The 60,948-nt window shown below is 45.1% G+C and overlaps 1 protein-coding gene across 1 annotated transcript; it reads left to right on the top strand.

Moving 5' to 3' along the window:
- Positions 1–5,573: 5,573 nt before the first annotated feature.
- RASSF2 (Ras association domain family member 2) lies at positions 5,574–44,221 on the top strand. Its single transcript, XM_059895964.1, has 11 exons — positions 5,574–5,651; positions 25,397–25,486; positions 27,495–27,570; positions 29,910–30,061; positions 33,161–33,249; positions 35,331–35,491; positions 36,742–36,843; positions 38,322–38,373; positions 38,862–38,983; positions 40,213–40,310; positions 41,485–44,221. Exons 2-11 carry the CDS (start codon positions 25,428–25,430, stop codon positions 41,552–41,554), a joined length of 981 nt encoding a protein of 326 aa, XP_059751947.1. The 5' UTR covers positions 5,574–5,651; positions 25,397–25,427; the 3' UTR covers positions 41,555–44,221.
- The last annotated feature ends 16,727 nt before the right edge of the window (positions 44,222–60,948 follow it).

The raw sequence follows: 60,948 nt of genomic DNA, 5'->3' as shown, positions 1-60,948 counted from the left end.
TTGAAATAGAGAAGCTGAGTGTTGGAGTGTTGGTCCCTTAAATGTTACTTAGCAGCAGGGTCCCCAAGCATGGCTGCTTAGGCCCCAGAATATCCCTGAAGTTCGTGAAACAGTCTTTTCCTCTAAGTTATAACTTAGAGCCTCTTCTATCTTCTCAACCCCTCCCCTATGTGTCCAGGGACTCAGGTTGGAGGCAGAGCTGAGAGACAATCTCTCACCTCCCTTCTTTCAACTAAAGCGTTGTTACTGGGCCGAACTTGGTTTCTTCTTTCTCTAGAGTGAAAATTATCTCCAAGGAGGGCCCTTTTCCACCTCTCCAACAAATATATTTCCAGCTAGCCCACTATGCTAAGGTGCCAGACATGTCCAGGTGTATTCAGGTCCCAGGGACAGACCTCACCTAGGCTTCCTTATTTCTCTATTAACTCATTGGATCTTCCTTTGCAGGTTCTCACCTCCTACATAGCAGAGGGACAAAATGGAGTATGATGCAATAACTTAAACAGTCCTGCTGGTCTCGTTAGGTTAAAAACTCTCTCAAGTTCTTCCTCCCTTCCCAGCTCTCTCCAAGATGGATCTTTGGGGGAGATTCTGTCTTACCTTCTCTTGCAGTGGCATTTGAGGCTGGTGCCTCAGTTCTCTTGGCTCCCCTGAAGAGGGCCTGCTTTGTACCATCCCTTTGAAAGCAGCATGCTGAGGGGTGGTGGCCCCATTCATGAGCGTTTGGCTGGCATATTCTGCTGATGCCTGCAGCCCGTGTACCTCATGGTTTGGGTGCTCCATGCTCTTTCGGAGCTCTGTAGTGCTCCCTATCCTACCTAACCTTAACTCAGCCCTCACCAATTGCTCCCTCTGAGTCCCCATCATGTTGTCCTGCCAGCCTCCAGGGTCAACTTGCCCTCTCCATGCTGGGTCTTAGAGCAGATGATTTGTGTGTCCTGTGTCGCCTCCCCTCAGCCCACTTCTCACCCTGGATTAGCTGTGGTGGGCAGCTCCATGCACAGTAACTCGTCCCACCTCAAGTGCCAATGGCAGTGGCTCCAGCTTTTCTGCCTCAGATGTTTCCTCGAAGCCAAAGATATCCACACAACCAGGAAGTAAGAAGAGGTAAACTCTCCTGGGAATAATCCTCAACTGGTGGGGAATGAGAGTCAGCGGATAAATCCCCAGCTCCCTGACTTTCAGAGAGAACAATTCTGAGGGGCATTTTACACAGGTGCTTAGAGGGTCCCCAGAGGAATGGAGTGCTAGTTGTATATCCTTTATTAGCTTCTCCTCCTTCCCTGTCTTCTCTTGCTTTCTGGGATCAACTCCTAAGTAAATGACCTGCACCCAAGTTCTTGTCTCATGTTCTGCTTTTGAGGGAGCTCAAACTAGGACAGGCCCTATAGAAGGGCTTTGGCTCACAATTTAGCTTCCTTCTGAGGCCTCTGGTCCTTGGGAGCAGGTGGGAACTCTGCAGCAGGTCTTGGCCATGCAGGAACTGTGGGTGACTCCAGAAAAAAAACCCAGGCCCTCCCTTTATGTAACATAGGCGATCCACTAAGCTGACCTTAATGAGGCTGCCCTCCACCCCCAGGTGAGTGTCTGAGAACCTGGGAGAAAGAGGTAGGCAGCCAGTGTGGCAATCTCCTCTATTTTATCCCCAGAACTCCCTTCAGCCCATCAACATATCTTCTCACACTGGTCGAAGTCACAAATGAAGAAGGTGCATTTCCTACTATGTCCCCCACTTCTTCCTCCTTTCTCCCAGAATCCCCTGGGTACCTAAGGGTAGGCTTTGGGCCTCCCCACTTCTCTGCATCTCCTGCTTCTTCCCAGGCATAAAGTAGAACTCTGATCTAGGTAGGCAAAGTCTGCCTCTTGAGATGTTATAGGGGGACATAAAAGAATGTGGAAAATCATTTTCTCTGACCATGCTTGATATTTCTGTCACTGTTTTGCTAAAGAGAAAAGGGAAGTTGGCTTTTATTTTTCTTTGGCCGCACCGCCTGGCATGTGGGATCTTTGTTCCCCGACTGGCACCCCCTGGACTGGAAGCACAGAGGCTTAACCACTGGACTGCCAGGGAACTTTGGGAAGTTGGCTTTGAGACTCAAGCTCATCAGTGCCCTCTTTGCTCTTCAACTTGTGCTGTCCCAAGATGGTGGCTACTAGCCACATGTCGCTATTATGCACTTGAAATGTGATTAGTGGAACTGAGTATTAAGTTTATGTAAACTTAATTAATTAAAACGTAAATTTAAAAACTGATAATTCAGTTATTGGGAAACTTTTAAGCATGTTGGAACAACTTGGGTATGTGAATATACTTTTTCAAGTGAAAATTTTATAAAACCTAAATACAGATCAAGTATTTTTAGTTTTGAAATTTTCTTTCAAAATTTAACGTCCAAATTGAGATGTTTTGAAGTGTAAATACACACCTGATTTTAGACTTAGTACAAAAATAGAATGTAAAATACTTCATGAATAATTTTTTTATATTGTCTACACATTGAAATGGTAATATTTTGGTTATGTTGGGTTAAATAAAATATATTATGAAAATTAATTTCACTTTTTAAAATTATTTTTAATGCGACTAGAAAGTTTTAAATTGCAACTGTGGCATGCATTGTATTTCTACTAGAGGATGGCTCTGGAAATACTTTTCTGCTGCTTCTTTGAGGCCATGTGCCTCCTGGTTTAGTCCATGGGGGTGGAAGTCTACAAGAAAACATGGTTTAAGGATGGGCTTTAATATAGCAGTTTAATATTTGCATTATATTATCCCTGTTACAGAAGTATTGTCCCTACACTGCCTTGAAGGATAAAGGCATATTCCTTTCTCTCTTGTGCTTTCTGTATGGGGAAATTGATGAAAAGAAAGATGTTTTCTGGTGTCTTGAACTAATCAATCAATTTATTCACCAAGATGGAGACTCTAAGTGGAGAGAAATGGATTTTGTTTTAAACAGGTCAGGGTTCCTGGCAGCCTAATTTGGACAATGGATGGTCACCTGACCTAAACTGGGCCAATGAGTTGCTGTCCTGGGAGACTGGAGTAGAGACTAAGGGATTCTAGTTCCACCTGGCTGCCTTCTTCAACAGGGAGCTCTAAGCCCCAGTGATGGAAGTGATGGCCACCCTTTGCCATGTGTCTGGGGTGCAGTGAACGCCAGTCTATGGTGAAAGAGAAAAGTTGGCTCCTCAGAGAAGACTTTCTGGGTTACTGGAAGCCCTTCAAGTTCTAGGTTTGCTTCTTACCGAGCTCTGCCTGCAGTTCTGACCCTGAGGTTGTAGGGAAATCCCCATGTCCTCATAATACATTCCCCTGAGGATGCTCCTATCACCTGCAAAGTAAAGAAGCTTACTAATACAGAGTAGTAACTCCGAAGTTTGGGGTGGGGGAGGGGGAATTAATGATTGACCTTTCTGTTTATAGCTCGGGAAAGAACCAGAAGGTAATTTTTTTCTTTTTTTTTTCTATAGTTGATCAGTGGTCTCCTTGTTCTGGGGTAGCTGACACAGTTTTCACCACCAACCTTCAGCTGCATTTTGGGTTCAAAAGACTTTTGTGGCCAGTCTGGGAAGCAGGTCACCATTTATAACATTGTTTCTAAGGGAAACACATTCCACGATCCAAACAATGAATTTATAAAGAATGTTTCGCTTCCAGGAGGGATGAGCTGACCCAGCTGTACCCTGAGGGTTGTCTACCCATTAATCCTTAGTCCCCCTTCCACGCTGAAAGGTATGGGGACCGACCCTGCAGGGTTGGAGTATGTATGTTGGGGGACAATTGCGATAAGAGGGAGGGAACAAATAAGGCGCCCCCAATCTGGGGTGCTCTAAGGCTCCGTGTAAACCGAGAGGCCCTGGAGGTCCAGGGATGGCTAAGAGGGGGGAGGTGAGAGGAGGACAAAGAAACTTGGCCTCCTTCACATTTCTGTCACGTCTGCCAGCCTGCGAAGTCCAAGGGGCCTTGCTCAGCTCAAACCCTTTTTGGAATAAGCAGGTGTTAGAAAAAAAATCCCATATCCTCTGCCTGGGGAATCCAGGGAGCTCGACGTGGGCTCCGCGGGGCAGCGTGACTGTTCTCTGGGAGTGGCTGTCACCGCCCGGAGCAAACCAAGGGGCTCGGGCCAAGACTCTATCCCTTTTGGAGAAGGCCGCGGAGAATGGGGTGAGTGAGCCAGCTCATCCTCCCCACCCCCTCACTTCTACCCCTTCACCCCAGGCCGGAAGCCTAAGCCCGGACTCGAAGGGGATGAGCAGCCACAGCTTTGTCTGGGAGGGAGGGGAGAAGCCCCGCCCCCCAGGCGGGGAGGGAGGGCGGGAGAGGAGGGGGAAGAAGAAAGGCCGGGGAAGAGGGGTGGAGGGAGAGATGGAGAGCTAAAGAAAGAGGGGGAGGGAGGGAGGGCGGTCAGATCCGATTGGGGCAGATAAAGGCAGAGGGGCGGGAGAGAGGGCGAGGAGGGGCGGAGGAGGACTGGGCGCCCGACCCCCAATCGCGCGGCTGCCGCAAGCTCAGCAGGGCTGTAAGGGAGCCGGGCCCGCCGACCGCTGACCGAGACGCTGGCTGGAGCCGTCCCCGGCCGCAACACCCCCACTTTCCAACTCCAAGGTCCCCGCAGCGCGCGAGAGGTGCAGCCGGCTCCGGACGCAGGCAAGGCGCGGGGCGCGGGCCGCGGGGAGCGAGGCTCCGGGCCCGATTTGCGGGGCGCAAGGTGTGGTGCACTGGGCGGTCCTCTCTCCCCTCGCCGAAAGTTTTCCCGCAGTGTCCCCTGACCCGTCCGAGTCAGCCCCTCAGTCCTCGTCTGCTCCTGTTCTCCTCCCTTCTTCCCCAGACACTGGGGGTTCCCGGGCGTGTGGACTCCGCAGGGGCCGCGTAGGTGCGGAACCCCAGCCTGCCCGCCTTCCGCGGGAGAAAGTTGTGGCTCTAGGCTCGTCCTCCCCCTCCGATTCCTGGGGCGTCCTTCCTTCTCTCCACGCCAAGGGCGGCGGCAGGAATGCGCCCCCACCCTATCCCCGGGGTCCCCGGGACTCCCTGGCTAGAAGGTGCCGGGCGGGCAGGTGCAGGGATGGCAGGCCCCGACCCTAATCGGGGGGTGTCCTGGGGGGTATCCGATCCTAATCTGGTCCTGTTCTTCCCGGCTCAACCGACGATTCCCTGGAGGCGGGTTCCAACCTCCGGCGCCCGAGCCTCCCTTGGCCTTCAGAAGGGCGCCGGATGCGCGGGGGCCCTGGGTCCTCGTTGCACTTCCCCTTTGCCGGCTCGCGGCCCGTCTCCGGAGCTGATGCCGGAGGTCGCTGGGAATCTCGGCTTTGCATCCTCTCTCGCCAGAGAGGCAGGTGCCTTGGGCCGACCCCGGCCACTTCTGCATTTCGAGTGCCTGCATTGCACTCAGTTCCTAAGCTGGGAGATCCCTGGGGACAGCAGAGAGGCACGGTGGCCTGACAGGGAGATATAGGGTTCCATCTTACCCTGGGGCGCTCCGTGGGTCCTGGGTTGTCCACCGCACCTCTGCGCCTCAGTGACAGCAGGAGCTGAGCGCCAGGCTTCTGAACGTTGCGATGCACTTTATTTCCAGGTGCGTGGAATCTGGATCCCTAAAACTTGTTCTCCCAGAGAACAGAGGCCGTGTCTAGAACTGGCCAAATTTATAGTAAGTACTTTACATGTGATGAATGAATGTATGAACCAATGAGCTGACAAATAACAATTCCTGCCACAGTTGATCTTGGTACCATGGGAGGAAAGAATTAGAAACAATGATTCTTTTAAACAGCTGTGAGACAGAGCCAGGGGCCTTCTTTCCCCAGCATCTGGTTGAGGAATCCGGGGTTGGATTTATTTTATTCACCAATCCACATTTCCTTACTGGGAACTTTTTCTGCAGATGGTCTGAAGAATTAAAGAAACTTCTCAGTGGCTATATTGGGTAGTTTGAGGAGTGTTTTGTTTTCAAACTTGTGTCCAAATGCAGTGTCTCAGAGAATGTGGAGTCTGCCTGTGAGGTGCCCATTTGGGATCAGAGACCCTGGAGTATGGCCATGAGTGTGGGCACCAGCTGTGCTTTCTCCTCTGAAAAGGTCAGCCTGATGCCTGGGAGCTGCTGCAGTCGGGTGGGCCTCAGGGGGACAGAAGAGGACCTCAAATGATGCCTGAGCTCGGAGAGGGACAGTAGCTTTGGAAAGAGGGTAGTTCTTGCCTTGGGACAAGGAGATGGAGACAGAGCATGCAACCTGCCCAGGCACCTAGGAGTCTGGGCTGGTTCAATTCAGGATTCCCTGTGCTGAGAAGGCTGGAAGGTGAATCCTGCTCCTCCTTCAGGAGAAGGGAGAGCAGAGGTGGAGTGCAGAGGGGATAGGATAATCTTTGGAGTGCAACCTAGGCATATCCTATGTTCCTCTGTCCTAGTTTTTTATGCTGGTGAAATCTGGTTAGAATGATGAAGGGTACTTTTGGGGAGCTTGGCTGAGAGAAGGCCAGGGGATCTGGGGCTCCTAGTCATACCCTCTTCCAGGGGAAGGTAAAAGATATGCCCTCTGCACCTGGCTGAGTGGGTCAGGGCCTGTGCAGTATTCTGCCCCTACTGTACCTCCGGCTGGCAGCACCCCCGCCTTCCTGAGGGTGGTCTCACTCTGCCCCAGAGTCTACTTCTCTGCATCTCCGCATGGCTTCTGTTCTGGGTTCAGGCCCTCTCTCCAGTTTGTGTTATCCTAGGAGTTGGTCCAGGATGGTTGACAACCCTACACCTTGTTTTCAGTCCCTCAGTTCTCGTCATCACTCTTGGATGCACTGGCCTACCTGGGACCAATCAGTTACCGAGTTTTGCTTTGATTTCTTGGTCTGTTTCCTGGAGCCAAGCTTTTTGTCTGCCTTCTGTGCGTGAGCTCCTTAGGAATGGCCAAGAGAGTTGGCTGGAGAGGTGTCCAGGACCAAGTATTCTGGCACCTATGCTAGAGTGCCAAGAGGTGGACTGCGGGCCTTGCCAGAAAGGGGTCCTGTCACCAAAGTACAACAGGACCTTGGCCTAATTATTTCCTTCAGTCTTCTCAAGGATACTTTTGGCAGGAAGTGTCCTCACTGGGAGGTGAGGTGTGGAGGTGGGACCAGATTGTCAGAGAATCCCTTGGAGAACTTGGGAGACCGGATGATCCCAAGGGCAGTCTCAGGATTTGTCCACATTCCTTTTCCTCTGCCCAGAGTGAGAAACTGGGCAGGTCTCAGTAGTGTTCTTAGAATGGAACAAGACGTACAGTCTCTGTCTTCAAGCTATAGTTGCGGAGAGCTGCTACAGCTGGGTTTGTAAAACTAGGGCAGTGGTCTCCTCCTACACCTCCCCGCCTCTCCCACCACTCTTCACAATACGGTCCAGTTTTTTATCCCAATGACACACTGTGCTATTTAAACACCTCCCTGCCTCTCCAGAAGAATTGTAAATAAATCTTTGAGGCTGGGTAAGCTACCACAGGCCCATGACTGAAGGCTTCATTTATTTGGCTATTTGTGGATTCCCATGGAGGATGTGGTGGGGGAGGGGATGGGGCAGGAGACAGTGGGGGAGCAGGGCACAGTAAACAGGAACATCTTCCAGACTCCATTTGCTAGGTGGACAGGGGGTCATTTTTTAATCATCCCTTGGATGGTAGACTCTGGAGCCTGTAATCAGAGGTTGATGCAGCTGCTCGGGGATGACAGCTTGAGGCTGTAGAACTGCCCAACGCAGCTGTGACTGAACTAGAGAAGGCAGCCTCTCACTGAAGAAGCGGGCAGGGAAGGGCATTTGGTTAATTCCCGTGAGATGAGCAAAGTGACTTAGAATGGCTTTTTCTATTCCTTATATTGATAAAAATTAGCAAAAAGATACCTTATATTTCCTTGGACATGTTAACCCGAAGTGATTTGGCAAATAGGTTTACTTTTACCAGCATAACACTTTATCCATAGTGTTAGTTTGATTAACTTCTCCTTTCTATAGAGAAATGAAAGAACTGTTGGATTTGGAGTTTGAATGGCAATCAGAGTTTCTAGCAGCATGATATTGGGCAATGTAATAGATGCTGTCAGCATCCTTCCTGTGTTCCCTTGACCTCAACCAGTGACTGATGGGAGAAAGTGTATAAATACTCCAACTCCTTCACCTCTCTGTTGGGGTAACTTTGAGGCATATTCCATGCTGTCTTTCAGAGTTGTCCTGTGGGACCATATCCCAGTTGCTAACAGTAATAACTGTCTCCCTTCATTGGCTGCCTTCCCTTCCCTCTTTCACTTTTCCACTCCCTTTCAACTTGCACTCAAATCCTTGTCCTTTTTTTTTAAAATATTTTTCTCTTATGTTTTTTTTAATAAACTTATTTATTATTTTATATTTATTTTTGGCTGCATTGGGTCTTCATTACTGCATGTGTGCTCTCTCTAGTTGTGGTGAGCAGGGATGACGCTTTGTTGCGGTGTGCGGGCTTCTCATTGCAGTGGCTTCTCTTGTTGTGGAGCACGGGCTCTAGGCACACGGGCTTCGGTAGTTGTGGCACACAGGTTCAGTAGTTGTGGCTCACGGGCTCTAGAGTGCAGGCTCAGTAGTTGTGGCACACGGGCTTAGTTGCTCCGCGGCATGTGGGATCTTCCCGGACCAGGGATCGAACCTGTGTCCCCTGCATTGGCAGGCAGATTCTTAACCAATGTGCCACCAGGGAAGTCCTCAAATCCTTGTCTTATGGTCAACTTCTGGGGGAAACCAACCTAAGGGTTTAGTCTGTAGTTAAAAAGTCATTTTAAGTCTTTGAGTCTCCATAGAGAATAGACCTTGCCAAGGGGGAGGGTTGGATTGGGAGTTTGGGACTAGCAGATGCAAACTATTATATGTAGAATGGATAAACAACAAGGTCCTATTGTACAGCACAGGGAACTATATTCCATATCCTGTAATACACCATAATGGAAAAAAAAAAAGATAAACCCTGGTTCTGATAAAGTAGAACACTCCTGCCACCCAGCAGGACCTACTCAAGGCTGAAAAACTTGGGGCCACATTTCCAGCTACTTCCAATGTCACTGCATCCAGGAATTGTTCCCTGACTGTGCCCCATGGGAGTACAGCCCCATCTTTTGCCTTCTCATCCCACAGTTTGCCCATCCCTTTCTTCCTTGTTTCATTGTTATCTATCTCTCACCTTGTGAAATCTGAGAGCAGAGTCCTTGACTGACTCACCTTGGTAGCATCCTGCAAAATGCCTTTTATATCTTGGATTCCTCTTAAATATTGTTGACTGAATAAAAAATGAGAAGAAAAAAAATAAAGTCTCTGAGTCTCAGTTTCCCCAGCTGTATGATGGAAATGATAACTATCTCACTGTGATACATGCTCAGACAGGGGCCTGGCACACAGCAAGCATTCAGGCAAACATTTGCTGGCTCTTTGAGTAGTACAGACGGGGCTATGATGGATTTGGGAATGGGTGTTTTGGTGGACCATAGAGAATTATAATACTTTGGAGAGAGAGGCTTGAGAGCCAGTAGGAGCCAGGTCTAGCACACACCTGGCCTTGACTGGGCTGGGATGTGATCAGTGATCTTAATTTCCTATTTTGTACACATGGTGAGGAGGATACGAATTGTACTAGGTGTGGGGGCTTCCCTGGTGGTCCAGTGGTTAAGACTACACGCTTCCAGTGCTTCCACTGCAGGGGGCGCGGGTTCGATTCCTGGTCAGGGAACTAAGATCCCACAAGCCGCGCGGTGCAGCCAATTGTACTAGGTGTCAAAATTTAGGGTATGTTCAACTGTGCCCTGAACTGACTGAATCACTGTGTATGAGACACTTCTGAGGTTCAGTTAAAGATTATTGAAGTGAGTGCTCTGAGTCTTTGGGACCCTTGGTTTCCCCATCTCCAAGGCCAGGGCTTAGATGATTCCACAGATCCCTTCTGGCCCTTGGTCTCCTCAGGAAGAGTCTATTGCATTCTCCTTCTGTCCATACAAAACAACATTTAACAAAAGAAAACCTTTCATATGTCTACAATTAGGTTGCCCACCATGGGGCACCCAGCACTGGGCCATCCTAAAGTTTTAGTCTTTCCTGCTAGCACAAGGGATTTCAGTAGAATTATCCCAGTAAAATTTTTGTCTTCCTTGTGTACCAGTTTCACTTAATGACGTAGGCATGATGTGTCCCCAGAGGAGGCCTTAGGAGTGGGTAAGGAGGATATGGAAAGGATACGCCCTACTTTCCTGAACCACTATGCAATGTTGTAGACACCCAAGTGGAAACCAAGAAAAGTCCATGTGGAGGAAGAGACTTCTGTATGACAGAATTCAGCATTCCTAGTTGGGTTTTACTCACAATGCTCCATTGATAATCCTCCTGAGGGAGTCCCTGACTCAGCAATTCCACCCATAGGAATTCTTATCCTAAGGATATAATTGGACACATGAAGAAAAATATGTGCATAAGGGATGTCCCATGCAGCGTTTTTTATAATAATAATAATAACAACAACAACAAAAATGGAGACTAAATGCCCCCAAATAGTAAAATTGTTAATCATGGTGTATTTATACATTAAAATACCATGTGACTACAAAAAATTTAGGATACAGATGTGTATCTGTTAACATGGGAAAATGTGATACATTTTGTAAAAAGTAGGTTAATAAACAATGTGCTATTTTTTGTAAGATATATCATCCACTTATATTTGCCTCTGGAATGATATATGGAAAAATGTTAATAGTGATTGTCTCTGAGTGGTGGAATTTTGGAAGATTTTGATCTTAAATTTCTTACATTAAATATTTTTGATTTTTTATTATGGTAAAATATACACAATATAAAATTTACCTTTTCAACCATTTTTAAGTATACAATTCAGTAGCTGTCTTAGTCTGTTTGAGCTATACTATATAACAAATTCCACAGATTGAGTGACTTACAAACAACAGAAATTTATTTCTCACAGTTCTGGAGGCTGGAAGTCGTCAGGGTGTGAGCATGGTCAGGTGAGGATCCTCTTCCAGAATGCAGACTTCTCATTATATCCTCACATGGCAGAAGGGGCTTGGAAGCGCGGCGGGGTCTCCTTTACTCCCATTCGTGGCTCCACCCTTATGACCTAATTACCTCCTAATACCATCATAGGATTTCAACATATGAATTCGGGGAGGATACACATATTCAGACCATAGCAGTGGCATTAAGTGCATTCACAGTGTTGTATGACCATCGCCACTATTCTTTTCCAGAACTTTTCCATCATCCCAAACAGAGACTGTACCCGTTGAACACTAACTCCCCATTCCCTCCCCTCACCCCAGCCCTGGTAACCTCTATTATACTTACTGTCTTCATGAATTTCCCTATTCTAGGTTTCTTATAAAAGTGCAATTGCACAGTAATTGTCCTTTTGTGGCTCCTAATCTTTTTGCTTACCTATATTTTTAAAATTTAAAAAGTCTGTTTTACTTGTATAATAAAAATGAAAGGAACAAGAAAGACCTGGGAGAGAATTGTGGTGCTTGGTCTCTGGTATTTTCATTTCAGGCAGGGCCACAAAGTCCTGGCCATCCTTGCTGCCTCTGCCGCCATTACCTGGGGTGAGGGTCAGCGTCTGACCTCCATCTCAGCCTGGCAGGACAAAGGTGGATGGCCAGTGGGCCTCAGAACTAATCACATTTGGGGCTTGCTGGTTGCTGGCAAATCATCTTATACCAGGGTTTTCTGTGTGTGGTGGTGGGATTGAGAGGGTGTGCTTGGGGTTCACTGTGCCTCAAACCTAACAGCTGTCATGCCGTGAGTGAGGTCCAAACCGGGTGGAAGTCGTGTCGTTGAGACCATCTTTCTTAAAGATTGAGAAGGAGAACCTCAGCCTTTCTATTTTAAGCATCCTTTGTGTATTCCAGATCCTGTGGCTCAACTCACCCTACTAAATACCCACCAATGGCAGCTGTGGGTATGGCTGCTGAATGCTTTGTCCACAGGCAGGGTCAGCCTGCCTGGGATTCAGGGAGGACTTTAACTGGTGGAATCCATGAGATCCTAAGAACTCTGGGGAGATAGGTAGTGGCCTCAGATAATCAGTGCCCTCTTCCTAAGGCTCCACATAGGCTCTTACAGTTGATTATACAGATATTTGGGGCAAGGATTGCTCTCTTGTGCATGTGGTGGGTTGTGTATGTGACAGGATAATTGGGAACATGGTGCAGAGGGGTGGGGGCAGGGGAGGTGGTATGTATGTGTGTTTCAGTCTGGTCTGAGGTGAGAGGAGGTCAGGAAGCTTCGGTACCCAGAAACTGGATCCTAGGTTGTGTGGCTGTATTCAGGGGTCATGGGAGTGGGTCAAGTGGCTTTACTCTGGGATGCCTTGTTCTGTGGAAAATGTTTTAAGTTTCTCATTAAGCAGTCTTCCAGAAGAGCCTGCCCCAACCCTCCAGCGAGCTGGTGAAAGAATGTAGGTCTGGGAGGACAGATGTGCCTACTGTGTTCTCTGGAAATTTCTTCACCTGGCTCTGCCTGTTTTCTCTCTGCCCAGCAGAAGGCTGCTCTTTTAATCCCAGACAGTGGGGGAAGTATAAAGATTTTACGGAAACAGCCTTTGAAGGCCATTTTGAGAAGTTTGGTTTTCGTGGTGCTGATTTTTCTTTAGGGTTAGTCAGCTGGTTGCAGGACAGGCAGAGGAGGGTGTGAGTGTGGTTTTGTGGTAAACTTCCCCTCAGCCTCCTGGAAATGTTCTGGAAACCCCTGGATGACCTGTTTCTCCTGGGTCTGAGATCTGCTATGTGCGGCTGAATTTCCCCACACCTGTTGTAGGGCATTAATGAGGTTAAAAAAGGGTGGATGTGAGATGCCCCACAGTGGCTGCCCCAGGGGAGGGCTCAGCACACACTGACCCTTCCTCCGCTGGCCTTCCTTACTGCTTCCAAGGGCGAGGAACCTGCCTGTCTCTGGCGGTGGAGGAGGCCAGCGCTTTGGGCTTTTGGGTTTCCAATCCTGGCCCTGGGTAGCAAGGAGAGGAAACCCTAAGATCTCTGCACACAAAGCTCATAGTCTCAGCCTATAACACCAAAAAAGGGAAGAACTGCTGGGGTTCCCTTAGGAAGGGGATGTGAGGTCAGAGATGAGTTTCAGAGAAGCACTTAGTAAACAGGAAGCATGGCCAGAAAGAAACCTGTGCTTGTAGGAAGTGGGGAACTGGAGACGGCCTCCTCACCTGCCAGGATAAGCCAGCAGTGCCTAGAGCTGATGGCGAGTGGGGGCTCAGAGCATGAGGAGTGACACAGACCTTGGGCCCTCCCTGTGGGACAGGGCTCCACTTAAACCTTGCAATTATTGGGCTGGAGGAAAGCTTAATTTGCCCTTCTGAAGGCAGGACTTTAAATACCCATAAAATAGCCCTCAGTTTTGAGAAATGCAGGTGAAGGAATGCTTAGTCTTACTTGTCTTGTATGCCTCCACTAACTTCCCACTCTTTCCTCATGCCAAGTCAGTTACATGGAGTTTTGCACTTTGTTGAGCTTTATCCTGTGAGGGGCCATCTGGGCAGGGCCCCTCTGGCTGAAGATGACGGAGGCGCTGCTTCCCTTCCATCAGGGAGGCAGAGTTGGCCAGGACCTTCCCTGGGGCCTTTAGATACCGGAGGGTTCGCTTTCTGGGTCTTTGGGTTCTCTGAGCTGCAGTCTAAGTTCTTTGCACACACACACACACTCCCTCACACACCCATACCACACATTCATATGTGCACTTGCACACTCTCTCCCTCACACCCATATGGACACATTTACACACACACTCTCCCTTACATATCTATATCTATACATTTACTCCCATCCACACCTACACATTCACACACATACCGCTTCTTCTGTCTGGAGTTTTTGCTTCCTTCATGCCTTTTTTGGCCCCATTCCAACACCCTGCTCATCCCATATGAGGCTAAGGGTCTTTGGGTTTCCTTCTAAATATCCGTCCTGAAGTCAAAATCTTGTAGTTGTTGACAGGACTTCCCTATAAACAAGTAGTTGCTCATCTGGGCCTGCGAAATGATCGTTTGGTGGGGGGTGACTGTTGTGACTCTCGGGGTCACTCGCCTGGCCACCTGCCCTCTGGCGTGAGAGTAGGAGGCAGGCCTTCCCGGCAGGCATCCCGAGACCATTCCCTCAGATCTTCCCCAGCCACACTGAGGGACTCACACCTGTGTGAGGAAGGCCTGAGCAAGAAGGGTCAAGGCCCCAGCTGTCGGTGGAAGGAGCTGGGGTTTTGCAGACCTTGCTGCTGGCAGGAGGGCGCCCAGCTTGGCCACTTGTCCTGCTGAATCTCAGGTCCTCATCTGGCACGTGGACCAGACAGAGGCTGCCTCCTGAGATAGGAGTGAGATTGCCTGTCAGCAGGGACCTCGTACCTGTTGTCAGTCAGGCCCCCAGGTTTTTTCCAGGAGGAGGGGCGCAGGTGGTTTTTGGGGCCCATGAGTGTAGGGGGTAGCTTGTTCTTTAGACAGAGGGTGAGATGTGTCTGGGGATTCGTGGCTGTGTAACATTGCAAATACCTGGGTCCCTGGATGGGATCTCCATCCCGGGCTCCTGCAAGGTCTGCTTTTCCTTCAGCTTGTCTGCCAGGCCAGTCACTGACTCACCTGCCTTCCCCAGGACTCTGGGGTGTGCTGCGGCCAGCAGCTGAAGCCAGCCTCCAGCTGCCTGTCCTACTCGGAGACCCTCATGTCCAGCCAGGGCACCACAGAAGGAGCACTGGCCTCATCATGTCAGCTCTGTGACCTGGGACAAGTCACCTGACCTCCGGGACCTTCTGTTTCCTCATCTTTAAAGTGATAAAAATAAAGCCTTCCCTGTGGGTTCTTGTAAGGAATAGGAGAAGGCATCTAGAGTCTTGTCACCAGCAGCACCAGCATCACTTGGGAGCTTGCTAGGAATGCACATTCTCAGGCCCCACTCTAGAGGTACTGAATCAGAAACTGGGAGGATGGGGACAGGAATCTGTATTCAATGAGCCCTCTGGGGGATTCTGATATACACTTCTCTAGAATATGGCCAGGTCAGGTGACTTTTAGCTGAAAACTCTTTCTTCCCATTCACCTCAAGAGAAGCTGTACTAAATAGGGGTTCTGCTTTGCATCAGACAGTCCTGGGTTTGAACTCTAGCTCTGCCTCTTCCTGGCTGTGTGTCTTTGGACAAGTTACTTCACTTCTTTGTGCCTCAGTTGCTTCATCTACAAAATGGGAATATTAATGTTTCTTTCTTCATGGGGTTGTTATGGAGATTAAATGAGTCGAAGCAGGTAATATCTAGCCTGTATTAAGCTTGCATTTCTGGTAGTTGTCTATTATTCACACTTGTTGTTTTATTATTAACATAGTAATACTGTTGTGATTGTTCTGTTCCCTATTTGTGAGGGAAACAGGAGACCAGGGCCTCCTTTGACTAGTCTTCTGTTAGTTCTCTTTGCTACCTGCCTCCACGTTAAGTGCCCTCCCTCCTCAGGCAGGACAAGCCAACCTCTTCCCAAATACCTTCCCCTCCCTTTTCCCTAACGTCTAACGTCCTTTTGGGGTGTGGAGGGGCAAAGCTTTGTATTCACATTCACAATAAAGCTGAGGAAGTAGAGTACATATACCCAGTACACTTGACCTTATCTCTCCCTTTGGTGCTGTTTGATGTTCTTTTCCTGAGCAGAGTGACTGAGAACCACGTGGGTGGTTCCCTGGGGGCCTGGACATGGGGTGGGAAAGGGATGGAGGAGGCACATGGGTCTGACCAGTAAGTGGGCCTTTTATTGAAGAAAGCATGTAGATGGAAGGCAAAGTATGCTGTTTCCTTCCTAGGCAGCACGAATTTTGCCCATGTTCAGGACAGGCTCAGGTGGAATCTCTTGTAATCTCTAGATCTTGGCAGGGCCCCAGGCCGCAGCTCAAGTCTCCTTCCTTGTGTGGCGCGGTAGGGCTGGGGTTTCCTGTTTGCCATCAACACTTCTTCCTGCCTCCATACGAGGAGGCTGAAGTGCAGAGGGGTCAGCACTGTCTCCTCTCTCACTGCTTGGTTACAAAGCAGAGTCCCTCAGGAGACCTGATGAGGCAGTCTTCGATACTATAGTGTGAAGCACCGTGTCAGATAACTTTCTTCTCCAACCCTAGAGCTCCAGATTGTCCCCAGAGGGCAGGGCCGACAAGGGTTCAGAGAAGAGGTGGGGAGAGGCCCCAAAAGGGGAAGCTGCAGGCCCCCAGCTAGTGTTTCCTTTGCATCTGGGGCCTGCAGCTGGCTCCCTGGCTTCTGTGATGTGGTGCCCTGGTTTGGTGATGGGGCCCCTTGCATCAGCTCTGTGCCTGCACACACTGATCCTCGGGGATGCTCTGCACTGTCCCCTCTCCCCTTTGAAATATTAGTAATGGGAAGGGGGGCACTAAAGACTCAACTCAGTTTGCTTTTAGAAAATTCTGTTTCTTCCATTCTTGAAAGGCTTCGTTGAGATGCATTTGGGGGTGTCCTCAGTTTACACAGCTCTATCCCCATCAGATTTCATAGTGGTTCTCAGCCCTGGTTGTACATTGGCATGACCTGGGGAGGTTTTAAAAATGCTCGTGGCTGGAGCTCCTCCCGGAGGGTCTGATGAAATTGGTCTGAGTTGCAGCCGTGACATCAAGAATTTCAAATTAACCCCCTACCCCACTCCCCCTCCAAGAGAGTCTAATGAGCACCCAGAATTAAAACCTCTGAGATGTCGTGTGTCCTGAGTTCAGCTGTTACTCCTTCCCACTTTGGTTTCAGCTGAGGCTTGCCAAGTGCATGTCCTTCTCGCTGGTCAGGGGGTGGCTCTGTGGGGTTTGCCCCCCTGGGAATGCTTCATGGAATAAGCCCTCCCCTTTCCTAGCCTGTCTCTCTCTCTCCTAGTTATATTTTCTTAGAGACTGGGACTGCCTGGGTCCTATAAATTCGCTGTTGCTCTGGCACCCCCCATCCTACCCTGGGAGCTGAAGTGGGAGTGGGGCGGGGCCTGGCCCCTGTTATGTGACCAGAAAGACCCTTTAGGAAACAGAAAACAAACAAAACACCAAAGGGGGTCTTCATCTCACTCTGGACTTTCCAGCCAGGGGTGGCTCCCCTTTCTGTTCTGAATTTGCCTGCTGGGGACTTTCCAGTTGATCAGTAAGATGAGAGACACTTGGTCTCTAGGCTGGAACAGAAACTGTGTAGGGATTAGCTAGCCTCCTGGGGATGCTCTGAGACCAGATTGACTTCAGTGTGTTCTCTGGGCTCCCTGAAAGAAAGCAAGTGATGGCACAGGAGTCTGGAGGAGCCAAGAGCTAAGAACAGAGGAACTTCTGCTCTCTTTGAACCGAGCTTTGATGCCTTTCCGACCTCCTCAAGCTTCCTGAGGACTTAATGCTTGCCCTCATCACAGGAAACTGAGCTGGTTAATTTCAAGAGCCTGGCTGGCCCCTCATTTATTCTTGGGGAGGCTGGAAACACCTGTGAGTGGGGAGGTGGTTCTGTGAAAAGAAAGAAAGGATCCTTTGTGCAACAGCTACAGGGTAGCTACGGGGTTTTGACTGGTCCAGAACTTGGGCAAGTCTGTCCCCATTCCTGCAGCTCAGCCTTGTACCGACCACACCTGGAGATCCTGTGCAGGCAGCTGTTTCGTCCCAGCTTGAGAGTGGGTAGAGGAAGGTGATGGAGCCAGGAGCTTCAAGCCCTAACGTGAAGCAGATGTAGTGGCCGCTGCTGGTACCCACCCAGATCCCCTTTATCTATTTTTTAAAAAATAAATTTATTTATTTGTTTTTGGTTGCATTGGGTTTTCGTTGCTGCGTGCGGGCTTTCTCTAGTTGTGGCAAGTGGGGGCTACGCTTCGTTACAGTGCGCGGGCTTCAGTAGTTGTGGCTCGCGGGCTCTAGAGTGCAGGCTCAGTAGTTGTGGTGCACGGGCCTAGCTGCTCTGCGGCATGTGGGATCTTCCCGGACCAGGGCTCGAACCCATGTCCCCTGCATTGGCAGGTGGATTCTTTTTTTTTTTTTTTAGTAAACTTATTTATTTGTTTTTATTTTTGGCTGCGTTGGGTCTTTATTGCTGTGCGTGGGCTTTCTCTAGTTGCGGCAGGTGGGGGCTACTCTTCGTTGCAGTGCGTGGGCTTCTCATTGTCGTGGCTACTCTTGTTGCAGACCACAGGCTCTAGGCGCACGGGCTTCAGTAGCTGTGGCTTGCGGGCTCTAGACCGCAGGCTCAGTAGTTGTGGCACACGGGCTTCCGCAGCATGTGGGATCTTCCCAGGCTAGGGATTGAACCTGTGTCCCCTGAATTGGCAGGCGGATTCTTAACCACTGTGCCACCAGGGAAGCCCCCCCTTTATCTACTGCGTTTTATGGGTGTGGACTGCTGACAGGTCTCAGTTGCTCCCTAGTCTTGAGAATTGCTCTTGCAGGATAATGCCTGGGTGCTCACCCCCTCCTCCCAGAGGTGGCTCTCAACCAGTGACTGACTAGCGCGGGGTACAAAGGCCTGGCCTGCCTGTCTTAGGGTGGGACAATTCGGTGGAGTTGTTCACACCCTAGAGCTCCCATGGAATCAGGCTGTGGCTGGGCTCCAGTTCCTTCCCCAGCCCAGTCCTTCTTCCCTCACTCCCTTACAGGTTTCTCCTGAAATCAATTCCTTAATAACTCATGTGCACAAGAATCCTCATTTTGACCTCTGCCTCTAGGAATTACTTAACCTAAGACAGCAGGTTAGCTTTCTTTGGGCTGACTATTGAATCCACTGTCTCCGCTGAAGAATTAATAATGAGAATGGGAATATTTGCAGGAGAGAGGCACAGTGTGGGAGCTGGGGGTCCAAAGAGAGAGAGCTCTAGGCCTGGGAGGGGAAAGAAACACCAAATGAATGGTTTCTGTGTGGTGGTAAGTGCTGTGATGAAGGACAGGCTGAAGTGTGGATGCCTATCCCCTCAACACTGCCCAGGGACAGCGAGAACAGTTTGTAGGGGGAGGTAAGTTTTGGATCAGTGTCTAGGGAACATGTGAGTTTATTTGGGTCTGAGAAGCATGGGCACACTCACAGAGCATGAAAAACAGGCGTAGAAAGTTCTTTGTAGCTGGGATGTCATCATCTTCAATAGCTTAGGAACCTTCCCTTTGTCAAGACATTCTCTTGGATCTTGGGGAAGGTTGTGCCCTCAAGTTGTCCTGGGAGCAGGCAGGAAGTAGTGGATGGATCTTCACATGGGAAGTGCTAGGTTCTGCTGACAGGCTGCATGGCATTACCCAGGCATTTAATGGAGCTGAGGAGAACCCAGAACATGCCAGGGCATGAAGTGGTGCCAGAAGAGAGGACTGACTTGTTAGTGGCCTCAATAGGTCTCCACTGTGACTAGGTGACTAGGAGGCTCATGTCCTGACTTGGCAAGCCTAACGGTATTCACATCTCCAGACATGTTAGCAGACATGCTTTGTAGTTAGTAGACATTCAATACACATTTTATCTTTTAAGGTTTTTCTAAAGAGAAGTTGTACTGATCTAGAAGTCTTGAGGGCTAAATGGCCATGTTCACGGGGGGGGGGGGGTTCAGTAGGTTTAAATATGTTTTAGACTTCTAAAGAGTGACTCCACGTCAAAGATTATTTGTGTCAAATCTGCCCTTTCATTCCTGTCCCATTCTGTCTCTCTCCTCCTTTCTCTGTGTGGGAAGCAGTGAGCAGTCTCCGTTCTGTGCCTGAGATGCTGGCTGATGTGGGAAGCCCCCTCCTTCCTCTCTATCTTGCTTTCCCCTCTTCAAAGAGATGGTGAAGATTGGTTCTATATTCTCAAGGCAGTGTGCAAGTGATGCTTGGAAATGATCCTTACAAGGCATTGTGGAGTCCAGGAGGGCTTCATAAATTCTTGATAATAACAGAGAAGGCAGAAGAATTGCAACCAGCTAGCTGAGCAAATCCCTCTCTTTGAGACTGTAGATATTGGCAGGCACCCTTGGCAGAAGTGTCCAATTGAATGTGGATCCCAGCCCCATCAACCATCTTCCTCTGACTCTTCCTTGTGTGAGAAACAATCCTCTGCTTAAGCAATATTGGACTGAACTCTAAATTTCCGGCCTTTTGTTTGCTCCGCTACTGTGTTTGCCTTAAAGGGTATGTAAATGTAGCTGGCTTTTTTTCCTCTCCAGCTGGCTGGAGGCAGCCAGTGATTTGTGGTGATGGTTGGAAAGTTTATGAAGACAGATGCAGTTGTTGTCCTTGAGATAGACAAAGGAGGGGTTGGGTCCTAGAATCAGCTACCTGTGATTTCAATTCAACAATGTGGTCAGCTGTGTAAGTATTTTCCTAACATTCCTAACCCAAGAAACATAAAAGTAAGAAAAAAGGTGGGGAGAAGTCAGGCTGGAGACAAAGATTGGGCCAATTGAGTCTATAGGTCAGATTTATAGCAATAGCCTTGGTGAAATCACTCAATATGTAGACAGAGAGAGCTTTAGAGAATTCCCACATTTGGGCCATCAGACTACTTGATGATTTTTATCAACCTGGTAAGTAAAAAATAGTGATGAGGGAAGTTGAACATCTTTATTAACTATTTGTATTTATTTTTCTGTGAGCTATCTGTTCATGTGCTTTGACAAATTTTCTGTTGAGTGTAGTCTTTTTCTTACTGAATTATTAAAGACTTTTACATATTAAGGAGATTAACCTTTCATAATATGTATTGTAAATATTTTCCCCCAATTTGTCATTTGCCTTTTGACTCAGGATAGGGTAAACTTTTTTTCTAAGCAGAAGCTTAAAATTTTTACAGATTGGTATCCAGTTTTCTTTTTTCATCATGCCTTCTGGATTTTGGGTCAAGAAGGTTTTCCCCAGTTCAAAATTCCCTACATTTCCTTTTAGCATTTTATGTGTTTAATTTTTTAATTCATTTATGATTTCTTTTGGTGGAGGAGTAAGGTAGGGATTTAGATTCCCCATATCCCCCTTTCCAAAGGCCAGTCAATTCTCCAGCAACATTTTGTTTTATTAATCTATCTTTTCCCTGCTATTTAGAAAGGTAACGCACATTCTATGTTCCCAAATATATTTGGGTCTATTTCTGTATGTGATATTGTTTCATTAATCTGCCTGTTTTCCTCAAGTACCAAATAGTTTTAGTAACTGCAGAAAAGACTTAATTTCTCTAATTGGTATTTTCAGTAGATTTAAGAGGACATACTGTCAAAAGGGATTTGTCTTAGGAGCAGGACAGATTACTTTCAGATCCAAAACAAAATTACCAAATTATAGGTTATTATGGAGGCAGTGAATGAGAGTCCTGCAGAAAATCCAATCAGTGAGTTAGAAAATTAGCTGTAGAATTCTGGGGAAAATAAGGAGGTGGAGACTGTGAGTAAAAATTATACGAGACTTGGAGGATAACTGCAGGGATGTATGTAAGTATGTATGTATGTATGTATAGTGCTGGAGAGAGGGGATAGAGACATTGCAGAAGAAAAACCAAGAATGGAAGGAAGAGAAGCAGTAATCAAAGCAAGTATAGGATATTTCCCTGGTTGGAGAAAGACCTGAATGTTCAGGATGAGTTCTGTCAATGGCCAGGCACTACTAATCTGATTTCTACTCCATCCAAGCTTTGGCATTGGCTCTGGCCCAGGTCCCCCATGATTCTGTGTGGTAAATCAGAAGCCCCTCTGGGTTTCCCTTCCTTGGGCTCCCACCACCAGCTCCTGGCTCTGCTGATCTTGGCCTCCTTCTCAGGGCCCCCTGTTCTCTTGGCTTCCAGGATACTGTGTCTCCTGTTTTCCCTCCTCTTATAGGGACTCATTTTTTCTCTGCCCATCCCTGACCTACTGGGTCCTTTGGATACCTGCCCTTGGCCCTGCCCCTTCAGCCCTCCCTGCTCTCTCCCTGGTAACCTTGCCACTCTCCTGACCTCCCTCCCTTCAGCCAAGCCAGGATTCCCTCCCTGGGATCTCCACACTGTCACTCTCCTGGGCCGCAGACCTGGCTGTGCTTCTTGTCATCTGCATCACGGGGTTCCATGGCCCTGCCTCAGACTCAGTCCGTGTTCCTCACACCAGTGCTTGTGACTGTGCATGGCCACCTACATCGCTATCCTCACCAGTAGCCAGGCATCGTGCTGGACTCTGCCTTTACCCCTGTGTCGAATCTGGCCCTTTCCAAATCTTTTTATTGATAGATCATGACTTTTTCTCTACCTCTTTAAACTCTTTAGACTCTGTTACTCCATCCCCATTGCCTGCTTCCCTGGGACAGGCCTCTCAATTGGTCCCCCTACCTCTGTTTTCTTCCCCAATCCTTTCTCAAAGTAGACAGCAGAGTGGGATAATCATTCCAAAATTCAACTCAGATCACACCCTTCCCTTATAACTCCCCTTGTTTTCCTATTGCCACTATAAAAAAATGATCACAGACTTGGTGGTTTGAAACAACAAAAATATACTCTCTTACATTCTGGAGGCCAGAAGTCTGACATTGGTTTCAGTGGACCAAAACTAAGGTGTCAGTAGGGCTGCCCTCCCTCTAGAGGCTGTGGGGGGAATTTCATTTGCTTGCCTTTTCTGGCTGTGTTTCTTGGCTCATGGTCCCTTTCTCCATCTTTCATCCACAGCGTAACATCTTCAAATATCTTTCTCTGCTGAGGTTGTCTGTAGAATCTCCCTCTGCCTTTCTTATTAGGACATTTGTGATTACATTTAGGGTCCACCCAGATAATCTAGGATAGTCTTCCCATTTCAAGATCCTTAATTTAATCACATCTGCAAAGTCCCTGTCACCATATAAGGTGACATTGACAGGTTCCAGGGATTAGGACCTGGATATCTTTGGAGTCCATTATTCAGCCTACCACACCCCCCATTGTACTTCACAGTCCAAAGTCCTCGACATGGTCAAGGTCCAGCACACACACCACCCCATCTTGGTGCATGCTCCTGCCTGGACCACTCTGCCCCTCAGCTTTGCCAGCTCTATCTCATCACTGAGGTCTCAGTTTAGAGTTCACTTCCTCCAGAAAGCTCCTGGGACCCCACCCAAGTCCAGATCAGGTGCCTTTCCTGTGTGCTGCTGTGGCATCTGCCCTCCTCAATAGAATTGTCTTTCCCCTCATATCCACCTCCTGCTGGACTATGTACACTTGAAGGCAGGGCTGTGCCAGTTTACTTGCTGTTGAAATGCCTCAGTAAACGCAAAGCTTTGACACATCTTAAGCACACAATAAATGAACGTATACATTTACATATGCATAGAAGAGGTGCTTTAAAAAAAATGGGTACTCACTAGTTATGGTAATTGTCACTTAAGAAAAAAAGAAAAACTTTCTCAGTAGTCTGACTTTCTTTCCTTTTCCTTTTTTGTAGTACATATATACTCCAAATTTTATGATTTTTTTTGAAGAATTGAAAAATTAAAATTTAGAGAGAACAATTGTGTTCTTGGGGTACCACTTTTGGGTATACAGGTGGGGTATGAATTTTCTAAATGGAACTCAACCCTCCACTCCCCTCCTCCCACTTATACCCCTTCCTTAGGGGGCCTTTGTATTAGTTTCCTGTTGTTCTTGTAACAAATTACCAAAACTTAGTGGCTTAAAACAATACAAATTTATTATCTTCTGGTTCTGTAGGTCAGAGGTCTGACATGGGTCTTCCTGGACTAGAATCAAGGTTTTGGCAGGGCCTGTGTTCTTTTCTAGAGGATCTAGGGGAGAATCCATTTCCTTGTCCTTTCCAGCTTCTAGAGGCCACCCACATTCCTTGGCTCACACCCGATTCCCCCAGCTTCAAAGCCAGCAACAGTGGGTTGAATCCTTTTCACATTGTGTCACTATAACACTGATTTTCTGCCTGCTTTTTCCATTTAAAAAATTTGTGGCAAAACACACATAAAATTTGCCATCATAACCATTTTAAGTGTACAGTTCAGTGGCATTAAGTACACTCACATTGTTGTGCAGCCATCACTGTCATCCAGCCACAGAACTGTTTTCATCTTGCAAAACTGAAACTCTATACCCATTAAATAGTAACTTGCCATTCCCCCTTCCCCAGCCCCTGGCAACCACCATTCTACTTTCTTGTCTCTATGGATTTGACCTAGGTACCTCCTGTAAGTAAAATCATACAGTACTTGTCCTTTTGTGACTAGATTACTTCACTTGGCATAATGTCCTCATGGTTCATCCTTGTTGTAATGTGTGACAGGGTTTCCTTCCTTTTTAAGGCTGAATAATATTACATTTTATATATATATGCCCCCCACATATATATGTGTGTATATATATATATATATATATATATATATATATACCCCCCACATTGTTAATCCATTCATCCACTGATGGATATTTGAGTGGCTTTCACCTTTTGGCTGTTGTGATTAATGCTGTGAAGAACATGGGTGTACAGATATCTCTTCAAGGTCCTACTTTCAGTTCTTTTGGGTATGTACCCAGAAGTAGAATTGCTGGATCATATGGCAGTTCTATTTTTAAGTTTTTGAGAAACTGCCATACTGTTTTCCACAGCGCTGCACCATTTTACAAATTCCCACCAATAGTGCACAAGGGTTTCAGTTTCTCTGCATCCTCACCAACACTTGTCTCATGTCTTTTTGATGATAGCCATTCTAACAGGTGTGAGGTGATATCTCATTGTGGTTTTTTCAAAAAATTTTATTGAAGTATGGTTGATTTATAATGTATTTAATTTCTGCTGTACAGCAAAGTGACTCAGTTATACACATATGTATTCTTTTTCATATTTTTTCCATTATGGTTTATCACATGATGTTGAATATAGTTCCCTGTGCTATACAGTAGGACTTTGTTGTTTATCCATCCTGTATATAATAGTTTGCAAGATTTACGTTTCCCTGATGATTAGTGATATGGAACATCTGCAATCTAAAACCTTCCAACAAAGAAAAGCCCAAGACCAGATGGTTTCATTGGCGAATTCTACCAAACATCTAAAGAAGAGTTAATACTGATCCTTCTCAAACTCTTACCAAAAAATTGAAGAAGATGGAACACTCCCAAACTCATTTTACAATGCCAGATACCAAAGCCAGATAAGGACATTACAATAAAAAAAAAATTAAAAACTTGCAAGCTGAAATACTAGAAGAAAGTAAATATAAAAATTCTCAACAAAATACTGGCAAACTGAATTTCAACAGTGCATTAAAAGGATCATACACCATGATCAAGTGGGATTTTTCTCAGAGACTGTGGCAAGCAGAGGCAGCAGCCAGCAGTGTGGCATTTCCCTGGCCCTGGGTCAGTGTTGGGCTGCTTGAGCTGTGGATCTGGGGCAGGGACAGAGAACCATGTGCTCCCCGCCCCTGGTACATGGTCTGCTGAGTTCCTAAGGACACAACCTGACTTTAACCTCTGTCTTCACCTTTCAAATATAGGCCTCTCATCTGATGAAAAGAGAAAGGAAGAATGGACTACAGTCACCAAACTTCCCTAGTCCCATGTGGACAAGATAAATACATTTCCAAGTAAGATTTTTTGCTATGGTATTGTGTTTGCAGTGGCCAGTCCCATGTGAACGGAAGCCACTGGCAGAGGAGCCTCCTCTGTGCACGAGAGGAGTTCATGTGTGTGAGAAGGAGAAAGCAACTGAGTGTGGACCAGTGAGAGCATCAGCAAGGTTGCTGCTATAGATAAAAAACATGCCCCCAGAGCCTGGCCATAGAGATTGAAGTTAAGGAGGTCTTCAGGACATGGCACCCTTAGGGGTTCAAAAGAGATGATGTTCTGGAGGGCTTCCAGGAGGAGGAATTGGTGCTGGCTGCTCACTGTCTTGTCTGTGGTATACCCCAGGAAAGTCCTGGCTGGGTCGTGTCCCTGTGCTGCTGGGGTTCTGGCTAAAATGGGCACAGGTGCCCCCTGAACAGAAGGAGACAGTTTCATTGCTTTATATGCACTAAAATCTTTTGAACTCAGATTTTTGCTGATATGGCAGGGCCTAAGCCAAAATGGACTTTTTTAAATTATAAGTTTGCAGATATATTTTTACATTCCGCACAGAGATTTGTACATATTTATGTTCTCTATCTTAATGAAATGTTTAATTTATTTGAGGCCAAATTGTTTTAATTCCTTTAGACACACTTGGCCATACACAGACACACAGTTGTGTGAGCTATGGATCATGCTTATCTCTTCACTGATGGATTTCCCCCAGGGCTTCTACTGACCAGTACTTTTAAGTCCTAGTTTCAGATCTTTGTGTTCAAAAGTATCAAACAGCTTTTGTTTTAGGTTATTTGGAGTCACATTTTTTACTAATTCACTCCAGCTTATCTAGGTTTAACTTGTCTGGAACTTCTTCGAGTTTCCAGCTGGTTTTGACCTCCTGTGTGGCCCCAAATCTCTCCATTGAATGGCTGGGCTTAGAGGGACTGAACTCCCTTGCCTCTTGCCTGAGTATAGGGAAAAGAACACACCTCAGCCTCCTCAAGCCCTTCTCAGGCCTCCCCTCATTCACTTTCAGATAAAACTTGATCACAGCATTTTCAGGTTTGGCAGCTCTCACTCTGATCACAAAGGGTGTGACATGCTCTCTTACATTTAGTAGAGCTGTGCTCCCAGGGGGGCCACTTGGAAACCAGTATTTAGAGGCCTTGTAAGGTTTTTAAAAAATATTTTTATAAACTAAAAGCACCTAGAATAGATTAAAAAGATAAAAGCACCTAGAAGTGTACATTGCTAGGGTCCAGAAGCCCCCTCATGCCCACTTCTAGTCACCACTCCCAAAGGTGAACCACTATCCTGAATTCTAACATCTACCTCGAATGTCATATAAATGGAATCATACAATATGTGCTCTTTTGTGTCTGGCTTCTTTCACTCAGCATAATATCTGTGAGATTCATTCATATTATGTGTAGTTCATTCATATTCTCATTGCTGCTCCATTGTGTGACCATAGCTGCCTTTATTCATCTGTTCCACTCTTGATGGGAGTTGGTAAGTTTTTAAACACCTGATAAGGTCATGTCAATGAAGCATAAGTCAGTGGGACCCAGACCTGTCCCTTTTAACTTTCTGAAATTCTAGGAGTTTCTGAGTCTTGTGAAGGTTTGTAGTGATTGTCCCCTCCTCACTCACAGCATGTGTGAGGGAGGAAAGGCTGTGGAGAGTCTGGAGAAATCCTGTCTATGGGCTTTTGAAGTGTGTTTGCCTCTTTGAATCTGTGATTTATTAAGGCCTGCATATTTAGCTTGGGTTTGGGGAGTGTTGTGAGAGATGCCAACCTTTGTCAGCAGACCAGACCTGCCTTCGTTTTCTGGAGTTACTCTTTACATCCAGTCTGTTCTAGGTAGTATTTACTCTTGACCTTGACCTTGAACTCTGGGTATGTGTATGTGTATATGTACACATGTAGACAAACACCCAGACTGGAAAGTCGAAGGCCAGGTTAGAGGTGAGTAAAAGAGGGAACAACTGCATTATAAGTGGCTTCACCTGAGATTGTGACACCTCTTGTATTTTTCCCTTAAGGAACGAACTTCTCCTGCATCTGAAGACCTACAACTTGTACTATGAAGGCCAGAATTTGCAGCTCCGACATCGTGAGGTAAGGAGTCCCAAGGAAGATCTGTGAGGCTCCTTCCCTGGTGGCCAGCCCAGTCTTTGTCTCCATGTCTCCTGATCTGAGAGTCCCTGCCTCTCCTGCCACAGTGAGGAGCCTCTCAATGCTAGTGATGTTATTGGGAGTCCCTAGAGTTCTTTGGAAGGAGACCCCAGGCCCAAATTTGTTCTAAAAAAGATGAGCTTTTCTGTTCCGGAGACATTCCTGCAGCTGTGTGGCTGGGCTAGCGCCAGCCTCAAAAGAAGAACCCTCCCTTTCATGAAATGACTCTTTCAACTAACTCTCAAGCAGCCTTCCTCCTCTTGGGCAATTCAGGAACTTCACCCAGTCCTCTATGTTGACACATCCGGGCCCATGCCCTATTGCTGAAACAACCTGGACAAGTTACATAAGCTCTGGGTGGTAACTCTTGGCCCTTCCCCACAACTGCAGCAGCCTTCCTCAAGTGCCTTCTTGGAGTGTCCTTTGTTATCCATCTGTCTTTCCCCAGCCCCGATCCTGAATCTAAGCTTATGCATACTGTATCCATTTCTGTAAAGCCTGTTTCAGATAGATGGTGGAGTAATATATACTCAAGTGTTCTTGACCGATAAGAAGGTGTGTGTAATACCCTTCTAAACACATTTTCAGGTTGTCAAGCCATGGGGATTTAATTCATAGAAACAAACGGATATCCAGATGGCAGAATTTCAGCTACTAAGGCAGGCTGGTTGGGAATAGTATGTAGTGGCTTTTTGTATGTTCCTCAAACCACACCACTTAGGCAAAGTCCTACTTTGGGTTAAATTCTGCCCTACAATCATGTGATATAAAGTAATGATGCCAACCTTGACCAGCTAGAAGGCCATATATGACCTGTGCTTAAATAAAGCTTTTCTCCCTAAGATCCCCAAATGCCCTAAAGTTGCTCCACTCTTCTCTTGCCTTCTTTATTACCCCCTCCTTCTCTAAGGATGATCCTGGGGCCCAGGTTAGTTGTTCACTGAAGTGTCATCTTCATTCATGCGGCTTGTCCTGAAGATGTGGCCATAGCCCAGATCTCAGGTCTTGGCCCTGCTTATAAAACATGGGTTCAGAAAGGTTTTTCTGAAACTCTAGAAAGAAAACCTGACCCTTTAGGCATTGTCCTCAAACCCTCTACTAATTAGTGGCTGGACCATTAGCAAGATTTTGGTCCTTAAACAGCTTTTCTGAGGTGTGTCTTATAGGTGATTAAAAGGTTTTACGGTGATTAGTGAGATCCATTTCTTTGGGATAAAACATGCAAATGTTTTTAGAAGGGTTTCAAATTTAAATTCTTATCAGTCAACAACCCTTGAGTATAAAGTTGGAGTTCTTGCAGGATTTATTCACCTCTTGGAGAGTTGTTATATAGCACATTAGCTAATTATTGGCCTGGGAAGTTCTGCTGTTAAGAAATCTGATTAACACATCATCTCCCAACTCACGATCACATGGTACTCTTTTTAAGGTAACAATTGATCTGCTAGAGGAGCTAGTATTCTGTTGAACAAACTTGAGGAAATGTTACTTTAAATCTCCTTCAACCAGTGGGTCAGATTAACATATAACATGTTATAGCTAAAGACACATCACTTTCCATAGTAGGGGAAGGGAAAGTAGCTAATTTAAGGTTTTAGCTCTTGCTTCTGTTAGCAGGGTTAATCTCACATACTTTAAGAAATGTAATTGGACTTCCCTGGTGGCACAGTGGTTCAGAATCTGCCTGCCAATGCAGGGGACACAGGTTCAAGCCCTGGTCTGGGAAGATCCGACATGCTGCAGAGCAACTAAGCCCGTGCGCCACAACTACTGAGCCTGCACTCTAGAGCCCACGAGCCACAACTACTGAGCCTGTGTGCCACATCTACTAAGGCCTACGTGCCTAGAGCCCGTGCTCCGCAACAAGAGAAGCCACCACAATGAGAAGCCCACGCATCGCAATGAAGAGTAGCCCCCACTCGCCGCAACTAGAGAAAGCCCGCACACAGCAACGAAGACCCAACGCAGCCAAAAAGAAAAAAAAAAGAAAAAAAAATGTAGTTAGCTTTCTTTAAAATCATTAGTATAAAAACAACAAAAAACCATTATTATAATTTGCACGTGTCTATGAATTTTGAGGCAACTTTGCCCTGACCTCTGAGGTCAGCTTCAGAGCCTCAGGGGTAGTTTCAAGTGGAGAGAGTGTCTTGGAGCTGGGTTGTGACTGTAACTTGGGTGCACCCAGCTGGACACATCAAGGATGCTGTCAATTACCCCCAACAACATGGTGCTGGCTTCCTTGGGGCTTTTCTGGGCTCACCCTGCCAATTGTTTTGTGGCAGGAAGAAGATGAGTTCATTGTGGAGGGGCTGCTGAACATCTCCTGGGGGCTGCGCCGGCCCATTCGTCTACAAATGCAGGATGACAATGAACGCATTCGCCCTCCTCCATCCTCTTCCTCTTGGCACTCTGGCTGTAACTTAGGAGCTCAGGGGTGAGTGAAGAGAGATGGGACTGGGGGGTGACCAGGGGTATCTGGGGGTTCCATCTATTCTCAAGCAGGTAAATGCCACCTTCTTCCAGCAAGCCTTGATCCCAGCTCCTATTCCCACTGCCCCCTGCCTTTGACTTGGGAGGAGGAGAAAGGGGTGTATGTTGGTGTTATTGGGCTTCCATGCCTGTCACCACAATCACTGAGTGAGAGTCAGAGTGAGGAGGGGAGATGCTGAGTCAGAGAGGAGAAGCACTAAGGCCTGGGTGAGCAGCGTGCCTTTCCTCGTGGAGACCCCTAGTCTCTGAGGGGTATTGTAGTGGCCAGCCAGGCCCAGCCTGCAGATTTCCGACAGGACACCTGATGCCCCAGCATCCTCCCCACTAGGACCACTCCTCATAGAACGACCCCACCCCAGAGACATTTAGGGCTCAAAACTTCTGTCCAAAGCTCTGTGTCTGAGGGGAACCTGGAAGAGGAAAAAGAATGTCAGGCCCTGTCCAAGCCAGCCAAGCAAGGACTGCTTCCTTCAGGCCACACCTGGAGTTGGGTGGTGGCGTGATGGTCTTGAGAGGTCCCCTCTCCTGGGTTCCCACTGGAAGGTCTGTGAAGACTAAGCCTGTTCCTCCTTGTAGCCAGATGAGTAGTTCAATGCATCTAGTAAGGCACACCCTCTTTACTGTCTTTCTGGGACTTCAGTTTTTAGGATCAAGTGACTATCCCTTGTTCCGTCCTAAACTTTGCTGATACTGAATGCCTTGGGGCCAGAGCGTGGGTGGAGTGCGCCAACCTCTCAGCCAAAACCGCAGTGATGTTTTTTTCTGTTTTAAATAAGAACCAAGCCCTCTCTGTTGACCCCATTGAACATTTTGTTAAACTCCACAGCCAAATCTATTCTTTGCTAAAGTTGAGAGAAACCTACAATGTGGCCAAAGCCTGTTACTGATCTGGTTTCTTTCCAAGGGAATTTAAGGAGGAAAATCTTTGCCTGTCCCATTAGCGCCAGGGTGTCCAATCAAGGTTCTCTGGTTTCATCTAACTTTGCCAGTTTCATACTCTGCTTTGTTTTCGGCACTTTCTCTGTATTTGGTTTCAAGTGGGCCAAACCCTTTCCACAGCCCCAGCCCAGGCCCTGGGGTGTTTTACATCCCATTCCCTAAGTGAGATGATTTTTAAAATTCCACTTGACCATGTGACCTTTGGCTGGCCTACTAAGGGGTCTTTCACACTGTACACTTGTTTCTTTTCCATTCCCTATGGCATCAAGCTGGTCTTGGTTGGTTCTTGAAACTTGCAAATACTTTGAGAGAGTTTTCAGGAATGGTAAATAATGTTATCCCAGTGCCTGCTATAATAAAGTGAATGCCTGAACCACTGTGTTAAGAAGCATGCTGAGACCAGTTTCTGCTTTGGCAATAAAGAGTGCTTTGGACAAGGGAGTGGGAAGTGGCTGCTATGGGTGCCAAATGTTCACCATTCCTGAGAGGCTCTGCTCAGTTTCATTCTGGGGCTCAGAAGCTCACAGGTTATAATACAATAGGCAGTTCTTTCAGATTTTCAATTTTAAATTGTCTTCCCTTAAAGTTAGCATCCCTTGGGATTTCCCTGGTGGTCCAGTGATTAGGACTCTGCGTTCTCATTGCAGAGGTCCCAGGTTCAATCCCTGATCTCAGAACTAAGATCCCTCAAGCCACATGATGTGCCCATAAAAAAAAAAAAGAAAATTATCCTATCTCTGCTGAGTCCCAGTGTTACCAAACCACACTTGGGTCTGCTCATCTACGTGCAGTAAAGCCAATTTACTGACACCGGGTTGTGGTGAAGGAAAGTGCTGCGTTTATTGCAGGTCCAAACAAGGAGTCCAGGCAGTTAATGCTCAAAAGACGTGAACTCTCCGATGGCTTTCATCGGAGAGTTTTTAAAGGCAAGATGAGGGAGAGGGTCGCAGGGTGGTAGATGCTCTTCTGATTAATTGCTGGTGAGGTAATTGGGTGGTGTTTCAGGAGTCAACATCATCTGGTTCCAAGGGGTTTGGGGTTTACCTGCTTGTGGTCAGAATGCAGTTAACTTCTTATACCTGGTGTTAGAAGGTACTTTCAGTATCTGCACAGCAACTCATGGACATGGCTCAGGATACTATCTATAGCCCTTGAGGAGGAACTAAAGGTCCTTGACTTTGTTTTTTGGCTAAACTATTATTATCAATATTTTGTCTTGCTTGACTGTTTTCCTTAGTTTCTGCATTTTCTCACTTCTCTGATTAAATTTGTTCTTTGGAACTCAGGGAAGGCCTAGGAGGCTAAAGCTTTTTTACAAACAAGAGGAGGGGGATACAGGGGTCTGTTCCTGGGAAGCCCCCACAGGGTCCTGCTTTGTTTCACCAGGGCACCTGCATTCTTCTCACCATGGGATGGTCCTAATTGGTTAAATATTATTCTCCTTTCTGGCCAAATCCTCTGTTGATTTTGGGTGTGTTTCTCTGAGCTGCTTCCACTGTTCTTTTAGGCTTTGAGGAGTTATTTTCCGGCTATCGTAGCAATACCAGGTCTCAACTCAGATTGCCTGCTTGTGACCCTTTCTCCAGCAACCCTGAGAACACTGCCATCAGTGCCACTTCCAAAGCTGCCCTGACTGTTGTAGCAGCTAACCTATTACTTTCCATTCCTGTTAGATGGCAGAAGCAATTTCTGAGTTATTCCTCCAACAGAAGTGGGTCTGAACTAGAATCTTGTCCCTAGAAATAAATGACCATTAATAGGGTTTTCTAAATAAGCTATAAAATTTGTATGTGCTTAGAAACTCAGCACAGGCACCACACAGGTGTTCTTTGTTGTTCTCTGTCCTGGACTTCATGTTGCTGCAAATACCGGGAACAAGCATTTTCTCCCTCCAGAGCTCCCCTTCCCTGCCCAGTGCTTAGCCCAGGAGCTGGACCAGCCTCATGAGACACTCAGCACAGCCCACCATGTCCTTTGTCACCTACTGTGTGCTGGTACCCAGCCTTGCACAGGCCAAGTGCTCCCTTTGTACGAGTGGGGTGGGGTGGGACTGGGGGCGTTCTTCTGCAGGGGCTGAACCTTTTGTTTGTTTTCTGCTCACCAGCACCATCCTCAAGCCCCTCACCATGCCCAACATTCCAATCTCAGAGGTGGATGCCCTTCCTGAGAGTGATCAGACATCAAGTCCCACAGGTACATGCATGGTGGGAGGATCCTCTAGTTTGGGGCCGACTGTGTGAAGACTGATATGATGAATGTTGTACACTGTTACTTATTTTTTGAAAACAAAATTCACATGGTTCAAGATTCAAAACTTATTAAAAAGAATTGAAAGTTTCCCATCTCATCCACCCACTGAGTTTCCCTCCCTAGAAGCAAACTGAAGGCATTCTTCCCAAGGTACTCTTTGCAAACACAAGGAAATACACACCAACAAAGCTTAATGGTTGGATGTCATTTCTTTTCTTCCCCTTTTTATGTAAGTGTCTGCATTTTGCACATCCCGTTTCTATTAGTTTGTCTTGAGGATTGTTCCATACAAACCCATGGAGAACTTCTGCATTCTTTACAGCTCTGCAGTATTACATTGTATGAAAAAAATGATAATTTAATTGCTCCCTATTGATAAACATTTAAGTCGTCTTTAGTCTTTTAGACAAACAAAAGTGTAGACAGTGTCCTTATACATGTATCATTTCACACATTTGTCAGTGTCTGTAGGATTCTTTGAAATCGAATTTCTGGATCTGAGGCTATGTGCATTTGCAATTTTGGTAGATATTGTCAGTTCGAAATTATCTTGCAAGTCCTTGTATCGTGCTTATCTTGTGCAGACGTTGTTCTAAGCACTTTAAATGAATTAACTTATTTAAACCCTCACAACAATCTCGTGAGGTGAGTGCTATTACTATCCCCATTGTATAGATGAGGCAACTGAGGCACAGAGAGTTAGTGATATATGGTGTTGGGAAGGAAGACATTTTTCTCTACCTTCTAGGTTCTTCTGGCTGGTCTAAGAATTAAATTGACATGAGACAGATTAACAGGAGAAAATCAAACAAAAGTTTAATAACATGTATACATGAGAGAGACCCAGAAAAACTGAGTAACTCACCAAAATGGCTGATGCCCTCACCTTAACTACCATCTTCAGCTAAAGACAAAAGAGGATGTTGGGGGTAGTGGTTTGGGACTTCAGGAGAGGAAGGCAATTCACATGGAGATGGAAAAGCAAACGTTTGGTAAACAAATGTTTGCTGGGCCTGCAAAGACAGTGTGACACAGGGTGGACTCTGATCTCTAAGAGTTTCCCTCACCACATTTAGCCCATATTCTCTGCAGATGTCTCTGGTGATAACTCTAGTCCAGTAATAAGCCTGCTATCTAAATTCTTCAGGCAGTTAGGGGAAAAGGCAGAGTTTCTTCCTGAGTCTTTTTGACTGAAAAATTGTTCACAACCTAAAAGTTTAGAGTTATGTTTTATTCGGCGAATATTCTTAGGACTTCAAGCCTGGAAGGTAGCATCTCAAGTAACCCTGAGAGAACTGCTCTGAGGAGGCAAAGGGGGAGCTAGGATACATAGGAGCTTTGCAACAAAGGGCAGGTAGTTTGAATGTCAAAAGATTATTGTTTATTAAAGAAAACCAGATATCCCAAGTTAAGGAATTTAGCTCTTTTCTGTGTATGGGAAGATGCAAGAGTCTGGGCTCATTGAAATCATTACTTTGATATGAACCTCAGCTATCTGGGGCCAGTATCCTGTGCTTTCACCTCGAGTTTCCTCATGGGTCACCGTGGGGAGTGGCTGCAGTCTGATGGCTGCTAGATGGCAGGTATTCTTTTCCGTCCTGAGTCCCCTTAGAGCTAACCAGCTCACCATCACCTGTGGCTGCAATCTCTGATGACTGTGATATCCTTTGTTTACTGATATAGCAGGCTATATTTCATTTATCAGTCTTTTGGGGCTTGATTGTTTTCAGCATGCCAGAGACATTTTGGGGTAGCAAGTTTTGCTCCCCTACAATGACAGTGGTGGAGCTGGGGTTTGAACCTAGGAGTCTGGCTCTAAAGTCTGTGCTCTGAACTTTGTCACTGTATTGCTTCTTGGTAAATTATGCATCATGTTTTTCCCCCAGCAGGAAATACTGTTTTTATAAAATATATTTTTGAGAAAGCTGTAGGTGCTGTAGCATTGGTCAGGAAGAGGGTACTCTGTGCACACTGCCACATCCCAGGTCCAGGCAGACAGAGCTCATCTTCCCCTTCCCTCTCAGACTCCAGGGGCCTGAAGTCCCTGCAGGAAGACACCCCACAACTGATGCGCACACGCAGTGATGTTGGGGTACGTCGTCGTGGCAATGTGAGGACACCCAGCGACCAGCGGCGAATCAGACGCCACCGCTTCTCCATCAACGGCCATTTCTACAACCATAAGGTAGAGGCGATAGGGTGGCAGGGGGCAAGGGTCAGCCCCAGTGGGGGCAAGACCCCTTCCTGGGCAGCTGCCACCTCAGGGCTGCAGACTCCTGGGAAGCCGCTCAGTCTTTGGGTCATGAGTGGGCTGCAGGCTCTGCTGGCTCTGAGAGAGATAAGGGCCTCCGGATCAGGAGCCCTCCTAGATGATGGTGTTGTAGGAAAAAATGGGGTGCAAGAGGATGGTCACGTCCCAGGTCTCGGGTGAGTCCGGTGGCCCCAAGGCAATGGGTCGTTCGGGAATATGAGAGCAGCCCTGGGCTGTGGGGGTGATTCGTTTTTATGGGCTGGGTAATTTCATAGGCTAATAAGTGGGAGGAGTATTATAACTATCTTGGAGAAGGGGTGGGGATTTCCATGAATTGGGCCACCACTCACTTTTTGGCCTTTTATGGTCGACCTCGGAACTGTCGTGGCACCTGTGGGTGTGTCATTTAGATGCTAATGTATTATAATGAGTGTATAATGAGGTGAAGGTCTACTGGAAGTCAAATCTTCTGCCGTCTTGGGCCTAGTAGGTTCTAACCAGTTTTTGTGGTATCCTGTTCTTAATGGCTGTGTCATTAATGGTTGTGCCCTGCCCCCTTTCTTCCTGTCTCAGTGGGTGAGATGTGAGATGACCCCACAAACGGCCCTCATCAGAAACCCCCCCATCCACATGTTACTCTCTTTCTGCACCATGTGCCTCCAGCTGCTATGTGGCCTGACTTCTCTGTGAGTTAAGGGCTGCCCTGAAATAGAGCTGCAGAGCTCAGATCACCCACCTCACCCCAAGCTAGCTGACTCTCCTTCCTTCCTGCTGCTTGGTTTGAATCTGGCCCTAGAAACAAGTGCATCATGGAAGAGTGGTCACAGCCCTCCTCATGTTGAAGTCGTAGTAGAAGGGGCTTTGTGTGTGCTTTATTTGGAGGGAGTGCCTCCCTTATCTGGTCCTCTTTCCCTCCTCAGCGCTGCCGTTTGGCAAGCTCAGACCCCTCAAGCCTCCTGCAGCGGGGTGGGTGCGAGCTCCTGAGCTAGGCAAAGCCCAGGGCTCTTTCTTGACATCAAAACCCAATGCTTCTACGTTGTAAGGGACAGAGGACTCTCAGGGAGCACAGGTTGAGTGCCATTGTCCCTGTCCCTTTACCCCAGGTAACAGGGCCAGGACACCTGGGTTTTAGTGCCCCATCCTTGTCTGTACACTCACGCTGAGCTGGACCCCTCTATTGACAGACGTCAGTGTTCACGCCGGCCTATGGCTCCATCACCAATGTCCGCATCAACAGCACTATGACCACTCCACAGGTCCTGAAGTTGCTGCTCAACAAATTTAAGGCAAGTTCCCTCTGCTGGCTGGCCTCAGACAGTGGCATGTGTGCCTTGGGGCCCCCAGAAGTGTAGAGGTGGGGGCTATGGAGAGTGTGTGGTAAGGGAGGCACCGGGCAGAGAAGGTTTAGGTTCTTTAGACCCCACGACATCAGCATCACCTGGGAGCTTGTTAGAAAAGTAGGTTCTCAGGCCTCCCTCTCCCCCAAATCAGACCCAATGAAGCGGAAACTCGGAGATGAGGCCAGGGATCCTGTTCCACAAGACTTACAGGGATTCTGGTGCCACTGAAGCCTGAGAAGCACCTGCCCTCAGGTGCTTTATGGACCTCCAGAGAAGGACCCTGGACCTGATGACTGCTTCAGGGCTCCATGCACATATCGACTTCTGTGCATTTGGGGAACCTACTTTGATGAGCCTTCAATAGATGTGAAAATTATAGTGCATGAGTGTTTTTGAAGTCCTGTTGCTCTGTATGTTTTCCACAATACCCTTCTAAGTCTTTTGGAAACGAAGTATCCTTATTTCTAATAGAAGCCAGTGTGTCCTAGTGGTTTAAAGCCTAGGCTCTGTGTTTGAATCTCTATCTATAACCTGCCGGTTGGAGGAGTTGGACAAGTGACTTAAGCTCCCTGTGCTTCTGCCTCACCATCAGTAAAATGAGGTTAACAGGACCCCATTACTGGTGTCAACTGAAAAAAAATTGCACAACTTAAAGTTGAGAGTTATGTTTTATTCAGCAAATATTCTTAGGACTTCAAGCCCAGAAGGCAGCATCTCAAGTAACCCTGAGAGAACTGCTCCGAGGAGGTGAAGGGGGAGCTAGGATACATAGGAGTTTTGTCACAAAGGGCAGGTAGTCTGAATGTCAAAAGATTATTGTTAATTAAAGAAAATCAGATATCTCAAGTTAAGGAATTTAGCGTTTTCCTACATATGGAAAGATGCAAGAGTCTGGGCTCACTGAAATCATTCCTTTGATACACACCTTAGCTATCTGGGGCCAGTATCCTGTTTTCTCATCCTGAGTTTCCTCAGGGCTCACCGTTGGGAGTGGCTGCAGTCTGATGGCTGCAAGATGGCAGGTATTCTTTGTTTCTTTCCTGAGTCCTCTCAGGGCTCACCAGCTCACCATCGGAGGTGGCTGCAATTGCTGATGACTGTGACATCCTTTGTTTACTGATATGGCAAGCAATATTTTATTTCTCTCTGGATTGTCATGAGTATTAGATGAGTTAAAGCATGTAGAGTTTGTTAGAACTGTGCCTGGCATGGTGCAATAAATGTTAGCTCTTATTACCTATTATTATTGATAATGTTACCACCCCATTTCCTCACCACTTTTAAATGCTGTAGATAAATAGCCCTCCCCTCAAAAGAGCCTATCATTTATTTAGCTTTGCAGTGTTCAAAAAGAAGAAGTGGCCACAGTTAGGATATGTAAATATATGCTTTCAGCAAGTATCTTTTGCTCCTTCCTGATTCAGATTGAGAACTCAGCGGAGGAGTTTGCTTTGTATGTGGTCCATACCAGTGGTGGTAAGTATAAAGAACACAGTATACTTAAAACTTTTAATTAACTCAAAATAACAAGTTAAAAAAAAAAAATCTCTGCCTCATTTGCTTGTTGCTTGGGTTTTGGAAACTTCCAAATGTTGTTTGCCTCCAAGGCTGGTGAGCTCGCTGGATGAGTCCACCGGAGAATGCCATATATGGTCAGTAAACTAACCCTAAAACTTAACTGCCTATTAAAAAAAGAACTGGATTTTCTCAAAGCACAGAGAAAACCAGATTCTCCAATGCAGCATCTTCCAAAGGGCTTGAGGCATGGAAGTATTTTTGACGGGTAGGGGAGCGGCAACAGTTGCTTTGAACTGTTGAATTGTTCATTTACAAATCAGTCTCCTGACTTGTATGGCCAAATCTCCTGAGGTGCCTGGTCCATTTGGGCCCCTGAGTTGACAACTACTTAAGGTGAGAAAGGCCTCAGGCAACTCAGGGCTGCTTCTGGCTGTGTGTGGTTCCAGAGAAACAGAAGCTGAAGAACACTGATTACCCCCTGATTGCCCGGATCCTCCAGGGCCCATGTGAGCAGGTCTCCAAAGTGTTCCTTATGGAGAAGGACCAAGTGGAGGAAGTCACCTATGATGTGAGTCCCTTTTCAGCCAGATGTCTGTCCCAGGAGGGTGGGGGATTTTGTTGGGTAAACTACAACTGGGGTATAGCTTGGCTTTTTGGCCAAGGACCAGGCCCTGTTTTGTTGCTATTTCTCAATACCAGGTATTCTTGAAACAGTAATGACCATGGGGCCAGGAAAATGAATGCAGAAGCTAGGTTGAGGTGTGCCGTGTGGGAGTTAACTGGAAGAATGCTCAGGCACGAAATGATTTCCATAGAAGGAATAAATTTCTTGAGGCTTTCTGCGGTACTTAAGAGGGCTGATAAGTTTCTGCAAACCTTTTCCAAGCAACTTCAAGAAGTTAGCAGTGATTTTATAGCCTTTGCTATAGCAACAAACTTCCCCAAGTCTTAGTCACTTACAACAGCAAACATTTACTTTCTTGCTCCGGATTCTGCAGGCTGGTAGCAGTGGTTCTGCTTTAGATTGTGGGTTCAGCTCAGGTCGACATTGCATGTCTTATTCAGAGACCGAGGGTCAAGAGGCAGTGGCTACCTAGGTATGCTTCTCATGGCAGATGGCTGGAATGCAAGAAACCATGTAAGCTCCTTTGAAGCCACCACCTGGATTTAATGTATATCACATCCACACACCCATTCCATTGGCCAGAGCAAGTCACATAGCTGAGCCCACCCTTAACAGTATGGAGAAACATACTTCTCCCAAAGAGAAGAGTTGGTAGAACAGGGTGAGGGTTCTGGTGAGGGAGGAAGAGTGGCTGCTTAACTTCAGCTCACCTGGGAGCCACCCCCACGCTTATAGCCTCTCAGGAGGCAGTTCACATTTGGATGCCTGTTTGAGCCTTGAGGCACAAATCATCATTCTGAGTGATGGTTCCTTAATTTCTCTTAGGGGAGAGCAGAGAGATTTATTGAATATTATGTGTTCCAGTCTTCTCTGAATGACTGACAAGAGAACGTGATTTTCTATGTTTGACATCACCTCTCATGGATTGGATACATGAGATGAAAAATGAGAAGTTATGAGATGAAGTTATCATGTAAATGAAGTGATCTTCATCATAGACTCTATACCAGCCTTGAGAAGAATGAGGCTTGGCTCCTGCCTTTAAGGAAATCCCGGATTAGTGCAGAAATAGATTTCCCAAGGCTTTGTGCCTTATATGAAAGAGATGCCAAAAAAAATTAGAATAGTGCTGGGAGGGGTCTTGCACCCCAGACTTACTTTTTCCTCCCCAGGTGGCTCAGTATATAAAGTTTGAGATGCCTGTCCTTAAAAGCTTCATTCAGAAGCTCCAAGAGGAAGAAGATCGGGAAGTAAAGAAGCTGATGCGCAAGTAAGCATAGCCCCTGGGGTGGCTGGTTGGGTTTCTCCTGTGGCCTCAGTGAGAGGAGTCTCTGTTCAAGAGCCTTGCAGGGGCTGTGAGGAGCTGCTGCCTGGGACTGGGTCTTATGGACTGTGTTCAGGGGGCTTCCCATTGACAATGCCAGATCTCAGATCTCAGGTGGGGACTTGAAACATCAGTGTGTTGGTCATTCTGCTTCTCGTTCAACTTCTCATTTTGATGTGGGACATAAAATTGTTCCAAGGATTTCAGGAAGGTTGTCTCGGCAGTGGAAATTTGTCTGAGCAGAGTAACCCTAAAATCCCTTCCTCACATCCTTTCTCCCTTTTTAACATTTCTCTTCTGGAAATTGCATTTGGGTTGAAAAGTCCAGTACTAAAACTCCGTTCTGGGGAGGATTTTGTTATTTTTTTGTCATGTTTAGTCATAAAGTAGAGCTGCGTTTCATAGATATGACAGAAAAATTGATTTTTTTGCCACTAAAGTCAATGCTACATTTTCTGTGTTGATGATAATAACTAATATGATAGCAGTTAACATTTATTGAACACTTACTATGTGCCAAACTTTAAAAATAGTTTTGCTGTGCAGTGCAAAGCCACGTTAGCCCTGCATAACAGTGCCCACTCCAGTATCTGAATTACCATAATTCAAGGAAGGGATGAAAAAACCATACTCACCACCAAGCCATGGACCTCCATGCTTGGTAGTTGCTATAGCGTCTTTGGCAAAATGCAGATACTGATATTAGATTGAACCATATGAAGTTGCCATTTTTGTAGGCTCCCCCAAAATGGTAAAAGTAATGGCAATTTCATATGGTCCAGCCTAGGTGAGGATTATATGATACTCTATGCATAGTGCCTTGAGCATAGTAAGCACTCAACAAAGGGAATCCTTATTACTGTTCTTGTTATTTCACCTTCTCATTCTTCTTCTCCAGACTTTCTAATCATAGTAAAATAATTAGTTTGGAGTGAGCCTTTTCAGTCCCTTTCCTCCTGTTGTGGAAATGAACACAAGTAATGAAGTGGTTCAAGTGTGGGTCAGTGAGAGAAGCAAAGGGTTGGGACACTTGGCCCACACTGTGACCCAAGTGATGGGGGAGGGTCATGAGAAGGAGTGTGTTGCTTTCTGCTCTCCACCGAAGCTGTTCTGTCCCCAGGTACACCGTGCTCCGGCTAATGATTCGGCAGAGGCTGGAGGAGATAGCTGAGACCCCAGCAACAATCTGAGTCACAGGGAGGGGATCCAGACGCCATGGAGGGCATTGTTGACCTGAGAAGACTCACAGGAAGCTGGGCGCCTTCCATGGAAACGTTTAAATGCAAACCTTTCCAGCTCCCAAACCACCATGGAGAAGCCAGCAGACAACTCCCTGACCTTTCTTTCCCTGCTCCTTTCCTTCACTCATGAGGACTTTCAGTTTTTATTATAAGAAGAACCCAAAATGTGTGTGTGCATGTGTGTGTGCACATGGTACACATCCACATGCCTACATGATATATTCACATGCAATTCAATTCCAAGCAGCCAGCACAAGTGCTATGAGGCTGGCAGATGTTCTGCTTGTGGGCAGGAAAATCAGAGGAGTCACCGATCTGAGGGGTTTTAGGTTGAAGAAAAGATTTCTCCCCTCAAGTGCCAGGGAACAGCCATACATGTCTGCTTGTGTTTAGAAGGGGAGGGGGGCCCAGCAAACTCACCATTTGGGGTATTTTTATGTTAATAGCTATTCTCCCTGTATCCCTAGGAAGGATCTGCAAGTGTGAGATCCTTGGCAGTTAACAAATTAGTTAACAAACCATGCCCTTGGGGCAGTTCTGATGGAAAGAAAAAGATAAACCATTAGTGGGGTAGATGCAATAAGCCCACAGGTTTTTACACTGGAAACGTCAATTGTTTTAAATAACAAGGACATATGTGATGATCTGTGTGGATGCCAGTAAAGAATGGATTCTGCCTCCACCCTCACCTCCCTGGCTACCTCTAGGAGATAGCGGAGCCTGATGTTTGTCTCAGCATGCCAAGCTGATGACCCCAACTCTTTGGGGCCTCCCTGAGTTGAAAGAAGTATCTTATGAAACAGGCCTCACTGGTTTGTACATGGCGCCTGGTCTTGTATGGCTGGGAAGTTTCCCTCCTTAGAGAAATGTGGAGGTTCCTTGCAGAATGACAGGTGCCTGTAAGCCCAGCCCATTTTCATATCCAGTGGTCTTCTTGCACTTGGAGCTGAGGCCCTGCGTTTGCAAGGTCAAGGCTTAATACTTTCCAACCACTGGATTCTTGCAAGTTGCCCTCACGTTGTGTGTGGAGATGGACTCTAAGAATGAAGACTTGTCCTGCTACTGACCAAGTGTGGGGTTAAGGGATACCTTTTGGGCTGCCCCATGAAAGTGTGTAGATAGGATGGAGCTTCTCTCTCAGCTTCTCTGAGCAGCCACTTGGGTGATCTTGAGAGACTCCGATGGAGGGGGAAGGGCAGGAAGAGTCTGTCCTTCTGGGCCCCCATTGGTAAGATCGCCAGGTAGCTCAGCTCCAGTACAACTGATACTGTTTGAAGAGTGACAGATAGATGCTTGGAGCAGGTGCCTGACTGTGGAGGTCAACCAAGCAAGGCCAGAAGCTCCTAACACTGAGCCTTGTTGTGGTAGGGAAGCGCCCCATCTCTTCTCCACCTCCTCTCCAAAGAAGGTTTGGAGAGCTGGGCAGTTGAGGAAAGAAGAGCCACTGATCTGTGCCTGCAAGGACAGTGGACCTTTGCAGCGGAGCTGTTCCTGCCCAGGCACCCTTGCCCCCTACCTGCCCCTGTGGCTTCCATGGCCTCTTTAGATGGCTCACAGCTGTAGTCTCGCTGTTGACTTTCAAGAAGATGGCATGCTGCTACCTGGCATTTGGCTGAGGGTCTCTTAGCAAGCTTACCTCCTCTGGGGGGAGCACCACCAGCCCTGTGGGGGATGGACTGGAAATCTGGAGGGCCTTAGCCTCAATCATACACCTCAGTGGGCTTCTGCAAAATGCACAGAAAAAAATGGGGGCCCGGGGAGAGGCTTCCTTTGTTACAGATGGGAAAGAGCAGTTTTGTGAATGCAAACATACTTCCTGAGTTTTGCATTTGAGAAATGACTTGGAAAACTTTTCTTCCGGTTATTTTTATTTTGAACGTTCAAAGCCTTTGTTGGCCCCAGTAATCCTCCTTGAGTGGCTAGGGAAAAAATTTTCCACAAAGCAAATTACTAATGGCTAACTTTTATTGGACAGCCGTTTTTGCTTTATCAAAGTTCTCTTTAATTTGCACTAGCAATATGGTAGTGGTAAATATGGGAATGTTGCAAAATGTCAGATTTGCCAGATCACTTTCTCAGAAAGTGATACTGAGGTAGACTTGGCTTTTTAGAGATGGGGGGTTGGGGTGGAATTGAGGGGAAATCGCATCTTACATGATACATTCCACTTAATGCAGGCCGCACTTTTCCGTTTTGGCTCAGCCTGTTTAGAAATCATTTCTCACGTACTAATGACCCAGTCAGGAATTTTGGAAAGGTTCTTTGAAATAGCAGCAACTGAAAGAGACCCTCTGCTGTGATGTGGAGCTGGATTTTCTCACTGGTATCACATGGCCTTGCAGCTTTGAACTCCTGGACTGATTTGTGTGGGTTTATGTAATTGTGTGCAATGAACCTGAAATCGTGTGAAGAACAAAAAGGCCAATTTACAGGTTTTTTCCTCACTTGTGAAAAGCGGCGTAGCCACATCTGAGTCTTTTTCCAGGGGCTTATGTTACAAGGTGATCAAATGAAGGAAAAACCTGAGTTTATCGTTGGGAAGGGGATCCAGTCCCCCTGGTGATGATGGAATTAAGCACAAGGTCACATTCTTAATCATCACATTAGTGGGAAGGCGAGGCGTTAAATTGTGGGGGGAGGGGGAGTGGTTACCTTGGGGAGGGATTGAAAAGCACAAACAATAGGTTTGCCTGTGCAAACTGGTGAGGAATGTGTACACTGGTCTCCAGACTTGTGGACTTTGTGAGTTGAGGTTGAGGTGGGAGGATCTTGGATTAGCCACCTACCCCTGTGACAAATGCTGAGCCCTGAGGTTGAGGTTTTGGTCTGAGACTTCAAGGAGAAATATTTTTACCCTTCCCTCCTCTCTACCAGAAAGAAAACAATACTCTCTCCTAGGGACCTCCAGATAAAGACATTTTATCATCTCTGTAGATAAGACTTTAGGATATAAAGACCAAAACAAACAAACAAAAACACTCAAGAAACAAACTCTGTTCTCTGATGCAAACATGTCTTGGCAAGAATTCTTTTCTTTGGAGTTGGGCTGTTATTTCAGTGTTAGGAGGTTGGAAGGAGAAATGGACCAGAGAAAGGCAGGAAGCTCTCTTAAGAAAAGAGACGCTCTCTTTAAAAAACAAAACTATTTCAAAGCTCTGTAGCACACAGAACGTGGTGCCATAGATACATCTCCAAGAGAAATTCCTATATGAACAAAGGAATTCCAGTGCCTCATAGCGACAAAACCATGATGTGAGGGCCAAGGTAGGAGGCAGAGATCTCCTTGAACACCTCTTGCAGCAGTGCAAATTCTCGAGTCAAGCCTCTACGAAAATTGTTTTACACGAAGTCTTCTTGTTGGAGGCAGATGAGTTGAGGAATGATCTCCTAGAGAGGTAAAAATAAAGACAAATGTGGCACCCCTTCTTTCATAGGGAATTGACAGTGTTTACCCTGTCATGGGAGGTGACAGCGCCCCCTGTGTTATAGCCAGGCACCAGACATGGACAAGCTGTGAAAGGAGAGCCTCAGTTTTCCTGTGGAGTCTCCCTGGCAATCGCAGACCTGTTTCCCAGGCTGATGGTTTCTGGTGTGTTACCGCTAGTGTTTCTTAAGGGTTTCCTCACTTGATTTAGCTTTGTGAAGTATCTTTTTTCTTAATCATAACTTGCTTTTCGAGCAATGGTACATGACCTCATTCAATGTTTGGTTCTGAAGTTATAAACTGATGTGTTTAGGTATCTTAATGTAACTTGGCAAGTCCTCAGTAGGGAGCTGTGAATTTCTGTAACATTTTGATATGTTTTAAAGCACCTGACTTAGATCTTGTTGAATAAAGCACTTTCAAAGAGAAGTCCCCGGTGGACAGGTGTGTGTGTGTCCGCTGCATTACAGGAGGGTTGGGGATGGGAAAGTGAAGGTGCATCCAGGAGACGCTTTGATTTTCTTTTCAGAGTTTATGGTTTGACTGCACTCAGACTTGGTTCTAATGTTCCAAAAAGGAAGTGAAATGAGAATATTCCCTATGAATCTTGGGTTCAGGCCCTGGTGGAGCCAAGAATTGTAGAAACAGCTGGGAACAGCTATTCAGTGAGGCTGGATTTTTGTCCTAACTCTACCCTTGGCTTGTTGGGGCCAATTCACTGAACCTTTTTCTAGGACTTGGTTTCCTCATCTGTAAAATGGCCAAGCCACTGTCAGGGTTTGGGGATCTGGGCTTGCCTCTGTTGGAGGCACAGCCCCCCAGGGGTTGCCAAGCCTAAGACCTTTAGACTAGGGCCCAAGTTCCACGCTATGGTGTGAGGCAAGTGTGATGGTTAATTTTATGTGCAACTTGGCTAGGTCATGGTACCCAGATATTTGGTCAAACACTAGTCTGGGTATTGCTGTGATGGTATTTTTAAATGAGAGTAACATTTAAATCAATAGACTTTGAGTAAAGCAAATCACCCTCCATAATGTGGGTGGGCCTCATCCAATCAATTGAAGGCTGTAACAGAAAAACACTGACTCACCTGAGGGAGGGAATTCTGCCTCCAGTCTGCCTTTGGACTTCAGCTGCAACATTGGCTCTTCTCTGGGCCTCCAGATGTCCAGCCTACCCTTCAGATTTTGGACTTCCCAGCTCTCACAATTGCATGAGCCAATTCCTTAAAGTAGATCCCTATCTAGCTATCTATCTATCTATCTATCTATCTATCTATCATCTCTCTCCATCCTGTTGGTTCTGTTTCTCTGGAGAACTCTAACACAGAGAGAGGTTGTGTGGCTGGTTCATAACATTTAAATATGTGATTGACAGTTGTCTTTCTAGGAAATCTGGCCATGGAGCATAAAGAGTGACCAACAGGGCTTCCCTGGTGGTGCAGTGGTTGAGAATCCGCCTGCCAATGCAGGGGACACGGGTTCGAGCCCTGGTCTGGGAAGATCCCACATGCCGCGGAGCAACTGGGCCCGTGAGCCACAGCTACTGAGCCTGTGCGTCTGGAGCCTGTGCTCCGCAACAAGAGAGGCCGCGATAGTAAGAGGCCCGCGCACCGCGATGAAGAGTGGCCCCCGCTTGCCGCAAGTAGAGAAAGCCCTCGCACAGAAACGAAGACCCAACACAGCCAAAAATTAATTAATTAATTAATTAATTTAAAAAAAATAATAAAATTAAAAAAAAAAGAGTGACCAACGTAATCTGGCCTCTAGAAAAAGGTAGCAACCAAGACAAGATTTTTATCAATGCTGCCAAACAATGCTTATAGGTATTTAAAAAGAGAGAAAAGTTTGGATAATGGTGGTTCCCCTTTAATTGTTGTTTTGATTTCTTACATTTAGAGTTTTCACTCCAAGCAGTAGCTTTTTAGGTGCTGAATTAACTAAACTGAGTAAAATAGATGAGCAGACAGGTAACACTTCCAAGGCAGTGAGGTTTTTGTGCTGTACAGTATGTGGATGTAGGCAACATAAACAAAAGATAAATGGTCTGTTTGGGGCCCCACCAAGACCCCAAATCAGGCAGTAAACTTTATAGAATTAAAGAGTGCCTGAAGTCACCCAGCAAATACTAATAGCCGCTGCCAAAGGAGTTGGCAGTTTTTGTCTTGCTTTATGAAAACAGATTTTATGAAATAATTTATTGGTATCCATTTTAGGTAATGAAGCTCTTACTGAATGGAGTTTGCTGTGAGCACCAGACTTTACTGTAAAGTTCTGAATACATTTGAGTAGGTTTTGCTGGAATGCTTAGATGCAAGAAAACCTACTGAAAATTGAACTTGGGTAAAATTGACATTGTTCTTTTCATTTTAAAACCAAGCAAAATAGGGGGTGGGGGGAATGCAGGGGAGAAAAAAAAACCAACCAAACAAAATAAAAATGATTATTTATTATTTAAGTATGTAATTATATAACAATAACTATGTAAATTAACTTTATAGAAATAATACCTTATAAATATATACTTTATAAGTACATAAGTTTAGAAGTTTTAAAACTATGGGCTCATTGGTAGGGGCTGTAAGTCCTGGTTTGCTCAGGACAATTCCAATTTATGTCCATTGCTCTAGTGTAATTATCAATAGCACCCCCTTTTGCTCTCAAAATGTCCCATTGTGGATGATATATATGGTCACTCTATGCATTGGCCAAAAAGCAGCTTATCACAATTTTAATATGTGAGATTTTTAAGTAAAGCTGTAAGTTGGAATCTAAATGTTAAGTTTAAACTTTAGGCTAGAACTGAAATCTAAACCCATGTTTTGGTGGAAGGCAGAATATAATATGGATATTTTATATATCACTGTTTTGATAATGCTGATTTAAATGTTCTTGCATTAGAGCAAAATCCATTTTTCTTTTGGAGTTTTAAAACTGGACACATTAGCACTAACTTGTGACTTTGAATGTCACACTACCTGTGTCTGCAGAACCATCTAAGGGATCAGCAGCAACCAGATTTGGGTCTCTTAAAATATCCTCCACTGAGAGAAACCTGGGCCCCCGGAGGGTGGCTTGTGCCAAAGCTTGGATCAGAAGGAACAGGTCAGCGTGGGTTGTCTTACTAATGGGAATAATTATGTCTCAGAGATGTCTGAAGTGTAATTTCAGGAACAAACTGCTGATGAGAACTCCCACACATAGCCAATATTGAATGTCTGGGGCCATAAAAAGCCTGGAATCCAAAATAACCCCAAAGAAAGATTTTTAAAGGCAAGGGACATACTTACAGAAATGTAATGTATTGTTTAACTTAAATTGTTAAAGTTCCTTCACCAAATTTTGGCAATAACATGAGTGGTCACAAACATTAATATAAGTAGTTTGGCCAAAACCCTTAAGTTAACTAAGCAAAAAGAGCAAACTACAACATCCATGACCCATTAAAAGAAACCAACAAATAAAAGTTGAATTTAAAACGGTCAGAATAATCTAGAGAGAAATTATTAGAAATAATAAATTGATTTTACAAGGTTGCTAAAACAATGTGACTATATACAAATTAATTTTATTTCTATGTATCAGCAATAAAAGATTAGAAAATAAAATTTAAAAATGGAAAAGTATACTTCATTTATGAATTGGAAAGATAGCAACTCTCTTCAAATTGATCTAAGTAATCCCAATAAAAAGCCAAGTAGGTATACCTCAATCAAAAAAAAGCCAAAGCCAAGTAGGACTTTTTCTTTCTTTCTCCTTTCCTTCTGTGATAATGCTACAGTTAAAATAAAAACCATAAACATGGATATCATTCAGCCATTAAAAGTATAATTATAAATTTATTTAGAAACATTGGAAAACATTACATAAAGTGAATAAAATTGCATGTTCAGTATCATTGCAGGCCTATATATAAAAGCCTATGAAAAAAGTTACCTTGGAGTGGTGAGATTATGTTTTCTTTATGTTTCTATTACATTAGCTTTTTTTTTTTTTTTGGCGGCACGCGGCTTGGGGGATCTTTGTTCCCCCACCAAGGATGGAACCTGTGCGCCCTGTAGTGGAAGCTCAGAGTCCGAACCACTGGACTGCCAGGGAATTCCCTACATTGGCTTTTGGATTAAAATTTCCTGTTTAGTGTGTCCAAAAGTACATGTACATGTAAAAACACACAAAAATGAAAACAATGGCCAGAGGATTAAAGCCAGCTATGCCCTCATCTCCCTGCCAGTGTCAGTTTTCTCCAAGCACAAGACTTCAAAATCCCGTTGTAACACGAGGCCCATCGTGCAACTGAAATGCAGTCTCTATATGCCAAAACCATATGTGTGTGTGTGTTTGCAATGTACACGCACCACACACACACACATACAGACACCAGAATGGAAAGATCACATCCATAGTTCTAAGGTCTTTGAGAAAACCAGCCACTCTGATGTCTTGAGTGTGCTGAAGGCTGGAGTCTCCATGTGAGAAACTCGGGAGCTCCCTGTGTTTAGTCTCAGTCACCCTGGACACCAAACACACTTTCTAATTGTACTCTCACTGCTCCTTTCAGGAACTGGACAAGCAAAGGCTTTCAAAAGGAGAAAAAAAATGCCTATCATAAATTCTGGAAACCTGAGGTTCACCAGAATATACCATCAGATTGCTCTGCTTTCAGTTTCTTACATTCTGAAGTTCTCTTTATTAAGAATTGGGTACAAGAAGCAAGGCCTGCTTGGCTAATCAAAGCCTTTTATGGTAGATTCTGGATAAATGTGTGCTTCATCCCACTGTAGCGCACAGGACACTCCCTATTTCCCTATCCTTCTCATGCACCTGGAGGTCTGAGCCAGGAGGTTTGACCTACATTCCCACAAAGCACTTTTCCCAAGGGCTTTAGGGAAGATGATGTCTGGGGATAGTGGCATTGAAGATTCTTCCTGGAGTGACTCAGATAATTATCAAATAAATTGATAATTTATTTATCAATTTAATAAATTGATAAATTTATTAAATTGATAAATTTAATCAGGTATCTACCAGCACCCTAAAAAGATATGCACACTCTTCCAACAATAAATAATACTAAAATAACTCAAATGATCCTAAGTGATCCTAAAATGCCCTTAGAATCTCTCCACCCTAGAAAAACTCGAGGATTCTGAAGATCCTTGTAAATCCCATGCCAGTGGTTTTGAACTTCAGGTAGCATCGATGATTTATTTATTTTCTCCACTAGAACCCAAACTCTATGAGGGTAACCTCAACACCCAGAGTAGGACATGACTCTTGGTAGGCACCTTGATAATATTTGTGCAATGAACAAATGAATATCCAGATGTACCCCAAACACAAAGACCTCAAAATGCGAAGACCACCAAGGCTAACAACCTCAAGATCTTGACCCAAATTCTTTATCACAATCACTATAATCCCTCTTAAAATGACTTTTCTTTTCTTTTCTTTTTTTTTTTTTGGCTGTGCCTCATGGCCATGACAGTAAAAGCCTGGAATTCTAACCACTAGGCCACTAGGGAACTCCCTAAAATGACTTTAGATCATCCCAAACTATCCGATGGGCCATGAATCACTGCAAATGGACCATAAATTACTGCAAATGATCCTAAACCCTTGGTGATCCTAAATACCTGAAATGGCCTCCGACTTCAAACAATCTTGAAGATCCTGAAGAGGCATAAATTACTCAAAATGACTTAAGCCCTAAGTGAATGCCAATGACTTTAAATGATGCCAAATGATATAAAACATCCTTCAAAAACTCTAAGCAATCCAAGTAGAAGCTAAACACTGGAAATCTCTAGAAGACCTTCAATATTTTGACTCCTAAATGATCCTAACTCTAAATACATAAAATATCCTGAATGATGAAAATGACCCTAATTCTAAGGACTTTAAAGAATCCAATAATTTCAATGACCCAATGGCTAATGCATCTAAAAATCCTAAAGCTCTAATGATTGGAAATGGTCCCAAATGACCCTGCACTATCCTAGAAGAGAGGTCTTCTTGGGGGAATCTTGTTAAGATGTTGATTCTGTAGATCTGAGGGGGGGCTTGAGACCCTGCCTTACTATCAGACTCTCAGGGGATGCCATTGTTGCTGGTTCACAAATCACACTCTGAACAACAAGGATAGAAGTCACATAAACCTGGATGGCCCCAAAGGATCCTAAGAAAACTAAAACAACCCTACATTCTAAAATGTCCTCAAAGATCCTAAACAAAACTAGACCCTAAATCCTAAACAGTACTAAACATCCTTAGGTTTCTTAAATGATGCTTAAAATCCTAAGCCCCAAATTATCCCATGTGACCCTAAACTAACTCAAACAGCTCTACATGGCCCTAAGGATCACAATAGACTGTAAAAGATTTTAGACCTTACACCTACCTAAAGCACCTTAAAAATCCAAATTTGCTTTAAATGACTCTAAACCCTTTCAGTCCAAAAGACCATAAAAACCCAAGAAATCCTAAGTACACTTAAATTACAGATTCCTTAAACAATTCTAATTGATCCAAAATTATCCCAAACCCAAATTAACCTGAAAGAGTTTCAATGGAGCCTAGATCTAATGAGCCTGACTTTCCCAGTCTCAGTGACATTAATGCTAACAACTCTAATAAACTTGACAGTAATGAGTCAGCAATCCTAAACCCTAACAGGCAATGGAAGAGACACCTTATGGATGGCCTCTCCAGACTCTGATTACTCCAGTCCCAATGACTCACTTCTTCCCTGGAATAAAGTTATGATTCATCCCATTGCCACCATCATTGCACCTGCATCTCCACCATTCCAGCCATGGTGGTTGAAGTGCAAGCCCTTATCCAATAGGATACAACCCATCCCGCTCAGCTAGGCACCTGGGTGCCCCAGGGCCCTGGAAGGTGGGGAGGAAGCAGAACATCATTCTCTCCTGAGGCCTGAGCAGGGGAGTGCCTCTTCTCTACAAGAGGCATCTGTAGAGAGATGCTTGTAGGCATCTGGCTACATGACTGACCAGAGGCCCATGTGGTCCTTTTCACACCAGTGACTCTTTCCATACTGGTTACACATTCTAGCATCTTCAAACCAATGGCTTGGGTCAGCTTTGACCTGTCATATCCAGAGTTAATGCTCTATCTCCTGCCTATTTGGAGCTTCCATCAGGACCAGCAGGGCCATTTGGCTCATGTTCAAATTAATGAAGGGCCGTAAATATATGCTTTTAACATTATCACTAGATGATATACAATAGTGTCTTAGTTTGGGTTCCTCCAGAAGGCGACTCTAAGTCCTGGATTTGAGGACTACAAGTTTATTTGGGAGGTGATTCCAAGAAAGACTGGAAGTGGAGTGGGGAAGGGAAGGAAGCCATTATAGGGTGCGTTATCAATTAAGTTACCACCATGGGCAACTACAGCTCAATCCCACTGAAGACCTCTGGGAGCCAGGGTAGAGCACACCTCAGAGTTCTCCCACTGAAGGGTACACCAACTTTCATCAGGCATTGGTAGGGGGCTGCTCTTGGGGGAGGGGGGAGCCATTAATTCCCCAGCATATCTGACTTGCAGTGCACACAGGCAGAACAGACTCTGGTGGCCAAGAGACGCAGGTGCTGGCTGTTAATGGTCAGGTGTATGTACACAGAAATAGCAGGCGATACGAACAATGTCTGCTACATGAAGTTGTTGTAGGGATATATGTATACATATAGCTGATTCAGTTCACTGTACAGTAGAAACTAACACAACATTCTAAAGCAATTATACTCCAATAAAAAAAGAAATACATGCTTCCTATTCTCAAGGTAAAAAAAAAAAAAAGTGACAATTTGTTAGATGTAAATATTTAAGCTATTCCACACTTTTGTAAACTTGTTTCTGCATTTCTTCATCTTGCAATTTCCTGGATGCCCTAAATAGAAAGGCCTTTCTCCTCCACTCCAGGAATTTATCTAAGGCCCACATAAATATTCCACCATAATTTCCCCCTTTCAAAATCCTTAACTTAATCACATTTGCAAAGACCTTTTTTCCATATAAGATAACATTTATAGGTTTCAGGGATCAGGACCTTATATTTTGGGGGGAATTTTCAACCTACTACACTATGGAAAGCCTGGACTACTTTGGAAAAAGTGAAGTTAGACAAAAATGATGCCCACAGTCGGTTGTATGACCCTGTTTAGCAGACAAGAAAATGCATAACTTTGAAGCCTGGAACACTGCCCAGCCATGAAAAACAAAGATGAGAGAAACAAGGCCAAGGCAAGGCTGACCCCAGACCCCCAGCTCCCAGCACCCACACTTCTCAAAGCTCATCCCCTTCTTCTAGGCCATCTCAAGGCCACCATAAAATTATGGGTAATTCCCAAAGCAATTAGTGAACTGAGGAAGCTTTGGTTCTTTTCCTCTGTCATTCATTTAACACTGGAATCAATTAAGACCCCAGACACAGAGAGATGAGAAAAAGGGTGTTTTCATCTCTGGAAAGACAGTGTGTCCCAGGGGAGGAACCTTTCTCTTTGCAAGCCTGAATGACAAGCTGAAATTGCCCCTCTATTTTCTTGCTCCTGCCCAAGCAATTAGCTCCAACTTGTTTCACCTTGGTGAGGTTGCCTCCATTCTCAGATGACAACAGATGGCCCCATCTCAAATATTCAGCTGAGGTTTTCTTTCTCTAAGGAGTCCACGTCATTTAGGTGTTTGGGGGCAACTTTGAGGAGGCCTCGGAGCCCTCCAAGTGAACCTGGATCTTTCTGACTTGTCTAGGTCCTGCCTGTTCCCTGCTGTATTTTCCACCTGCGGCCACAATGCCCACCCTGGACAACTTGGACCCCAGTTGCCTACCTGCTGTCCAGGCCACTCCTACCATTAGTTCTCAGGTAGCTTCTTGGCTTGGCTGCTTCCTCCTCCCTCTTCCGTAGACTCTGCCTGGAGATGGCCCTGGGGCCCATCAGGCTCGGGAGCTCTCTTTCCTCTAACCTGTCCCCCACTGGCTTCCAGCTGCACTTACAATGAACTCCTACACAGTCTTCAAGGCCCTCATCACCAGCCCTTGGCTACCACCTTAAGCTCATCTCACACACCTGCCCTCCTTCTTCCCTTGCTCACGCTTTCCTTCTCATGCCACCAACACATTCTCAACTTGGGCCATTTGAACACATGGGTTTCTCTTCCTGAAGTGCCTTGGCTGCATAGTTACCATGGCTAACTAGCTCATTCTCATTCTAGCTCATTCTCATTTTCAAGTCTCAGCTCTGACGTCCCCCTGCAAAGAGGCCATCCTGATCACCCTAGTAATGTCTTCCTTCTCCAGTCACTCTTTTCATTTTTTTTAAAAATTAATTAATTTATTTATTTTTGGCTGTGTTGGGTCTTCGTTTCTGTGCGAGGGCTTTCTCTAGTTGTGGCAAGCGGGGGCCACTCCTCATCGCGGTGCGCAGGCCTCTCACCGTCACGGCCTCTCTTGTCGCGGAGCACAGGCTCCAGACGCGCAGGCTCAGCAATCGTGGCTCACGGGCCCAGCCGCTCTGCGGCATGTGGGATCCTCCCAGACCAGGGCTCGAACCCGCGTGCCCTGCATTGGCAGGCAGACTCTCAACCACTGCGCCACCAGGGAAGCCCTCTTTTCATTATTTAAGAAAGTTTTTTTTATTAAGATAAAATCTGCATACAATGAAATGTACCAATCTTAAATGTACAGCTTAGAGAGTTTTGACAAATGTATACATCCATGTAGCAATGTCCCAAATCAAGATACAACCTTTCCTCAGTGCCTTGTTATCTGTCTGTTTCATCAACTTCACTCAGTTCTGTAGAACATTTCTTGTTTATCTGTATGTTGTCTGTCTCCCCCTCTAAAATGGAAGCTCCCAGAAAACAGAGCTCTCTTCAGTCTCCTTCACTGCTGTATCCCTCATGGTCAAGACATTCTTCTCTGTTGCACTGAATGAACTAATGAATGGTCTTTTCTATTTGCATAAGCATGAAGCCCTGACTTCTAATGCTGCAAACTCACCCAAGGTATTTTCTGGGATTTGGCATTGCCCTCCCCTTGGTGGAAAGGAATACAAGATGCAGGTAACACTGAGGTGAGTAACACTCTTAGTCCCTGGGCCTAGGGGGAGTGAACCTGTCAGAGCTCTTTCCTCAGCAGTCCCCAGGGACTGGTTTCCTGGAAGACAATTTTTCCCGGGTAGGAGGTGTGTGTGTGTAGGGGGAGGTGTGGGGGGGATATATGGTTCAGGCGGTAGTGAAAGCACTGGTTCCTGCGGTAATGCGAGCAATGGGGAGCAGCAGATGAAGCTTCGCTTGCTAGCCCCTTGTTCTACCTCACACTCTGCCTCACCGCTTCCACATTCCTCACCCGCCCAGCCTGAGAGGACACCTTGGAGAGTCAAGGTTAGGGTGATCAAAAGCAGTCCCAAAGCAAAAAGTCATTCATGCTAACCTCAGAGGTTCGGATGATGTGTGAGTGTGTGGGTTAGAGTTTTTTTTAAAGCAGAATGTCCTGACAGACGCTTCACCCTGAAATCATTAAAGAAGGTCTTTATAGATAGTCTCATCCACCAGAGGACAGACAGCAGAAGCAAGAAGAACCACAATCCTGCAGCCTGTGGAACAAAAACCACATTCACAGAAAGATAGACAAGATGAAAAGGCAGAGGGCTATGTACCAGATGAAGGAACAAGATAAAACCCCAGAAAAACAACTAAATGAAGTGGAGATAGGCAACCGTCCAGAAAAAGAATTCAGAATACTGATATGAAGATGATCCAGGACCTCGGAAAAAGAATGGAGTCAAAGATCGAGAAGATGCAAGAAATATTTAACGAAGACCTAGAAGAATTAAAGAACAAACAAACAGAGATGAACAATACAATAACTGAAACGAAAAATACACTAGAAGGAATCAATAGCAGAATAACTGAGGCAGAAGAATGGCTAAGTGACCTGGAAAACAGAATGGTGGAATTCACTGCTGCAGAACAAAATAAAGAAAAAAGAATGAAAAGAAATGAAGACAGCCTAAGAGACCTCTGGGACAACATTAAACACAACAACATTCACATTACAGGGGTCCCAGAATGGGAAGAGAGAGAGAAAGGACCCGAGAAAATATTTGAAGAGATTATAGTCAAAAACTTCCCTAACACGGGAAAGGAAATAGCCACCTAAGTCCAGGAAGCATAGAGAGTCCCATACAGGGTAAACCCCAGGAGAAACAGGCCAAGGCGCATAGTAATCAAATGGGCAAAAATTAAGACAAAGAAAAATTATTGAAAGCAACAAGGGAAAAGTGACAAATAACATACAAGAGAACTCCCATAAGGTTAACAGCTGATTTCTCAGCAGAAACTCTATAAGCCAGAGGGGACTGGCATGACATATTTAAAGTGATGAAAGGGAAGAACCTACAACCAAGATTACTCTACCTGGCAAGGATCTCATTCAGATTCGATGGAGAAATCAAAAGCTTTACAGACAAGCAAAAGCTGAGAGAATTCAGCACCACCAAACTAGCTCTACAACAAATGCTAAAGGAACTTCTCTAGGCAGGAAAAACAAGAGAAGGAAAAGACCTACAATAACACACCCAAAACAATTAAGAAAATGGTCAGAGGAACATATATATCGATAATTACCTTAAATGTGAATGGATTAAATGCTCCAACCAAAAGACACAGGCTCGTTGAACAGATACCAAAACAAGACCCATGTATATGCTGTCTACAAGAGACTCACTTCAGACCTAGGGACACATACAGACTGCAATTGAAGGGATGGAAAAAGATATTCCATGCAAATGGAAATCAAAAGAAAGCTGGAGTAGCAATACTCATATCAGATAAAATAGACTTTAAAATAAAGAATGTTACAAGAGACAAGGAAGGACACTACATAATGATCAAGGGATCAATCCAAGGAGAAGATATAACAATTATAAATATATATGCACCCAACATAGGAGCACCTCAATACATAAGGCAACTGCTAACAGCTATAAAAGAGGAAATCAACAGTAACACAGTAATACTGGGGAACTTTAACACCTCACTTCCACCAATGGACAGATCATCCAAACAGAAAATTAATAAGGAAACACAAGCTTTAAATGACACAATAGAACAGATAGATTTGATTAATATTTATAAGACATTCCATCCAAAAACAGCAGATTACACTTTCTTCTCAAGTGTGCACGGAACATTCTCCAGGATAGATCACATCTTGGGTCACAAATCAAGCCTCAGTAAATTTAAGAAAATTGAAATCATATCAAGCATCTTTTCTGACCACAATGCTATGAGATTAGAAATCAATTACATAGAAAAAAACGTAAAAAACACACACACACATGGAGGCTAAACAATACGTTATTAAATAACCAAGAGATCACTGAAGAAATCAAAGAGGAAATCAAAAAATACCTAGAAACAAATGACAATGAAAACACGACGATCCAAAACCTATGGGATGCAGCAAAAGCAGTTCTAAGAGGGAAGTTTAGAGCAATACAATCCTACCTCAAGAAACAATAAACATCTCAAATTAACAATCTAACCTTACACCTAAAGGAAGTAGAGAAAGAAGAACAAACAAAACCCAAAGTTAGTAGAAGGAAAGAAATCATAAAGATCAGAGCAGAAATAAATGAAATAGAAACAAAGAAAACAATAGCAAAGATCAATAAAACTAAAAGCTGATTCTTTGAGAAGATAAACAAAATTGATAAGCCATTAGCCAGACTCATCAAGAAAAATAGGGAGAGGACTCAAATCAATAAAATTAGAAATGAAAAAGGAGAAGTTACAACAGACACAGCAGAAATACAAAGCATCCTGAGAGATGACTACAAGCAAGTCTATGCCAATAAAATGGACAATCTGGAAGAAATGGACAAATTCCTAGAAAGGTATAACCTTCCAAGACTGAACCAGGAAGAAATAGAAAACATGAACAGACCAATTACAAGTAATGAAATTGAAACTGTGATTGAAAATATTCCAGGGCTTCCCTGGTGGCACACTGGTTGAGAATCTGCCTGCCAATGCAGGGGACACGGGTTCGAGCCCTGGTCTGGGAGGATCCCACATGCCGTGGAGCAACTGGTCCCGTGAGCCGCAGCTACTGAGCCTGCGCGTCTGGAGCCTGTGCTCCACAACAGGAGAGGCCGCGGCAGTGGGAGGCCTGTGCAACGCAATGAAGAGTGGCCCCCACTCGCCGCAACTAGAGAAAGCCCTTGCACAGAAACGAAGACCCAACACAGCAAAAAATAAATAAATAAAATTTTAAAAAAAGAATAAAGAATAAATTAAAAAAAAAATTCCAACAAACAGAAGTCCAGGATCAGATGGCTTCACAGGTGAATTCTATCAAACATTTAGAGAAGAGCTAACACCCATCCTTCTCAAACTCTTCCAAAAAATTGCAGAGGAAGGAACACTCCCAAACTCATTCTATGAGGCCACCAGCACCCTGATACCAAAAGCAGACAAAGAGACTACAAAAATGAAAATTACAGACCAATATCACTGATAAATATAGATGTAAATATCCTCAACAAAATACTAGCAAACAGAATCCAACAACACATTAAAAGGATCATACAACATGATCAAGTGGGATTTACCCCAGGGATGCAAGGAATCTTCAATATATGGAAATCAATCAATGTGACACACCATATTAACAAATTGAGGAATAAAAACCATATGATCATCTCAATAGAGGCAGAAAAATCTTTTGATAAAATTCAACACCCATTTATGATAAAAACTCTCCAGAAAGTGGGCATAGAGGGAACCTACCTCAACATAATAAAGGCCATATACGACAAACCCACAGCAAACATCATTCTCAGTGGTGAAAAACTGAAAGTATTTCCTCTAAGATCAGGAACAAGACAAGGATGTTCACTCTCAGCACGATTATTCAACATAGTGTTGGAAGTCCTAGCCACGGCAATCAGAGAAGAAAAAGAAATAAAAGGAATACAAATTGGAAAAGAAGAAGTAAAACTGTCACTGTTTGCAGATGACATGATACTATACATAGAGAATCCTAAAGATGCCACCAGAAAACTACTAGAGCTAATCAATGAATCTGGTAAGTTGCAGGACACAAGATTAATGCACAGAGACCTCTTGCATCCCTATACACTAATGATGAAAAATCTGAAAGAGAAATTAAGTAAACACTCTCATTTACCATTGCAACAAAAAGAATAAAATACCTAGGAATAAACCTACCTAGGGAGACAAAAGACCTGTACTCAGAAAACTATAAGACACTGATGAAAGATGATACAAACAGATGGAGAGATATACCATGTTCTTGGATTGGAAGAATCAACATTGTGAAAATGACTATACTACCCAAAGCAGTCTACAGATTCAATGTAATCCCTCTCAAACTAGCAATGGCATGTTTTACAGAAATAGAACAAAAAATCTTAAAATATGTATGGAGACACCAAAGACCCCGAATAGCCAAAGTGGTCTTGAGGGGAAAAAACGGAGCTGGAGGAATCAGACTCCCTGACTTCAGACTATACTACAAAGCTACAGTAATCAAGACAATATGGTACCAGCACAAAAACAGAAATATAGATCAATGGAACAGGACAGAAAGCCCAGAGATAAACCCACACACCTATGGTCAACTAATCTATGACAAAGGAGGCAAGGATATACAATGGAGAAAAGACAGTCTCTTCAATAAGTGGTGCTGGGAAAACTGGACAGCTACATGTAAAAGAATGAAATTAGAATACTCCCTAACACCATACACAAAAATAAACTCAAAATGGATTAGAGACCTAAATGTAAGACCAGACACTATAAAACTCTTAGAGGAAAACATAGGAAGAACACCCTTTGACATAAATCACAGCAAGATCTTTTTTGATCCACTTCCTAGAGTAATGGAAATAAAAACAAAAATAAATAAATGGGACCTAATGAAGCTTAAATTTTTTGCACAGCAAAGGAAACCATAAACAAGATGAAAAGACAACCCTTGGAATGGGAGAAAATATTTACAAACAAATCAACGGACAAAGGATTAATCTCCAAAATATATAAACAGCTCATGCAGCTCAATATTTTAAAAAAACAAACAACCCAATCCAAAAATGGGCAGAAGACCTAAATAGACATTTCTCCAAAGAAGACATACAGATGGCCAAGAAGCACATGAAAAGCTGCTCAACATCACTAATTATTAGAGAAAAGCAAATCAAAACTACAATGAGGTATCACCTCACACCAGTTAGAATGGGCATCATCAGAAAATCTACAAACAACAAATGCTGGAGAGGGTGTGGAGAAAAGGGAACCCTCTTGCACTGTTGGTGGGAATGTAAATTGATACAGCCACTATGGAGAACTGTATGGAGGTTCCTTAAAAAACTAAAAATAGAATTACCATATGACCCAGCAATCCCACTATTGGGCATATACCCAGAGAAAACCATAACTCAAAAAGACACATGTACCCCAGTGTTCATTGCAGCACTATTTACAATAGCCAGGACATGGAAGCAACCTAAATGTCCATTGACAGACAAATGGATGAAGATGTGGTACATATAAACAATGGAATATTACTCAGCCATAAAAAGGAATGAAATTGGGTCATTTGTAGAGACATGGATGGATCTAGAGACTGTCATACAGAGTGAAGTAAGTCAGAAAGAGAAAAACAAATATCGTATATTAACGCATATATGTGGAACCTAAAAAAATGGTACAGAGGAACCAGTTTGCAGGGCAGAAATTGAGACACAGATGTAGAGAACAAACGTATGGACACCAAGGGGGGAAAGTGGCATGGGGGAGGCGGGTGGGGGTTGGGATGAATTGGGAGATTGGGATTGACGTGTATACACTAATATGTATAAAATGGATAACTAATAAGAACC

The sequence above is a fragment of the Balaenoptera ricei genome, chromosome 15, assembly GCF_028023285.1.
Source record: "Balaenoptera ricei isolate mBalRic1 chromosome 15, mBalRic1.hap2, whole genome shotgun sequence".
Taxonomy (NCBI): Eukaryota; Metazoa; Chordata; class Mammalia; order Artiodactyla; family Balaenopteridae; genus Balaenoptera; species Balaenoptera ricei.
The sequence above is the reverse complement of the archived record's forward strand: the minus strand, read 5'-3'. Positions and strand labels throughout refer to the sequence as shown.

Bases quoted from the DNA above. Each gene is read 5' to 3' on its own strand.
- RASSF2 (XM_059895964.1), top strand. From the start codon at position 25,428: ATGGACTACAGTCACCAAACTTCCCTAGTCCCATGTGGACAAGATAAA. The intron at 25,487-27,494 runs GTAAGATTTTTT...TTTTCCCTTAAG, and splicing joins CAAGATAAATACATTTCCAA to GAACGAACTTCTCCTGCATC. The intron at 36,844-38,321 runs GCAAGTTCCCTC...TTCCTGATTCAG, and splicing joins TGCTGCTCAACAAATTTAAG to ATTGAGAACTCAGCGGAGGA.